Here is a 72,089-nt window from a genome sequence, read left to right on the forward strand (position 1 = left end):
AATACTGTACAAAGTATTCAATGTTTTCATGCATTTTTACTGTGAAATGTTTCTAAAATTTAATGCATTACTCTTTTTTTGCAATATATTTCGACAAAATATTTTTTTTAGATGAATTTCATGATGTATCAATTGTAACTTATTCTTTCCGAATGATAACATACAAAGCTGCTGTCAAACCGAACTTTGATTGAAAGTTCTATGGTTATGTTAGTGTTGACCGATGTGACAGTTCGCAATGTGTTTATTTTTGTTCGCAAAAATAATTTAAAATAATAAATATTTTTAAAAAATATCTAAAAGCAATCCAAAATTGAAATTAAATCAAATTTGGAAACAATAACGTGAAAGGCTAAGGATTTGCGCGTGTTCAAATTTTGACGTTTCACAAAGTTTCGTCATAAGTTTTTGAGTTCTATGTTACAATTTGGTGTTTACAATTTGGATAGTTCAATTTCCCAATTGGGGATTTAGTGTATTTTTTTCGATTGGAGTAAAAACTAAACTATTAAATGATTTTTTTTATTAATCAAGCGATACATCAAATAAAAGTCAAATAAATTCTCTTTTGAATATATATAAACATGTTGAGAATTTATGAAGTAATTTTGTGAAAATCGACGTGCAAAGTGGATGATCAATAGTTTACGTTACAATTTGGAGTGTTTACGATAGGACAGTTTCTGAGAATAATAGGCGAGTGGGAATCTGTAGCATTTTCTAAATGAAAGGATAAATTGCGAATGCAAACATGATGACAGACAAGATAATGATCGACTTGTTGTGTGTGTGTGTGTGTGTGAGTGTTCACGACAATCTAAGTTGATGTGATTGCTTTTGTCAACGATCGATCAAAATGCAAAGCAGAAAAGGCAGCCTTGTGCCGTTTTGCTCTATCTCTCTTTATTGTGCGGTTCTCAAGTGACTGACTACCCATGAGTCTGACGATTTGATCGATTTTAGTTTGAATGTTTTCTGGTTATCGCTTTTATTTTGTCACATTTTCAATCGGCGATAAGCCATTTGAATGGAGGAGCTGCTTACTGCTTTTCATGAATTGATAGCGCAATCGACCCGAATACAATGCGTGATGTTGACGTGTTGATTTTTTAGGTAAACAGAAGAATTTTATCGAAATGATAAAAAAAAATTATTCTACTACACAAGATTATGTTACCTGACTCAAATGAAATGAACGAAAAAAAGACGAAACACACACATCAACCATAAAAAAATGTTATCAATCATTTTAAGTTTTCATTTTTTCTTTTTTCTTTTTTCGTCTTCGTTTGGTTTATTTAGTTCTATGAACTTTTATCGGCCTGTGTGCATTTGTTGTTGGTCGGCATTGCCTAATAGAAAAGACATTTTCTACCATTACCAATCTCAGTTCGTAGTATTATCTACTCCTGGATATGATATACGTATTATTATTGGAACCAAATTGAAAACGTGTTGCCGAACATGTTGTGTTCATATCACGTTTTATGCACGATATCAACCGTTGCCGCCCGTCGTCGTCGTCGTCGTCCGATTTCATCTATTCATGTTTATTGTGGTGTTCGGGATTCTACGTCTGCACGACGAATAGATAATAGTTAAACTTTCTGGAATGTTCTTCTTATCGCATTACCGAACTAAAATTGTCAAAGATTTTGGAAACAATTTCAAAAAACCTATTTAAAATTCGGTGTACCTGAACAATGGCAAATATTATTTTGATTTAAAATAAAGATTTCGACGGTGACATACAACTCGCACTAATGACTGCCAGCACGTCAACGAGGTATAAAATCAGCTATATCACTGTAGTACATGAGGAGCATCGTCAAAATTTTGAAAAAATCTCAGTCGTTCCTTTTACAAAAAAAAAAAAGTCGTAAATAAAAACATATCAGTCAACACGAGGAGTCATAAAAGAATATCGCATTTTTTGTTTTTCCCAAAATTGATAAATAAACCTGATTTCGATTTGGCAGAGTGTTTTTGGAACAGGAGAGTTGTTATCAAACCAAAAAAAAAAGTATAAACCATACATAAAATATAGGACACAAAATCCGGATTAAATCTTTTTATGACCCGTAGCCGTTTCATCGTCGTGTTAAATAAGGTGATAGGTGTGAAGAGGACAACGAAAAAATAAATAAACGGGTTTGTTTAGCCATTCCAGATTTCTGCTTCGCTAATCTAATTCCGATTTTTGCATGTGTAGATTTTGCTGTTGAAGTAGCGATAATAGACCTAAACAATAATAGAAAAAGTGTATTTGATTCCATTTTTATCAGAGCTAATTTAAAGGAAATCGCATTGTATGGGCGGTAATTCATGTTTGATAATAATCATGCGATTTGCTCGTGCATGAGCCACCTTTTAATCGATAAATTCTAGCTTACATAACTAACAAATTTTACTCGCTTCACTTACTAGACACAACGATGGTAATATTTTGCAAGTGTAGCACGAAGCAACAGTTGTTATTTGACTGTTGTATGTGCAAAAAAAAACGTACGTTGCGAATTGTGTGACTTGATTGGCTAGACTTGAAGTGAACGCGCCGATGAGCGAACGAGTGAACGAGTAAGCAATAGGCTAGATGAAGAGAAGAGAATGATTTTGATCAAAACACGTATGACCATTTGATCGAAATGCGTGACGCAAATGCCCATACTAGCTCAAAATCCATCCAAGTGTGTCCATGTGAAGCGCATACGCATGCCCGAAAACGAAACAGCCGACACGAATCTATTCGTGAGCCATATCCACGAACGAAAGAACGAACGAACGAACCGACTCACTCTCTGACTACTTCTTCTGCTACTCTTTCTATACATAGAAAATAGCGACGACGCAATAAAATATCTCTGCTGATGAACCGATTATTCTAATTTTTGCCTTTACAATGAATCGTTTCGTTCTCTCGCCATCTCGCTCTCTGTGTGTGCAGTCGATCTCATCGAGCGAACATTCGTTTTGTTTCGTTCGGCAGCCTCTTTATTTCGTCCATTCCACACGAATTTACATTGCACGCGCATTTATTTTCGCTTCTTCTCTGATTCACTTTGTCAGATCACTGTATGATTTGTTTCAAACGAATAGCGATAATAACAAAACTGAAGAGAGCAAAAGAGAGAGCAACGAACAAAATAAAAAGAAAAACAACACGCAAACAAGGTGAATGGATGGTAGCGCTGCTGTTTCCTCTAAGTTTGTACACAATTGCAAAGCCGACGCAACTGACAATGCCATGTGGCTGCTTGAGCGATAGTTCTTCTTTATTGAATACGGCGTGTGTGCGTTATGACTTACTTACTTTACTCGGCTACTAGCCGCCCGTGTATATATATATATGCTCGATGCCTTTTCACTTAAATCGCATATTTATTTTTAGCCGTAACGTTTCATTCCGTTCCGTTCCGACTCTCTCTCTCTCTCTCTCTCTCTCTCTCTCTTCCGACTTATGATGAATAATAAAATCCAATTTTAATCGAGCATATCGAAACAAGTTGAAACAAGAAATGATGTTGGGGAGGAAAAACAGTGTTGAAAAGAAAAAAAACGAGATTTTCCTTACCTGTTGAAGCTCTGGTCAATTTTCCTTTGCCTTTGCCGGGCTCTAAATTGGAACACTTCAATAACATTTTATTGTCGATTGTAGTGTGTGTTGCGTTGTTCTGTGTTCGACCGTCGCCAGATGATAATCGCTCCGACCGCATCGATGCAGTTTGTTTTGCGAGAGAGTGACAAGCTGTTGGTTATATTTTGAATGGTGTGTGTTTGTGTCACTCTGGCTCACTTGTATACCGATTAATTACTTAATTGAAAATTTAATCGGAACCGTTTAAATATGTTCAAATTGAGCGAGTGTAAAGACACCGATAACACCATAAATTCCAATATCATTACACATCGACTCACACTCAATTCTGTTCCCAGTCTATATATGTTTACCACTTTAATTACGCGTGTCCAGTTAAATTGTTGTTATTTTTTACTCTGTTCGTCTTGTTGTTTCGTTGATTTTATTATTGTTGGCGGAAAATGGCGTGTTGTTGTTCCGATCAATTCAATTGATTTGTCATATCGGGCTTGAGTTTTGTTGATGATGAGAAAAACCCCACATTCAAATAGAACATTCCGCTAGAATGATGTCTAGCTTCGTGGCAGCGATGTGCGTTTAAAGTTCACTTTTGGGTCCGTTTACAAATAGCGAAACGACAGAAAATGTATAGCAATAAGAACAACAACGACAGCAGCAACAGCGAACTACAAAATTACACATTAATAAATAAATAAACACAGGCGGCGACGACGTCAGCGCCGAAGCGCACACAATTCATCAACAACGATGACTGGCCTATAGGCAACGATATATAATGCCGATCGTTCTACGATTTCGGCCAAACATACGAACTCAATGTGTGTTGTGTATGGTTGTTGTTTTTTTCGCCTCTTCCTTTTTATTGCAATTGTTGGCTAGTTTTTTTTTCTTTCTTTCTTTATTGAATGCGTTAACGAAATTAATAAGATCGGCACGAATTGTGGGACTGACTGTCTTACTAAAATTGAGGCTTTAAAATTGATTTAGTCGCGCGCGCACACACACTGACGCACACACTTTATTTTTTTATGTTTTTTTCTCTTTTTTTCATTCACAATATGCATGGAAATCGCTTCGGTCGCTTTGCTAAATTGCTCAATGACTGTATAATAATTGTGATGATTTTTTTTTTCGCGTGCGTATAATATATCCGCTTGTTCTCTCTTTTTCACTCGATTCGTTTATCACCGTATTTCTTCTTTCGGTTGTGGCTGTTGTTGCGAAGAAAGAAAAAATAACTTCAACTCAGGATGACGTTAGATGTGTTAAAAACTAATTTCTTCCTTTGATTTCGTTTCGTGTGTGCGGGTTTTCTTTGTTTATTTCCTTAACACAAAATGAAGAAACGAACTGTTTCGCGATTAAAAGCAATAAACAACACTTTATTCACAGAAAAATTAAACTTAAAAAATTGAATTTTTTCGAAGAAGAAAATTACACGCAAAAATCAGGTGATTAATTGTTGTTTTCTGTTTTTATTCAAGAGTTTGCTGTGTGTGTGTCCCAAATCACAATCACTTATTATCTAAACAAAAAATAAACACGGTCAAAAAAATGTGCGACAGCAAAATGTCACCACACCAAAATGAACCAATATATATTTCGTTTCTCTTACTCTTGAACAATTCAGCGTAGCACACTGGCGAATTATTCAATCACAGAAAATGCGAATCGGCTTGACTCTTCGTATCACATAAAACAATATGTGAAACAAGTATAACGATGTCTCTGTCTATCGCACCGCCAGCTCAATCTTCGATTTCACTTCACTGCTCTGGCTATATGTATCGACAATGTTAATTTATCAACACACAGTGAGAGAGCGAAATAAAAAACAACAAGCTTGTTTGTTCAGTTCTGCTAGTTTTGACGTACTCTTTTTTTTTTGTTCGTCGTGTATTTGTCGTTGTTCGGATGTTCGTAAGCAACAACAAGAATTTTGTAATAACAGCAGCAGCTAAATTGCATGTATTTTGTGTGTATCCACTTGTCTCCCTCTTCATACGCTTCATTCGCCTTTATTGGCTATGATTATTACTCATTTATACAATACGTTTTGTTATAATCGAGTCAAAGCGACTTTTTTTTGTTCCTCCTTTCGTTCGTATAGGTAGAACGGTGTCTTTCACTTTAATATTTTGTTTTGCCTAGATTTTTGTTGTTGTCGAATTTTATTCGTCGTTTTCGATGCACATTTCACGCACATTTAATGAATGTCACACCTAATGATTTAGTCACAAACAATTAATGCACATTTAATGTGTTAAATAAATAAACAAATCGAAAATGTTGAAATGATTTACGTTTCGAAAATTAAACAGAAGAACAGAATGAATTTTTGTTGGAAAGCGAAATACGAATGTAACTCTTCTTTTGTCACTGTGTCAATCGTACCTCATGTTCACAATGTATATGTGTGTTTAACCAGATTCAGATGTATTCGATTCTCGTATGTGCGTTTTAATTTATTTTTTTCCTCTTTTTTCATATTGATATACGTCTCGCATGGCGAATGACGTCTTCTTTGCTCGTATTTGTGTGTATTCGGCTACATGTGCGGCGACCGCCTGTCAAACACTATTCTAGTACAATATCGAGAATGTTCGAATTCGAATTTTTCATAACAAGATTTAGTTTTTTTTGAAAAAATAATAGTAATCATTGAATCATTTTCCAATTTTTGTGTGTCTTTTTACGTTTAAAAATGTCAACTCATTCATTCAAAAATAAAAGTTTCATTTTCGACCTCAAACTCTTTATTCGTTACATTCAAAACCGGTAATCATCATAGGCCGACGTACTAGATTTTCCGTTTGAAGTTTCGCACATTCGATGTGACGTTTAGTGAATTGAATGTTTTACGCAAAACCGTGTACAACATCCATCATAATGATTTTTGTTTGATTCGCATCAAAAGCATCTCACTCTCTCAACCAAATACTGTGCTCCGATTGACTGCAAATTTTTTTTTTCATTGTTATTTGTATTGTAAAATTGAATCGGATTTTTTTTTCATTGAAACCACGAACAAAATTGGTAAATTGTAAAATTAGGATCGGAATTTGTATAAAACGAAATTAGCAGTGCAGCAGAATGGATACGGCAATCGATGTAAAAACACTTGAAGAAGCTGTAACCGTATTTTATCGATCGGGTGCACAACAACAATCAGCGGCACATGATTGGCTTACCAAAGCCCAATTGAGCCCGCAAGCATGGTCATTTGTGTGGGATCTAATGCAACTCGGCAAAGTAAGTGCTAAATTCACCATTTTTCACATTCAAATTACTTATTGAAATTTAAACCAAAAATTCCTCTTATTTCTTCTTACAGTCATCAGAGATCCAATTTTTCGGAGCAACAACGCTGCATACAAAACTACTGAAACATTGGCATGAGGTACCGAAAGAGAATCGAGATGAGCTTCGACAAAAACTATTCCAATCGATTATTGTTTATGCAAATGGGCCCAAAATTGTGCTCAATCGCCTGTGCATCTCGGTAAATATTTTGAATGAAAAAAAAATAGGCGACCGTGCTATCTATGTTGTTATAACTATTTTGTGTGTGCATCATTTCCATTTCTAGTTGAGTGCATTCATCGTTCACATGATTACGGAGCATCCAAATGCAATTGAAGATATCGTGAATACATTTCAAAGTGAACAAATGCCAAATGTCAACCAAGAAACACAGTCGTGGATTTTAATGGAAATTCTCGGAGCCGTTCCCGAAGAGGTATTATTTTTTGATTCGCTTTGAATGTGTCAGTCCAAATGGAATTTTTTCGATCCAATTGGAATGACTATCTTTGTTTCTTGACTAGTTTTTTCAATGAATTTTAACCCATTTTTTCATTGACTATTTTTTTTCATTAGACGAACGTAATGTACACATCAGTCCAAAGAGTGGCTGTGCAGGGTGAAATTTGTAAGCGAACGCCGTTTGTAATAAACACCGTGCAGCAGTTTATTTTATCAAAATTGGAGGAAACTATCAACGATAATGACATGGCTACATTACTTCGGGCGGTCAAATGTTCGGAAGCTTGGTTAAAGTTAGTATCTCTTCATTTGGATTGACCCAATTTCATGAATGAATAAAAATAATGTATAATTTACTGTAGAAATGGCAGTTTCCCCCTCGATAATTGCGAAATTTTAACTGGAGCGCTATTAAAGCTGATAAATAGGTGCTACTGGAACACAACCGACTCGGAGGGTTGCATGACGTCTGATGAAAATGAACTATCCGAGGCGTGTATTAAAACTTTAACGGTAAATATAGGCGAACATGCATTTTTCCCATAGTGCATATGAAAAAACAGCACCGAATGTATTAAAAGTGTTGTGAACATTAGTGGAATTTATTATATATATGTGTGTTTTTTGTGTGCAATCTAGACCGGATTGATTCAACCGGATGCACATCGATTTCCGAACTCTGCATTGCATTTGCTCAACATAATCGTTGAGTCACTGTCGCACATCACCAAAGCAGAATGGAAGGAGAATAATCTCAATGAAGATATTGCATTCAATATATACACACTGTTCATATCGTCGATTGAATGCCACTCCAGACTATTAATTCAGGGTGTGTTGAGCGAAAGCGAAGAACATCGAAATTTGTATATGCGGTTAATACAAGAAGTACTATCATGCACTGATAAGCCAGGCATTTATCCGGTTGAAGAGTCATGCAGCATTTTGGCAATGGGCTTTTGGTATATGCTCCAGGATGAGGTGCTGTCGAATGACACCGTAATGCCGATCAAAAACAAAGGATTAGAACTAATCGGACCACTGTATTCACATTTGGCAAAAATTCTCGTACGAAAAGCCCAACAACCCGACGAAATTTCCATCGATAAATGGACAGCGGACGATTTAGAGACATTCCGTTGCTATCGGCAGGATATTTCAGACACGCTGGTAATTTGAAAGTCCAAATTTTATATCATTTTGTGAGTGAAAAATTGTTTGGGGCAAAAAATGTCGATGAAAAATTGTTTGGTCGAGCCAAAAGTCGAACTTTCAGCCTTAATATTTTGTATTTTTTGAAAGGAGAAAATATTGAGTTTTCGTCTCTTTTCACAGCTTTACTGTTTCGAAGTGCTTCATAATCATCTGTTGGAAATTTTAATCACATATCTCGATGAGTGTATCGTTAACATTCAGCATGATCCCACCCAATGGACACAGTTAGAAGCTTGTGTTTACGCCATATATTCAATAGCCGAACACATTGAGAGCGACGAACGAACCGGATTGCCAAAGTTTATAATGATTTTAAGCGAAATACCTTACGATAAATTGCATGAAAAATTATTGGGAACGGCATTAGATTCGATAGGTAAGACGTTGATCATTGAGCCCTTGATCTGAGATTAAATCGGTTTATAATCATACCAGGTGCATACAGTGAATGGTTCAAAGATAATCCTACTTACATTCCGCAAGCGATTCGAGTATTGGTTGTCGGATTGAATTCCAACCAAACCGCACAAGCGTCGCTCGGTTTGAAGGATTTGTGCCGTGAATGTCAACTCCACTTGAAACCATACGCTGAACCTCTGCTTCAAGCCTGTTTGCAAGCCATCAACAACGGTCATCTGATCAATTCGGACGAAGTGCGTCTTATGTACAGCATTGGCAAGCTAATGAGCATGTTGCCACCTGAAGATGTGCTTCGATGGTTGGATATCGTGGTGTCACCTTGCTTCTCCGAATTGCAATCTCTTGTACAAAGCCAAACCGTAAGTTGAACAGATTGGATATGGATATCGTTTGGGATAATTGAAAATGTTTAAAATATTTGAATCACAAACGAAACACACACTTCAACCAACAAATAATAAAATTCTTCAATATTTCCACAGTTAAATGAGCCAAATAAAGTGCGCACAAATTTCCGCTTAAATATGATTTCAACGTTATTCTCATCACTGAATACCAAAGTCAAAAACGGTGAAGATGATGCTCAAGCCGTGGAAGCGAGCGAATCAATAACTCAACCGGTCTTACTCATTATGCAAAAGACAATGCCGATATTCAAAGATATTGCAACGCTCTGGATCAATGATATGAACGTCATTGAGGTGTGTCTCTCTGTTTTTATTTTTTATTTTTGAACGAAGAAATGTATTTTCGATTGTTGTTCGTATTCAGAAATGAACATCCAAAAAACGCATTAAATAAACCGTTTTTTTTTTCTTTCGATCAGGCACTTTGCTGTGGCTTAAAATATGCCATCACCAATTTAATGGACGATTTCCAACCAATGTTGCCCGATTTGTGTAATCTGATCGTGGCCATTCTGCAATCGAAATGTGTTGCACCAGCTGTTGATATCGCAAAATCAGTAAATAACCCACAATGCCATCCTAATTTAGACCATGGTCAATAATCATTTCGTCATTTTGTCCTTTTTCAGTGTATATTTTTGTACTACAAAACTCCAGCCTGTACGCCAATCATGCGGCAATTATTGATTCAAGTGATTTTGTACAATTTCCAACTGATCGAACAGACACCGGCCGCGGATCGTTCGGGTATTTCTGATGTGCTCGAATCATTTTTGAGTTTCTGTGCACTCATTGCGAAAAAAGTACCAAACGCCTTTGATGACAATGAAATCGACTGCGATAAATTAGTTAGTTATGGTGAGTAAAAAGCTATGGACTTTATAGCTTATATTATCAAATAAATTTTAACGACAAATTTCCATATATTGCAACAGCCATAAAAGTATTGGTATTGCCTGAAAGCGGAGTGGCAAAACATGCGGTGATGTTCTTGCAACATTTCATCATTCAATCGCGATCATTTCGACATGCAACTAATGCTATTTTGAAAAACGGCGAAGAATTGATTCAAACCACATTGCTGTGTATTGCCGTCTATTCACAACGCACGCACGTCGAAGTGTTTGCCGATGTATTTGTGGCGCTCAACAAAAAATACCCTGCCGAACTGATTGCCTGGCTCAAAGTGTTGGAGGTCAACGAATTTCCAACGGCCACCATATCGGCCGTGGAGAAGGATCGCTTTATGAAAGCCATCATTCGGTATGTTTTTGTGTTGGATTAGATTCAATTAATTTTGAATTCTTGTTTTTATTTTCTTTAAATCGGATTCGATCAAATATTTCTTATATTTTCTTCGCTTTATTTGCAACAGTGAAAAGGTGAACAAACGCTTAGTACAAGGATTGATTCGAGAATTTGCCGCCAAATGCCGTGAAATAATGATTCAAATTCCATAGACAAGAATGTAAATGTCACAATTACAAACCTCGAGTACAGCTACCCATTTGGCAGCAGTTCAATTGTCTAAACTTGGTCAAAGCCAAAATATGGTCGTTGTAAACGATCAAACCGATTTTTAATTAACATCTCGATTTTCTATGCCATTTGTATACAACTAATCTACTGTACCATTTCGAACAATTTTTATCGAACACTCTCAATTTGAAATGAAAAACAAAAAGTAAAACAAAAACAAGGAAAACCATCAATCGATTATATATTGGAATACATATGTGATTTTACGGATATTTAAATTGTAATGTAGTTTAGGAGACAGCTAAGCGATTAAATTGCATAGAATTTTGTGTATTTTTAGTAGATTTCATATTCAATTGGATCGATGTACGTGTGTGCATATGTGGCGAGTCATAGGATTTTAGTGCGATTTTCAATATGTATTTAATATTTATGAATAATTAAGGTGTGCTTTAACTAAATGAAAAATTGCAAAAACAAATGTGTGCCTGTTTTATTCTTCTTTGTCAATGTTTAGCAGGTAATTTATTTGCAAACCGGTGGGATTAAACGAAAATCTCTTTTATTTCTTAGAATCGAGTCGGTTTTTCTTGACAGTATGATGTGTTATACATCATGTGTTTCGGTTTCCTTTGCAGGTATTGATTTCAAAGGATTAGTCGGTGATGATCGATTCTTATATAAACTCATGACATTTCAATCCGAAGTTAGTTGCGTTTCAGTTGTTGACTTCAACACGTTTTCTTAAAAAAATATCAAGAAGAAATCTTAAAAAAATATCTAGAAGAAAAAGAATTGGAAATCTGTTCGAAGTTAAGTTTATCATTCGTTGGAAAATGGCACAATTACTGGATGTCGACAATCTTTGTTTGGAGAAAATATGTGAGTGTTTAAATTTGATTGATGTTCTAAACGTGGCTGATACAAATAAGCGATTGAGAGGAGTTGCTCAAGTTGTGTTTAGTCGCGAGCATAGCATGAAAGAGATCAATATTGAACAGTTTATCAATTTTCTTCTCGAAAAAACGTTCAACACATTGGAGCTCAGTCAAAATGGAATATGTTGGAGTGAGAATCAGGATGATGTGTGTGCATTAAAAATCACGCTGCAATTTCTACGTTGTTTTGGTAATTTGCTTACGAAATTGGAAGTGCAATATACAAACAGTTGCACAAAGAGTTGTACAATGATTAGTCGATACATCAACCAATTTTGTTCTGCATCATTGGTCAAAATAAAATTCTACGATATAAAAGAGAGCGATTTTTTGATTGAGCAGCCATTTTCCGCTGTAGAAGAAGTTGAGTTTGCTGATTGTCGTGTTGGAAAAGAGCTGTCCCAATTCCACCGTTGGTTTCCGAAAATGCGACGGTTGAGTTTGTTTTGCAGTGAACTAGCAGAACCCATTAACATTGTCACACATTTTCCCCATCTGAAAGATTTATCATTTTCTGGATTCTGGGAAGCAAATTATGTAGAAAATGTTACGGCCGCTCTACGTTTAAATCCACAATTGAAAAGACTGGAACTCGGTCCATTTTTCAAAGATGCCAAATTTCTTCAATACATTAGCAAATACCTTCAGAATCTTGAGAGCATGAAAATTAGCTGGGACTTGGATCGGGTGTATAATTTAAAAAATATTGAAATCGATTTCAAGAATGTAAGGGAGTTTAAGTTGTGTGTGTACGGAAATAAACCATTGCCAAAACTTCCGTTTTCATTTAAACGACTTCAGGGATTCACGTTGAAATCCAATAATCGCAATTTAAATGACAATGTGATTGTTTTCCTTTCCAAGCATCCAACGATCACCAAACTATCACTGATCGGATTGGGAGACGCACAGGATGTTCTGGCTGTCACCAACGAAATGCAGACTCAAATAGCAAAGACATTACCGTGTTTGGAAAAGATCTACTTTATTAATTTTGAAATGTCTGTCAATGGAGTTGATCAATTCTTGGGTAATTTCAAATCACTGCAAACATTTCTATTCACTCTTGATGATGGTACGAGGGCGAATCTGAATTATTTAAATTGGTATATGGGACACCAGTGGGAAATATATACCGTTGGCATTCGCAGATGCGTTAACCCAATCATTAAATTGAAACGAAACATTTTGAATATTCAAATTAGCAGCTTTGAATAACTAATATAGTTCCATTGAACCACTTGTTTATTTTATGCCAGCCGATTTTTCTTCAAACATGGTTTTATTGTAGTACTTTAAAAGAAGATTTAAAAAAAAAAAACAAAGTAAAATATATTTTATGACCTGAATCGTTTTTAATCATGAAGCCAAGCATTTTTCCTTTGAATTTTAACACATAGGTGCTATGGATTTATGACTCCTTAATCACTACTAACTTTGATTGCATACAAACATACAACACAAGTAGTTAGCATGTCAAATAGTTCTCTGTTGGCTCAAAAGGTGAACTAAATTGAAATGGAAAGCAGTTATGACTCGAATTCCACCATTTGATAGAAAAATGGTGTTGCAAAAAGGTTGGAAAAGTGATTTAAATATTGGCAGCTTTTTTTAACTGTACATCGATATTTTCGAATATCTTTATTTTTGTGCGTACGTGGCTGACTCGACTAATCTCTGAAAAATCGAATGTGGAGATTATTGCACTGCATTTGTAGCCCCAAAGTGTTCCATTTTCTTCATACAAAATTATTTGCAAAGTATTGCGAGTATCCGTATCAGATAAAGTCTTCAAAGCAATCTCTTCGTTGTTTTGGACATTTAATTCCACATATGGTAGTTTGTAGTGAAGAGAAAGTTGGAATTTTCAATCGTCGAAAACTTGAAATCAGCGTCGATTTGAATGTTAATTTTATCGATTTTATTTCCAAAAATCCATTCATCATTAAATTATCCGTACGTAGTAGTTGTGAGGACGATTTTCTCATTATTTATGATGAAATGAAGGCAGGAATAATAAAGATGTTGCCAGCACTTGAAGAAATCAATTTTTCAAATTCTGTGCTTTCAGCAGAGCGTGTTTTGAGCAGTGTTATGAGCAGCACTAACTAACGTCAGCTGCTGACGAGTATGCGTTGCGTTGTTTCAACGCATTTGCAGTATAAAATTGATTGAACGATCCATTATTATGATTGAACGATCCAATGTTATGATTGCTTACCCTTTTGTTTTTATACTGCAAATGCATTGAAACTCGTCAGCAGCTGATGTCAGCAGCTGACGTTAGTTAGTGCTGCTAACTTCAGCTCATAACACGCTCTGGTTTTCAGTTGTCGATGCGATTGAGTTCTCAAATGAATTTAAATCATTGAAAGAGTTTGTATTTAAATTTCATGATAAATCAGAGTTGAATCGTCGATATCTACAATCAAGAGTGGGGAATAAATGGAAAATAACGTATTTGGATTCGGATGATTTCCTTAGTAACATAGAAGACTACTCAGATGCAGATGAAGAGTGGAACGGAGAGTCAGAAAATTATTCGGATGATGATTCAGACGATGAATGTTTAGTCCTAGTTTTGGTCCAACTTGAAAGGAATATTTGAAGCAATTGAAATGAAATTGGAATAAAGCATTCTTCGAAATGGGCTACTTCTTTTTTAACAAACACAAGAATAAAATGATTATTTTTAATCAACAAGTTCAAAATATTGAAAAAAGCAACGAATATAGGTTCGTAGAATACAAATAAGTGTTTATGATAGGCTAGCAATAGAATTGTATTTGTATTGTAGTATTTTGAGAATGTTGAAATGAAAAAATAAATAAATTTTATGACCGGGATTGGTTTTTAATGATGGATTTAAGCCGAGCATTTTTCATTTGAATTTTAACACACAGGTGCTAAGGATTTGTGACTCCCTAGAATTTACTAACTATGTTCACATACGAACATACAACAAAAGTAAGTAGCATGTGAAATAGTTTTCTAGTAATTTGTAATCGGGAAAATAATAGTAGAAAAGTAATCGAAAAGTAATCCACGTGCAAAAATCACCGTAGTGCGCTCGAAACCTATATAAACAATTTTATTATATTTGACAATATTTGAGTCGATGTCAATGACGATGTGGCAGCGCCACCTACAAGGCCACCCATGTAGATTCCTTATTAAAATAAGTGAAACTAATGAAAGCGTGCACCATATCGTACGTAAATTTTCAATATGGCGGCGCCCATAGAATTGAAACGTTGACCAATTTTTGTAGTCACGAAATATCACCGTACGTAGCTCACCCTTACCAGTAAGTTTGAAACGGAATTTCCAATCTATCAACACATATTTAAGTGCAATTGAAAATCTCACGAAATCTCCGAGTTTTATCTTCAATCAATTTAATTATCATTTCAGAAGGGTGAAATTTTTCGTTTATGATCTAGATGATTCGGAACTCCCGTTCTCAGTTGAAATACTCGAAGATTTCGACCATGAAATCTCCGGCAAATTGAACGATAATTTCATTGATTTTATTTCAGAAAATCCATTCTTCATTAAATTATTATCGGTAGTTACGTAGTAGTTTTGGGGATGAATCTCTCATTATTAATGAAGACAGGAATAATAAAGATGTTGCCATCACTTTCCCACATTCGGTGTTTTCAGAATGAAGAATGCAAATCATTCGAACATGCTTCATAACAAAAGTAAATATAATTGGATTGATCAACACTCACTCTCGTTATAATCGAGTCATATGTTTTTCAGACGAAATCCGATATTTTAGTTATTTAAAAAAAGCAACTTCATTTCATTTCGGGGAGGGTTTGATATAATAGATTCAAATTTTTTTTTTTCAAATTAAAAATTTTTTTTCCTTATGCCAACGATTGCTGGTGTTGATTGCATCTAGCTCTTGCTTATTAACGCGGTACAAAATCCGGTTAAGTCCCGTTTATTTTAAATTCCAAATGAATGCTTCGCACATGCATGATGGTGCTGCAATTTTAAAACATTTCTTCCGCAAAATTTTACGTACCGGATTTCTATTGGCATAAACCAAAATAACCTAATTGAAATGAATATGTATGGACAAGATACAACGTGTTTTTGCAAGAATATTGCACACTGAATAGATTTAATTGGATTTCTTGCAATCTGTTTCCATTGCCATCGTATGTGTGGTGCGCCTCAATTATTATGGGAGCAGTACTCTCACTCTCCCTCGCAGACACATACATAGTTAAATGTAATGTTTATCGGACGTTTTCTAATCAAGACACAAGTGCACAGCATGCTCAGCGGAAAAACCAGTAAAATCTCTGTTTCGGTTTGAGAATAACATCGGGATGAAGTGATATATTCACATGCCAACTGTGTGACGTTTCCATTACGTTTCGATCGAAACCAACCAACGACAAGACACATGGACAACGGATTCAAGGCAATGGCATTTCACATGTCATGTTATTTAAAATTGCATTTGATGCACATATGTTTCAATTAAGTCGAGGCAATTTTTCTCCGACTTTACCATGTTCAATGTATTGAATTTGAAATATTTGAGCTTTTTCGAGAGAAAAAAAATGATGTTACATCCGATTACACATGAACATGTGTTTCACGGATCAAATGTTTGATAAATTAATAAAATTGAATGGAAATTTCAATAAAATAATGAAAAACACATGAACTCACACTATTAAGGAGAATAATCAGCCATTGCAGCCTTTAAAAATACAACAAGCTGAATTCGAATGAAGTTGATCGCAGTTCATGCATTTTGTGACAATTATTGCGGAAGGTTGGCGATACGTTTGCGTAAACGTTGTCGCAAAATTCTTGTAGGGAATCTGCTCTAATATAAATTTTTTGGTGTTATTTTCAGATTTTATATAGCTAAGACAGCTGGTTTTTTCAGTTGAATAAAGAATCGACCGATTTTGTGCATATTGTGAGAAATTGTAGAAATGTGTTGGTTCGTTCTAGTGGTCTATAATGCGATTATCACTCACGTCTCTATATTCTAGGCTATCAAGTGATTCTCAACCCCAAGAACTTTTCACTCGATATGGCATTTCCAATGTGGATAGCAACAAAATTGTTTTAATGCAACTAGTAAATATGCAAGTAGTCAACCACGCAATTTTAGCTCGTACGCAAGCTAAGTGTGCCTATGCTCACAAGGCAAATACAATGGACGTCAACAGCAAGCACAACTACCATTTGGTTTGACGTTTTGCTATCAAGTTAGTTTAAGTAGCTTAAATGTAAGTTAAGTAACAGTAAAGTACTGAGCTTCATGTCAAGTCTTCTGATAAGTCTAAACCTTAATGATTTCTACAAAAATCAAAAGATGGCGTTAGGGTCTAGCATTTGCCTTGTGCCTATGCTGTTTTCAAGGCATGTTTTTTGTTATATTTCAATGAAATCAACACGTGTTTGAGTTTCAAATATTTGCAATGTATGGACACGTTTTATAACTTGATTTGCGGATTTAAAAGTGATCACACCTAAATCTAACATTTTAAAATTAGTGTATGATGCAAATAAACCGTCAAACAATTGACATCTGACGGTCGTTTAGTGACTAAAAAGTAGTGACATTTTTCGTTCGTTTATTGCTAAATGTAAATCAACTCGCGTATAAGTGTCGTCGACTACTAGTTTACATATTCCATATTTTGGTGTGATTCAAGTTCTATTGCCATATTAACTTCTTTTTTTTTAAATGGCACATATGGATTCGAGTTTTTTAGCTATTTTAATTCACGACTGAGTCAAACGACTTGTCAAATTGGACAACGTATGCAAATCGGTGCCTCAAATGACAAATATTCGAATCAATGTGGAACGAAACATTTGTTGTGGAAAACACAACATGTGTTGGAATTCGACATTTTCAAATATTTTGTTAGGTCAAAACCATTTTATTTCTGTTTGTGTAATTTTAACAAAATAACTTATTTTTTTCGCTTCCAATTTTTTTTTATAAACAAAAAGGAGTAACAACAAATCAATTGAAATTATTTGTTAGAATTGAAAAGAAATAAGTTGGGAAATTGCATTAAATTTTTTTGGTATTTTCGGCGAGTATTTTCATTGTAAATATTGATGAATTTATGCAATCCACTTTACTCCACAATAAAACAATTTTTTTCATAGATAAAGATTTCTTGTTCTGAATTCAAAATAAACCAAATGTATTCATTTCAGCTGCCACAATCGAAATAAACCTGGAAGAAAAGCACACGTTAAAAGAATTTACGCCTGTTTAAATGACAAAGTTGTACATGCCGTCAGGAATTTGTGGGACGAATTGCATGGAAAATGAGTGGATAGAGAGATAGAGAGAGAGAGCGAGTGAGCGAGTTATGCTTGAGAGAATACGGGGTCGGTTGCAATATAATGGTGTGAGCCGAGAGTCATTGACAGCCGCGTCATACATACTCATAAATAGTCGGTAATTCACCAATAAAATGCTTTCGGTGGTGTAACAAACATACGCTCACATGCATGCGGTGGGCATTCTCTCTCTCTCTCTCTCTTTCTCTCGCTGTCGGCACACTGGTGTACGGATTAGAATCCATCAACGGTAGTATACTCCAAGGGAGAGCGCCGCGACTTATGCTTCTCAGTGAAACTGTTATTTCATTATAAGAAAACAGAAACACCCATATTTTCCACGATTTTCTCATTTCTTATTGCCATTTGTTGTGTCGTATTTGTTTTTCACATGCGCAAATAAGGTCAAAGCAGCATAAGGCCACGAGCAAAAAGAAGTAAAGCACTCTCTCTCCACTCCGTCACCGTCGAGGCAGAAAAGACATGCACACACACACACAGACATAGACACGCCATTCGTAGCAACAAATACTCAACGATGTAAAAAAAATGCTCTGACTCGGTTCAGCGGGATGTGATACCGCTCACATTGTGTAAGACGAAAGCGTCGATTCGTGTGGCAAATCTAATCAAATAGGAAAGCAACTCAACTGGCATTGGGATGAGAGCGTGTGGTGGAAAGAGGGGAAATGATTGTAAATGCACGTGGCATGAGTAAATAAATTGAGCGTTTCACTCAAAGTGTGGAACTTGTTTCCGTTGAACATGAACGCTCGAATGAATTCCGTGTGTGTGTGGGGATAAGTGTGGCTCGGTGGCTGCATCCACTCTGCAACAGCGTTCAAAATTCATTTCAATGACTCTTGGTGCGCTCGGTTGAAACTGTGTGCTTCGAAGAAGTGCGTTTGGTATGCTCGACATCGATTGAGAATGTCCAAATCAGTACGATTCAAAGAGTGCAGCAGAGCGGTCGCTTTCGGTAGTTTCGTCCGACCCGAAATAAATAATAAAGGTGTCTAAATCAAAAAATTAACGCATCAACAATCATTCAAATGTAAATTAAAACCGAAAAATAAATTTGACTATATTTAATTCGCTGGTTAAGCAAATTGAATTTTATTCTTTAATCAAATGTCAACAAACGCGAATACAAACCTCGAATTAAAATTTATCCGAATCAAAAATACTAATTAAGTCAGGTTAATAATTGGCATATCATAAATCCATTTAAAAAATTTCGCCGAACGGGTAAATTTGAATGCGATTATATCAACGCGGGGAAACGGCGCGATTATCTCAAGCCTATCCAGTAGCAAATTTGGTGTTAAACAAACGGATCATTTTATTTCAATTTCGAATAAAATCAACTGCATGCGTATTTGCTTTGATTGTTGTCCTTTTATTGATGGTTTTTTTTTGGCAAATTTAGAATATCAAATTATCAATCCGAACAAATTTCTCTGTAAAAAAAATATTGCGCACAAAATTGTTCAACAAATTAGTTGAGCGATAAAAACGAAACGAAAGAAGAGAATGAAAAGCGACAAACACACCATCGACCATCGAAAATAATAGCCATTTATAATTTATTGGCTTCACATAATTAAATCAGTGTAAGTTGGTGTTCACTGGACATTGATGATGACGTGAAAACAATATTTAACCGACCATTTTTTTGGTTGTTGTTGTTTGGCCTGGTATTTGGATCCGTATGTTCACCGAACGAGAAATTGTACTGGTGCAATATATAATTTGTTGTTGTTGTGGGTCGTTGTTAAAACTGTTCATCCCAAATAATTGATTTATTATTTATCTTCAGTCAAAATACCCGATAATATCGCCATGCTTTCAATGACATTTTTTTTGAATAATTGCAACGAACGAGCAATCACATTAAATATGTGTACTTTTTTTGCTGTCGCGTGATAGACAGTGTTTTTGGATCAACACAACTTGGGACGAATAGTTTTTGGATGTTGTCAACATCGTATTTCATTATTCGTCACAATCAATTTGATGCCGTTTAGGTGTTATCTGCATCACCACATTTGATTTGTAAAAATGCGAAAAATTCGTTCGGCCAACTGAAATCAGAGAAAATGTGCCATTTTTATATCAATGTTTGGCTCAATTTTAGAATTTAATGAAAAATAAAACGCTTAAAGTGAAATAACGAAATTGGTTTTTCAAACCGATCACACACACAGCGAGTGATAGAGACGTGTACTGAGTTTATTTGGTTTATTTGGACGATTTGGTTATTGATTTGACTTTCACACGGGAATAAAAGCCGGACTAGTGTGCGACCCTTGAAACATCCCCAAAAACTTTAGTTGAATTCGTGGTTTGGTAAATGTGCGCGGTAAACCAGATGCGTATGTTTAAAATTACGATAATTTCGGTTTTCGGGAAAACATTCGGGCCACTTGTACACATTTGTTGCAACAATTTCCGATTGCTACTCTCTCTCTCTCTCTCTATTCGTCGTGTCCGAATTGGATTTTGCTCGAACATGCTACCAAAATCGAATACGTGTTCTGTGTGTATTTTTAACCGGAGTATGATTGCACAATGTGCACCAAATTTTTGGCAAATCGATAAGCGATCAAATCGCCACCAAGCGAGCGAGAGAGAGTGAGTGAGAACCGATGATTTTGTTTAGTTAATGCATGTAGTCGATGGCATTCGCATTATATTGAGGCAAGTTTTAAGCTTTTAACTAATACCATTGAGCCGAAAACTTCAAATCGCATTCGGTCCGATCGCTTTTTTCCCCGCATTCGCCCGAAAGCGAAAAAAACACACACAACATATTGATTTTATACAATTTTTTTTCTCTCTCTCTCTCTTTAGACTTTGTTTTTGTTTATCGGTTACTTTTTATGTTGGTTTACATTTTGCAACAAATATAAATATTTATTTGTGAACAAAGAAGAGCGTCCGAGCAGCAGAGAGAAAAAAGCCGTTTACAAATTTATAGTTTCCACTCGGTGCATCAATAAAATGCGACGGACGACAAATTTTTGCCAATGCGTGCCATTCACACAGCAATTTTCAGTACACAAACGATATAAAATACGGTCGCTACATTTTTTCTCTTTCTCTCGGTGTGTGTGTGTGTGCTATTTCGGCCATCGACCACGTTCTCACCTGTACAGGTGTTTAGTAAACTTGAAAATAAAAAGGAAATGCAGGCGAAAAAAAATTAAATAAATACACAACATGCACTAAAAATGAATGGCACAACAACGGCAACGGCAACAGCAAAAGAACAAAAAGCTGAACACACGAACCGAACTCGTTACAAACCAGAAAGAAAAGCAATAAATGACAAGCACATGATGTACGCGCACAATTTTTGGGGTACAAATTGTAGCGCGCTGGTTGAAAAACATACCAACCAAAACTATAGGTACACACCATACAGGCGAATACATAAAACTGTGTGTGAATTGAAAATAGTATTCTGATTATAAAACGGAAAAATGTGTACAACTGAATGAAAGCAACACGACCAGAAGCAAAACGACCAGAAGCAAAAAAAAAAAATATTTCATCGAATTTTCAATGGAAACATTTATTTGGGTTTTGCATTTCCATGAGAGTTCCTTCCATTTCTAGATTTATATAATTTGTACAGTTTAATCTGTCGCAGTTTTTCTCTCCGACTCGTTTTTCCCTTTTGTTCACACCATTTTTGTTCGTTTTATTGACGTTTATCAGGCGCGCGTGTTCGTTCGGTTATTATACTTTCCGTATGTTTTTGTGATTTTTATTAGATTTTGTGCTGAAGAGGTAAATAAATCATACGGTTTGTGTTGCGTGCTCTCTGGTTACAGTAAACAATATTCCCTGGACTTTGTAATGCGAACAATATGTATGGTAAATTCCTGTTGGCCACTGGCTCATACAACTGTTCAACAGCAGCCAGCAGCAACAGACGGCTATCTCCGTACTTGATACACACACCGTTTGCTTTCGTCGCTGCAATTCCATTTTTCCGCATGTAATTCGAAACAATTTTCTTTCGGCTACAGATTTTTCAAACCAAAAAAATGGTTTTTACTTTCTCTACCTCTCGCGATCGGTATTGCGAATCGGAGCACGAATTTTTTGTCCCGTTGTCGTCGTCGACCACACAACGATGATATTCGACATTTCGTTACGTTGTCTATTGCTTGATTTAAATTTGAAATATGCATTTTTCAATTTATTTATCGACACAGTGAGCGTAGAACACAAGAGCCTATGTCTCTCCCTCTGTGTGTGTGTGTGCGTTTGATTCGGAATCGTGGATCGCACGTTTGTTTGTACGTTTCATGTGCACTGTGCATGCATGCAAATTCACTTGAATCAATATAGATTACGATGGAAAATCACGATTGAATGTACTTTTCAGTTGGCCGTTTTTCATTTTCGATTCGATTCTCACTTACTCACTCGCTCTCTTTCCCTCTCATTCTCTCTTCGTTTGCCTCTGTTCCAAAGCGGCTTTGTACTGGCTGCCTAACTCTCACCCCTCGACTATTCGTTTTCTCACATTTGAATCGCTATCGAATGCAGCAGCAGATAACAAAAAAACAAACAGAGAACAAATACAGCCCATTATTGCTTCGGCATCTTTGCGAACGAGAGAAAAACTGCCTCTGTTTGTGTGTATGTGTCCGTCAATTTTTTTTCCCTGTTTGTTGTTCGAACGCTTCGTAGCGATTTAATTAAATTAAAACTGAAATGATTTTTTTAGCCATTTCCATTCGACCATCGACTATATTTAGATTTAGATGCTGTGAATTGTGTTAGCCGCTTTCCACTTTGACACTTGCCGATGCGAATTGCAATCGTTTTTCGCCAACACGATGGAAAACAAAAAGAGAACAAACATAAAGCGAAAAAAACAATTTATGGAGCGAAAAAAAAACACGTTTCTCGTCGATCCATTCGAACCGGCGCAGCTTTTTGTATGCAAATCGAGCACAATCGAATTACGTTCCGATTGAAATTCGTAGCATGTAGTTAAAGTTCGGAAGTGCTGCTTACACACAATAACCATTGGTTATTGACTGGCAAACGAAATCGAGAGAGTGAAACAGAGAACAAGTGCATAGAGCGATAGACTTTCACAGCAAATTCGATTTAATTGCTCAATTAGCGGTCGCTTGTTAAGGCACACTCAATATAGACAGCTTCTCATTCACCACTCTTCAGCCAGTTTATATTTATGAAAAAATTTCCGCCCGTTTTCTCAATAAATTTCTTACGTTGGATTTGCCCGAAAACCACAAATTGCTGCCACAAATTGCTGCTCTCTTTTATGCAAATATTTTATTGCTAATTGCCAGTGCCATAAATAGATTGTTTGTTAGCTGCCGCATTTGTTTTTTTGTGCCCCATTCCGCAGACACTGTTCGGTGCAATGCAATAAAAATGAGAAATATCAAGCAATTTTCAATAACTATAATTTAAGTAATGAATTGAATGTCACCAATTTTAATTACTCAATTTATGAGCGAATCGCGTCTCCGATTGCCATTAACCTCGACTTTAAGTCGATAAAAAGTGTGCGTGATAAATGTAAATGACAAGTGAAAATGACGCTACAAATGTTTAACAATTTCCGAAAGCCATTTTTCGAATTTTATTGAGCGACCAAACGAACCGATGGGAGGGTGGAAAGAGCAGTGTTCATGTTTACAGTGGTAAAATCGTGTATTTTCAACTTGAACTAGAAACTCATTCACGATGTTGTGCTTTTATTTCAAAAGGAATTTAATTTTTCTTCGAAACAATTCACACACATAGACATACGAAGTATCCTTAGTCGTTGTTTGGTTCGTTTGGTGTTTTTCACTGCATCGAAGATGCTACTTAATATTTCAGCTCATATAAATTAGAATGAACGAGCAAATTTATTAGAATCATTAAAAATAGAATGCAAATGGAGACGATGGCGACGACGACGACGATGGTGTTCAATGTTAAGGGAATGTTCCGGGAAGCAATTTAAAGCGATTAACATTGAATGTACTACGTATTTGAAATTGCCAAAAATACTCTGGCAAACACACATAGAGAGAGAGAGAGAGAGAGAGAGAGAGAGAGAGAGAGAGAGAGAGAGGGAGAGTGTACAAGAGGGAAAAAGAACAAAGAATAACAAACCGGCTATTGACCGACAATGACTCTTACAGTGGTTTGTACTAAAACTATCCTTGGCAGAGAAACAATTTACCCGCACCAAGCGCACATTTCAATGTTTCACTTGTAAATTGCAGCACTTAAATAACCGTTGCTCAAAAGTTTTCCCTCAGACGAAAGCCCGTTGCAGTTTCCAAATTTTGCTCACTCTGTCCAACAAAATATGAAGCAAAATACTTTTGTTGCAAAATTGTTACTGATTTTGAAATTGAAATAAAAATTCCGTTTCGTTTTTCTAAATATATCAAATTTTATTCCACATTTTTAGTTTCTATTTTTACTTTTGTTTCGGCAGCAAATGCGACGCAATGTACAACAGTGTAACAGTAATGGAAGCCAAAGTGATTTGATTGAAAAAGTTTCGTTGGTTTTTTTCGGGTAATGTGCATTGTAAAGTGAAATGAATTAAAAATGAAACATGCATTTCAATCGTCGATTTTGTGCAATGAAAGTGAATTTCCAACATATCCACGACCAAGCGGCACATCCAGCCGATCGGCAACAGCAAAGCGCAACTTGAATTGGTCATTCGTTGACGGCAGCGTACTCACGAATCCAATAAATGTAAGTACGATTGATTTGTTCTCTTTTTTCTATCGATTTTCTCCTATTTTCCCACTCTTTGCCACTCAAAAAGGGAGATTTTTTATAATTCTTTGGTTTTTTTCCTTCTGTCAATGAAAACGACTTTTTTCGAATTTTTTCTCTGGTTTTTCCCCCTTTTTCGTGTTAACGATTTGACTTTTCAATAAGAATCGATTGGTTTGAGGCTAATCGTTTAATTCATTCTACGTTGCTAATGACCCTAAGCATTAGATATCCCGAAATGGCTTTCCGTCACCATTGCTAATTTTATTGATGTTTACTTGTAATAATATTTCCGTTTCAACAACAAACGGCACTTGGCAGGCTCGATTGTCGGTTTTTCGATGAACCGTCTTTGCCTGCTACTGCCCGTTTCTAATTCCATAAATTAAAACGAAACGAAACGATAAGCCATGGTCTTGGTGCGTATTCATTTTCGTTCAATTCAAATAAATGTCAATATTTATCATGCCTTTCGACCATATTCACATTGCTCCCTGGTACATTTTTCATTTCGAATTTTATTTTCTTCGTTTGCTTGTTTTGGCCATTCATAGCGACGTGCACTGAGCGCTCACTCGCGATGTGTGCTTTCCGTTTAAATCCATCTATTTTTGCTGGTTGTGTGTTATCTTGATCTTAATTTGTTTTTCGCGCATTATTACAATTTCGTTTGGTCGGTTGTGTTCGATGTTCGACTCCCTCCTCGCCCGGTAAATATTTCATTGCAGTCACAACTCGGCACAACACAATAATTGGACTGCTGAACAGAAGGGTTATGTGTTTATCGCTTTCAACGAGCGTGAATTCACCATTGTTTGGCTGGGTTTTGAGCTCCACATTCGTTTTTCCCCGTTTACTTCATGAAGGTGATCGGTTTTTTGCGCTTTTTTCAGTTTGATTCGACGCGCTCGATGTGTGTTCAACATGGAATGAAATTTAAGCAATGCCGTGTGGTAGCGTTTCCGTTTCATACTAAATGAACAACAGTCTTTGATCGAACCAGATTGCTCATTGAAAATCAGGCGAGAAATAAAATGAAAAATCCTACACCTAGTCTAGTGTATATTTCATGCTCACACTTCGAAAATGAAAAAAAATAATAACGGAATTTCAAGTGCAAAAAGTGGAAATAAGAAAAATCGTTCAAGGCAAATGAAAATAAATAATAAATGAGGTGCGCACTATTCAAAACAATTTATTTATTTCGTTTGTGCAGAATAAATCCCAATGGAAGCAAACAAAAATAGTTATTTTTTTCTTTCTCGCTTTGTTTTCGCACGTGAAACATTTGGCTTAAATGCTGACATTTATTTCTTCCGTAATTAAAAGTTTCTTCATCAATTCGGTGCATGTATGCAAAGTTTTTGAAGGGCAAGCGAAAGGGAGCGGCAAGCCTAGCAAAGAAAAGAAAATATGCTCAACAATTCTCGTTGACTTGAGCGTGAACAACAAGAACAACAACAAAAAAAAAAAGACCTTACCACTTGTTCTACACTTCACCTGGAGGATGCTTGATATTTTGTCGAAAGTGGCACATCGTTTGTGCACACATTTTAATGCAAACTTTTAATTAATTATATGTTCCGCGGAATGAGCGAGTTTATTTGCAAGTTAAAACAGCTTTTCACACACATACACACACTCAGCATTCGGTACAAGTTGCAAGTATTTAAAAATGCATTACAATTTGCACAGCATGAGAGATAAACGCTAATTATTCGGTTATAATGTCGGTGTAATGCCATAAATATGCACGCGGCATTCTGCCAGCTCTTTTTTTATGGTATAAAACAAAAAAATGGAGAAGTGTTGAATTAAAATTCTATTATCGCTTTTAAATTCGTGCAAAATTTAATGCACTTTTGCCACTTACTGTCCACGAAGTTGTTGTACCTAGTGTGCGAAGAAAGTATATAGTTGAGTAGTAAATGCGATAAAAAAAAGCTATGATTGAGGGTCAACAACTAGTTCACAACATTTCAAAGTGTATGTATGTTCGCAAATTACATGTGCTCCGTGTGTCGAGTCGACGACGACGGTCAGTAGAAAATTCCAATTTCCGTAATAAATACCGAAAAGCTGATGCATTGATCACGCTCAACATATCTAAATGAGCGTCGCACTTGATATGTTTCGATTTATTGTTGAATGCGTTCAAGTAACCAAGCAGGAGCAAACGAGCGAGTGGAAGACGGACGAAGAGAAAGAGAGAGGAAAGAGGAAGATATGGAAAAGTGGCCACTAAGCATCCATGCATACTTTCACCCTCTTTGACTTCCTTACCGAAAATTCCCTACGTACATAAATTGAGAAAGCCAATGACATATTCAAAATGTGCACTCGCACTCGACAACGTCGCACTCTCTCTCTCTCTCACGTATATATCTCTATCTTTATGCATCACGATAACATTTGAAATGAAAATCTGTGCTGTGACATAAATTTTGTGTCGAGCGTCCGTAACAAACTGACTACAAGAAAATTCCGTATGCTCTGTCCCTCTCTGGTTCTCTTGCTAGATCTTCGTCTCTCCCTCGCACTTTGTGTCAGTGAATGGGTGAGTGAGTGTTATTCAGTGTGTGTGAGGAAATTTCGAATAATTCAGAACTGTTTTCCGGTTTGGCCATGGATCGCATTCAGCAAGATGCATTGCGAAAACAATAACAAACTTCATTGCTCGAGACGTTTTACACACACAAGCACACACAAAAGAGAATGGGAGAGAGAGAGAGAGAGAGAGAGAGAGAGAGAGAGAGAGAGAGAGAGAGAGAGACGGTACAATTTACTCGGGGAATAAATGAGAATATGCGCTCCTTTATTTTCTAGCTTTTTAGCCAAACGGCACTAACTTTAAACTGACACATCAACTATTCTGCATAAGCAAAATAGATGCGGCAGATAAATTATATGGCTACTGGTGCCGGTAAACAAGCGGCAAAAGAGCGACAAACTGTGTGTGTGTGTGTGTCTATGAACAAAAGAAGAAAATGCACACACGCAGAGCGAGAGATGGAGGCAGAGACTTCAAGCTATCTGGAGACCGTGAAAGCGAAAATTTTCCGTATTGAGAGACTGAGAGAAGATTCACACAGTAGTTTTCTGGTATGATATGAGAATGCTATTGTCGCAATTCGCCATAATTCGAACATAAAATATATGACTCATGCATGCATGTTGCACAGCTACACATTTGCTAGTTGGCGAGGAAGTGGCACATTTTGCATGTGCCGTCTTTGTCTTGCAGCTCTTTTTGGCCGTTAACGATGTATCCCATATATGGTTCATGTCTCTTGGCGAATGCCAGCCCGCTCTTGGGCTTCCATGTGTGTCACTATGTGTGTGCGGTAAATTGTTGCATGCCTAATTTTCACAACATAAAAACCGGAAGCCGAAGAGAAATTGTTACTTTTCGTGACAAGTGCTTAGGCTATCATCTGCTCTCTCTCTCTCACTCGCTACTGAAATTATCAAATACTAAAAATACATTGCAAAATTGTGCAACATTTTGTGGATCACTTTACAATATAGGCCAACAGTTGATAATTAAAAAATGTGGTCTTGGCCATATTGTTTGCTTTCGAAAGCGAAAAAGAGCAGAGAAAACTGGTTGATTCGCCTCATTTTATGCAACTTTGTGACCTTCGTCTTGTATTTATATTTCATTGACCGTCGGATACCAAAGTCAAAGACACATTTTTGCCAAACGATACATTTCCGAAGCGTATCGTTTTGGTGTGCACCAAGCATAAAAATTTTAAAAAGTTCCATTAGAACAGTGAAAACCGCTGGAACAAAGTGCTCGACATCATTTAATAGCAGCAGCAAGAGCAACGGATAGAGCGACTGAAAAATAAAACCTGGAGCGACTGTGGTGAAAAAGACGGAATTAACCACCATAAAGGCGATATTTTCGTTGGAGGAAAAATGGCAAAAACTCATTTGGTTTTGTTCGTGCATTGTGCATATGGTGAATCGGCACAAAGATGGACTGCATTAGCATTACAAACGCTTTGGCTTTCTCTCATCGTTCTTCGTTCGCTCGTTCGTTCGTTTGGTGGCTTTTTTTTTGTGCTGCGCAAATAAATCATGAATACCGCCATCGCCAACGATGAGAGTCGTTTTTCTTGTGCGGTTGCTGTTATTGTTGTTGTTTCTGCTGCCATTCGAGAGAACAACGGAAAGAGTAAACAAAGAACAAACGACGCCAGGTACAAAGGTTTTCTCTATCAAAGCGAACTCCATCCAAACACATTCACTCACAATTCTTCATGGTTCACGGGTGAAAAACGAATTCTTCTCACTCTACCTCCCCTCACACTCACGTTGACGACTATTAAATTCATATTAGTCGTTGACAAAAGAAGAAACCATACCGCCAGTTTTTTTTTTCGTGTTACACTCACTCGCTGACTCTCGATCGCATTGCAAATTACACCGAGGCAGCAATTTAATGTTTTTTGTTCCTATTCTTCGGCCGAAATGTTCTGCATCTTTGCATTGTTGTGCTTTTTTTTAATCTCACACTTTAACACTGGCGAGTGCATTTCTTTTTTTCTCTTCTTTCATGTTCATTTTTTGTTTTGCTGTTCGAGCCTTTGAATTCAACATACACGAACACAGTGGTGAACGATGCAACAAAAATGAATGGAAATGAACACAAACAAATGATGAAGTGCTCATTTAATCGTATAGACGAAGCGTCAATTTCTTTCATCCATTGTCTATCGTATTTGTAATTTTCGGTCATACAAAATCAAAAGGCGACGCAAAAAAAATTGCATAAAAATGTCGAGCGGTTTAGTTACAGGCCGCCAGTTGTGAATGAATACTATTCTTGTTTGTGAAATTCCATTGTGAACTTTTGCGTAACCTCACTTGCGTAATGAGCATAACTCCTCGTGTAATGAAGAACTAGTCAATTTGAGTGGAATGTCAGGAATTTCGCCAACAATGTGCTCTGAGATTGTTCTGTGCTACCGCTGCCGCTGGCCTGCCTTCACTGCCTCTGCTCCAATTTCACATTTCCATAATGATGCAAACAATCGCATCTTGACGGAAACAGATTTCGCCTGTTTTGTATATTGACAACAACACCAAACCAGCGCCGAAAAATTCAAATTCATTCACGAGTCAAATTAATTTCATTGCAAATGAACCTTTCTACAAAATCTGAACACAGCGAACATATGTGTATGTTAATCATCTAGTCACAAAATGAATCTGGCTGAAATACACCAGCACATACACCCGATGCATTTCCATAGATTAAAGCGCCAAATGGATTCGCATTTTTAGCGTGTGAATAAGTGTGTGTTGTGTATGGTTTTCATTGCAAAATGTTCAAGACAATGCTAATTTTTGGTAGACAAGCATCGCTTGTTCGTGTACGAAAAACTGAGCGAGAGAGAGAGGATAAAAAAGCACAAAACGATGGCGCATACAATACGCCGTGTTGATAATGCACCAGCTGTTTTCCCGATTTTTTAAATTATGTATTCCACATTCGCTGGATATTCCACTTAAGTGAATACATGTAGTTACAACATGTTTCGAATTTCGAGCATGGATTTCACGAGTGCGTTGTAAAAAAAAAACAGCGAGCGAGCGAACAAGAGAGAGATAGAGAAAGAGCAGAGGTGGCCAAATGACATATTGTAGATTAGGAGATTTGGGTTTACCTCTGCCAACAACGAATAACTCCTTCGTTGCGATTCCACAATTTTACTACGAACATTGACCTAAGACTATTGAATTTTCGTTCAATCTCGTTTTTTCTCTCACAACTGAAAAACTGCACACACTTTCAATGTTAAAGTTCTCAAATATAGTCTTCTTTTTTTTCCTGCAAATCGACATTATCTACGGATTTCTGGCCAACGAAGGAGCAGTGGAGAAGGATGGTTTTCATAAATTACGCTTATTCTAACACAAAGTATAATTTGTTTTACCAGAAAATTTAAATAAGAATACAAACAGAAAATGAGCAAATATAATTCAATGTTGCCACACTCTCCCTCTCCCTCTCCCTCTCCCTCTCCCTCTCCCTCTCCCTCTCCCTCTCACACTCACACACACACACACACACACACACACAGAATAAACACACACGCTTTATCGTCGAGTCGACTTTCATTCGACGATTGGCGTTCTTCTTTTTTTCGTCGGCTCAATTTGCCGAGCGGTGCGTGCATGACATTTAGGTATATAGTCGCGACGGGCAAAATAACAACAGCAACAACGTTACAACACCGAGTAACCAACTAGAAAAATATTTAAAACGAAATCATGCAGTTTCGCAGAGTAGTGTTGTAACAAGCTGCTTCTCTTCGCACCAGAAGTGTACGTAAATAATGCCATGCTTATTATTATTTTGCCTCTGCGCAATTTTTTACTTCATTACTATCATTTTCATTACGCTCTCATTTCTCGGTGCCAGCAAGTTTGTTATTATTACCTCAATTTTCAGTATGCTACTTATTATCAGCTCGAGTTAAACATTTTTCGGCGAGTGAGAGAGAGAGAGAGGGAGAGATGGGTGCGAGAGAACAAAAAAAAGCGCAACACAAGTTACAAGTATGCAGTGCGGCGCACCGAATGTCGTCCAAAAATGAGGGTGAAGTGAAAACAACTAACGTATACACACCGACACTTTCTGGGTGCCTCATCGCACCGCATCGTTTTGGTGGTGCCCGCAAAAAAAAAACATAGCGGGAACATAATGAAAGTTATGATTTTGCTTAGTACGCGCGTCTTGCTTTAATGTTGTTGCCCAAAATCGCGGCTATTAAAAGGAATTTTACAACTAGCGCAAAAAGTGTTATCGAATATGTACAAGACCGAAGGATTGCTGTTGCTGTGTCGGTTTGAACCATACTAAATTCCAAAACTGAGATAAAACCGTTTCGATTCGAGTGTCGACTTTCTGATTTCCGAGTCCAACAGAGAGCAAGCGAGTGGGAGATTCAGATTCGGAGAGAGAAAACGAATGTGGTATTTTTGTCGCCTGTGCACTGTGCAATTTATTGGACACTTCTTACCGACTCTAGAAATGGATGACGGGCAATTCGATTCTATCTCCAATGCCACAGCTCGAATTATCGTCCAAGCCATACTACATACCCAAAAATTCAAAGTGTAATCTTTTCGTGAGTGAGCGGGAACTTTTTGGTCGAATTACATTGTTTCATTCCTAGTTTCGCTAAGAAGGCGGATGCTTCTACTTTTCAGCTGCTATGCCAGTAGTACACCAGTTAGAGAGTATGGCAACAGCAAAGTTTTCAACATGAAGTTTATGATTTTAATAGTGTTTGGTGTTTCATGTTTTCAAAGTTTTGTCACGCTGTTTTTCTTTGTTTTTAGTTTTGTGGCAGTAAAGATTTCAACAAAAGTCAAACTTACCGTTTCACCCCAGATATACGTATTCTGTGTCGTGTGCTCGACGACTTTTCGCATACAAACGTGTTGATTCTTACAGTTCTATCGGTGTTGCAAGAGGTCTTCTGCCGAGCAAGAGAGAGAGAGAGAGAGAGAGAGAGAGAGTGAATGCAACATTGGAATGCTCAACGTCACATCGGGTTTTAGTTTGAGCAATAAAATTCCGTGCCATTGGTTCTTTTTCCTCTCATGTCCTTCAGAAATATTCATGCTTTCGTTTCAAGTTCGTCGGTTTAATGCGTGCATTTGCTTGTAAGTGGCTGCAGTATAAAGAATTAAAAGAGTTTTGGAAGATAAAAAAAGACGGTTGAGTGTGATTAAAGGCAATTTGGCGCGAAATTGGAGGGAAAATTTGATTGCAAACTTTTTGAAATTTTGTCGAACTAGTTTCAAAGGTTATTTAATAAAATGCTACATTTAATTCAATTCAAAACGTTGACAAACTCCGGAATGCAATAAATGACAGTTCCACTGCCAACCGCCTTTTCGGTTTAACCAATGATATGAGGTACGAAATATCAATAGCTCGTGTTATGTGCGGCTGTGAAAAAAACAACAACCGTGTTGCGTGCATGCGGAATGAAAATATGAAACCGGATAATGAAATGTGCAGCTTCCTGAGTGTGAGCGGGAAAAACAAATAAAAATTATTATTATGCTTGTTGGAACAGTAACTTTAGCTTTTCCACTTCCATTGTCTGAACAACCATTTAATTCTACCCAATTTTTGGCTTCGCAAAAACATGAAAACGAAAAAAAAATATTTACTACAGCACACGCTCGAACATTAACAAATTGTTAATAATAATGGATCCACATATATGTATGTGCTACATTTACGGTTTTATAATGGAGTTTTGCAAGATTTTCAAGTAGAAAATCGGCTCAACTTGGATTTTACAGCAGACTTTTCGATTTTAAAGAATCAATAATGGAAATTCTCAGAGAGATTTTCCACATTTTACTCAATAAAAACGATTCCATTTGTGTTGTAAATTGAAAGGAAAGGGAAATCAATGATTCTGCTTTTACTTTCGATTTCATTGTGATTATTATCATTTCAGAAAAATTGGAACGTTTTTTTGAACAACCACAAAAATTTCATCCTAATTCTCGCAAGTTACATGTGTTGAGAGCGAGTTGTGTTTTTCCATGACAAAAAAATATTCATATTATTAATATTTGTTGTCATATTTGGCTTGTGTATTACATAAATATTTCAATGGGTAGTTCAAAACTGAACTCTACTCACAAGAATGTAGCACCAATAAATTAAAACTGCACTTTTTGTGTGCCCGCTGTTTTCGCATCGCATTCTCTCGCTCACCAGTCGATCCCACACTCTCTCACTCTCTCTCTCTCACCACCCATGCTCTCTCATTGTCGATTTTTCATTTATGTGAATATTTCATGAATTAACAAAATGAAAATCAAAAAATGAGAAAAAAAAGAGTTGGCATTGCGACCGATAAAAAGTGCGAATTGAAAAACATTCAACGCCAATAAACACACTCATCAAATTAAAGCCTTTTTCCGCTTATTTTCATTATTCAATGTATCACCATGTATTTTATTTAATTGTTTAATATTTTAATTATTTTCACCGCGTTTTTTGTGGGCATAGTGCACAGTGGCACTGTTGGGCTTTCGTCGACGTTTTCACTTGAATTTAAAATCAATAACAATTCAGCTCATGTACTAAATCGTTAAAAGCGTTGCTTTTTCGAATTGCAAATGTTAATGGGTAAAATTCATTCGTTCTCTAAGCTGATTCTGATCGCGAAATGGTGGAAGGGTTTTGGGAGGGAAATCGTAAAAAACCGCATGCAAAAATGATGACCAGTTCTTGTTGAAGCGTATTTTAATTTTTCACTATTTTCCATTCAAAAATAAAATTTGATAAGTAATGTTCGGCGGCCAAAAAATAGCCGCTATTGAATTAAATATCAATTACTGCAAATGAAATTCATTTGTGCACCAAAGCTCGTTTGCATTAATATCGGTCAAAAAGCGAACACACAAAATAACATATGTGCAACACACGTTGTCATACAAACCGTAAGCCATGGTTTAATATGAAGAGGACGTTGCACAATGCACATATATAGATGAGTTGCTCAGCGCGGTCAAATTGTGTAATGATAATATCCACTGGTTTGGTAAAGGCCATTTATAGCTTGATTTTATTAGTTTTAATAATACACAACGTAATAACATTATCAAATGTCCACACTCGTGTGCATATACATTAAACAATTACAATCAAATAGATGCGAGGTGACCGATAAAAAAGGGCACACACTGAAAATATAGGAACGGTACGTATGGACGTGTATAATGCTTATCAAGTGGCGTGAGTGTGGAAATATGTGTGCTCGTCGGATGCACAATAATTCCGATGCAAGCCACATGTGAAATAGCATTACATCAAGTGAATTAAATGTTATTTGTGCTTTGTGAAGCACCTCACCCATCGATATGCAAAAATATTATCAACATTATTTGGCGTTGGCACAAGTGTCAATCAATCAAGGATATACGCTTCAAAGCGCTTATATTTTCCGATTTATATATTTCCGGGCGCAAGTTTTGAAAACAACATTTCTCTTCATTTTGCGAGGTTTACACTTGGGTTGGAAAAGGGCAGGTGCACTTACATCTTACACGATTTTCTTTTTTGCCGGCGTAGCTGGAGAAAAACTTCAATAAATTTATTCCAAATTAGCACTTTATTAAAGTTGTATCTTTGGCACTGTCAGCAGAAGAGACACACAGTACTTTCGCTACGATTTACTTATGCAGTTCCAGAACATTGGCAAAAAGAGGCAAACGAACGACAAAAAAAAGAAACAACAACGGGGTGAACTGAGAAATGAATTTAACCGGAAACATAACGCTGACAAAATGCAACGGTGGCACACCCAAACTTGCAACTCGTAAAGTCTGTCTACTTGCGAAAAATATTAATATCATTTCGAGAACGTTAATTCGGGCAAAATGCAACTGCCGACTCTCGCTCAACATCGAGACACACAAAGAGTGCACAAAAATAAGTTTATTAAAAGTTATTTAACTTTGGCTGTAAATTTTAAGTGAACATTAAGACACATTCTCAGTTGCATATTAATCCAGCAGCTCGCAAACAACATCGAAACCATCGCGCGCGTTCTGTATGCACATTTTCATATTCATGTGTGTTTTCTTGTACATTTTGTTTGCCACTCGCCCTCTCTCTCTCTCTCTCTCTCTCTCTCTCTCTCTCTCTTCATCTCTATGTCGTATTTTTTTCCTGCGGAGTTGTTTCCGCTTTTTTTGCGTGGAAGTTCTCAGTTCAATTTGCTTAAGATGAACTATTTGTGCACATGTCGTCCGTATAAGCGTCCTCGTCGCACTGTGTTTGTGTTCTTATTACACCTTTCTCTCGTTGTGCCATCAACAATGCCAACGATGTAAGATTCATTACAGTTTGTCTGCACATTCGAAAGTTTACTTCGGTTGGGATAAATGCAGTCGTTAAGTGTAATGCCAACCAACCCACTTCTGTAATGACAGAGCGCCACTTTGCACCCGTTGCCACAGTTTGCACTGTTAAACGAAAATCCAAATAAATTCGTTGCCATCGTTTTTCTCTCTGGTGTCAGCGGTAAAAAATGGAAGTTCTGCACAAATGCCATGTGAGTGAAACAAAAGCCAAAGTTATGAAGACAACACACCGTCCGTCTTGTTGTGTTCTTCGAAGATGTACATTTTGGCTTTGTGTTGATGATGCACACCCGGCATCAGAGGACAGTGAGCAAATGTGGCGCGAACACAACAACGACGATAACAACAACAACAGCAATGATGATGACACAACAAAATCGTGAGAAAAATTGCATCGAACCCTGACATGATGAGTTGATACACATGCAACAGAGGAGACGCACATTTTTACAACGAAAACGACGTACAACACGTCGTGCCACACTCTCTCTCTCTCTTCAACATCTTCGCTTTTCTCCGTGATTCCTAACCGATTACCATCATTATTCTAACAACTATTACTGTCACTATTTTCCACTGGCACGATTCGATGCACACACATGCACGAAACAACAAACTTTTCACGTCTTGAATGCTAAACGGAACAACTCAACAAAAACATGTTTACCCAACGACAACACGATATACAGACAGCCACTCATTGCGTTAACCATTTCAAGTTGTACTTGTGCCACTATTTTCTCCACTAGACACACACACTCTCTTTCTGTACAGCCACACCACTTCCATTCTTATGGCTGTTTGTTTGTTTACTTGCTTATTTATTGCATTTTTCAAGTTAAACCGAACACAAAATGGTAAACAATGAGAGAGATAGCAAGACCCAGTGCTGGCGGGATATAATGCGACGCACAGATTTTTCGAATGAAAGAAACAGCAATAAAAAACACTAAACTTCGGTGATAAATGTACAATGAGCTCAAATTCCCTAAATCAATCACTGAAATGGTTTTTCTTTTCGTTCCGAAGGAAAATTAGATTTTTTTCTTTCGTTTGTGTGAGATTTTTCACTAATTTAGTTTCATTCTCTTGGAACGCAAAACTTAAATTGTATCGAACAGGAGTAAAAATAGAGATTGTCATTTTCTTTGAATAAATTATGAAAAATTGTGTTTTTCATTTTAACGAATGACATGTGCACAACTTGTCACATGTTTAATTGATATGGCTATCGTCACTTCTGCCGTAAAATTAATGTTTGAAACGTTGAAAATCTCTTTTTCATCGAAGACTTCTTGTTCATGTGTTGAAACGGCTTTCCTTTCCACTCAATGCAATAATCAGAAAGTGTCATGTAAAGACGCTACAAATAAACCTTTGGTCTTGAACGAAATTTATGTTTCACATTTTTGAATGTATATAAAAAATGAACGACTTCTTTGCCGGCTTGACGCCTACTTGTAAAAAAAAAAAACTGTGTTTGAAACCAAGCGTCATTCTTCAATAAAATCCAATATTCATAAATTAGCCCGATTTCAACAAGTTGAATAAAGTTCGTTCAAGCATCGCAATACTCAGTAAAATCGAGAAAAAGAAAATAGAAGAGTTCGAATGCAGAGCTGCCATTCTATTATATCCTGTGAAATGAATTGGATTCGTCATTCACAACAACACACACACACAAAAAATGAACCAACAAAATAAAGCTATTTTTGTCGCAAGTCTTTTTCTATGCGGATTTGTGGCGCTGATTTGTTTGTATCTCAATGAGATACTATTTCGTTCTCCTTAATCGCATGTTTAAAATCAACGCTGCTTTTTTTTGTTACAACGTTCGTGCAGCTACGGCGCTTCACATCAGTGACGTAATCGAATGAAAATCTTTGCACAGCTTCACAGTTCAGAGATCTTGATCATTTCAACGTGTTGTGAGCGTGTGTGTTTGTTTATCATTCACATTTTATATTTAAATCGAAACTCGAATTCCTGTCCGGCACAAAGTATGTGTGAACGGGATTTTGATTCAGTCACTCAACAGAATTCAAACGAAGTACATCGATTGACCGATAGATATTTCAATTGGAATTGTTTCAATCAGTTTTGAGTAATTAAGAAATAGAATGTCGTTAACAGATGAAAATAGAATCGATTCTTTAAGTGATGACGAAAGTGATTCCGTATGTGATTGATTTATGTCAAAAGTTTTTTTAAGCAAAAATACAAACAAAATTCAAACTCAAAAAGAAAAAGAAAATCTGTTCAGTTTTGAAACATCAATTAAAGCAATATGAAGCCCCATTAAACAAACTGTGATTTTGCATTTCTATCATTTCAGACGTTTACTTCGGAAAATGCACACTGCAAGCAACTTCTCACACTGTAAGTAAAACTGGATTCATTGTGCTGTAGCAAGTCGAGAATGTGCAAATGTTCAAGAGAATCGTTTTGTTTCCGATGAGAATATTTAGTAGTAATCGTATCTAAAAATAAGTGTTTAATTTATTTAACAGCATAATTCAGAATGATTCTGTGTACACATAGAGTAGTATAAATCTCTGTATACATTTTGAAATGTAAACATTTAGAATAGTTTCTTTCTTTTCAAATGGCAGTTTAATCTTATGTGTTCCATTTTCGAAATGGAAATTTCGTTTTTTTTCTTTGTTACAACAGAGATTTGCCGAATGAGAATGATCCGCAGACGAGTCGATCGACGGGATCGTCACAGTCAACAAAAATGGCATCACTAAATCCGAACCTGAACGAGCACAATATCACAACGGCACCGGTGGCAACAACATCGTCCGGCATTAGTAACAATAATCGTAATTTAGGTCAAAACAATAATGTTAGAATAGGTAGTTCGCAGGCGATTGGCAGCGCAGCACAGTCCAGAACAACGGGCTCCAATAGCGGTGAAGAATTCTACTTGGGATTGTATGGGTGGCGAAAGAAATGCCTTTACTTTCTCATCTTAAGTCTAGCGATATTAATAGTTGTTAATTTAGCGTTAACTTTATGGATACTGAAAGTTATGGAATTCACAACGGTACGTGGAGTTTTTGGTCCCGTTTTGCTTTTGCTTTCATTCATTTATTCCACGCGCTTTTGATTTAATTTGCATAATTTGATTTTTTTTTCAATTTGCGCTTCGACATTCAGGATGGAATGGGTCAATTAAAAATCGTACCTGGCGGATTACAATTATCGGGTCAAGCACTCTTCTTAGATGTATTACGAGCTTCATCAATCCGATCCAGACACGGTCAACCAATTACAATAGGTAGGATTCTTTTACTCGTGCTTTTACCTCATTTTAGTATTTTTGAATTGACACAGTAGCCAGAAATTGAGTGAACTATTCAAAATCTCAAGAGCTATTTTCTTTCAAATGTGTTACTCAGACCGTTTCTAAGTTTCATTTGAATTTCGTTTCATCGTACTTTTTCTGTTAGAATCTTCGAAGAATTTCTCAATCAATACGCGAGACTACGAAGGCCGTTTGGACAACCGTTTATTTTTGGGTCACGACAAGTTGGAAATACTGTCACATCATTTCAAAGTTATCGATACGCATGGCGCAATGTTGTTTTCAGTGAATAAGAACGAGGTATCAATTGGAGCGAATGCGCTGAATGTGGAAGGAGAAGGTGGTGCAGTGTTTCGAGAATCAATTCAAACGCCACTGATAAGAGCCGAACCGGGCAAAGAGCTCAAGTATGTATCCAAAAACCACTTCATTACTTCTGTCACTTCGTCCATTGGTCTCTCGAAACAAATACAAATCGTGTAAGATTATTATTGATCATGTGCCTCTAATTTCCTTGATTTATTCGATGAGCACAGGCTGGAATCGCCAACCAGATCGTTGCTAATAAATGCTGGCAAAGATATTTTCATCAAGTCTGGTGCGGGCAATATTGATGCCAGTTGCCTTAACGACATTCGTATTCAATCGGAAGGCAGTGTAAGTACAAATTTTACTAATTTAATTAACGTGCATCATATTTAATTAAAGTCGATATGACCACATCCTCCATGCCAATTGTCGATGTGTCCATTGTGAATTCACAGTGAGAAAATCGATAATTCGACAGTTAATCTTGTGTGTGCCATAGCAATTTCAATCGGTTTTCCATGTGAATTCTATTATGCGATTTGTTTCAATAGATGTGATATGCCAATATTGCTGCACATTTTCATTTCCTTTCATTTCCAATATGGGCAATCAAATGCACCTGAGAGCTATCAAATGCTTGAGCCGATTTTTTTTCAATCGCTCTGTTTCTCCCTTTCTCTCTCTCTCTCTCTCTCTCTCTCTCTCACTACCCTCTCTCTCTCTCTATCGATAGCATTATGAATTTCTAAAATGGCCGGGATTTGGCAAACATGCATTGCCTTTTCGGTATGGGAAAATGTTATACATGGAAATCCCAACGATTTACGTTTGTGTATTAATTTAAATCTATTTATTCATTCGTCGTTTGATTTTCTCTCCTTTTCGCCCTTTTGCTCTTCCTTTTTTTTCTCTCTCTCTCTCTCTCTCTCTCTCTCTCTCTCTTTCTCTTATTCTTCCTCAAACAAACAGATTCGATTGGACTCTGCTAGTATTCTTATGCCAAATTTAAAGATAGTTCAACCGGCGGGTACGTCATCATCGTCGTCAGCGCTACCATCGACGTATGATCATCACCATCAGCTTGGCCAACAGCAGCAGCAACAGCCACCGCACCACCATCACAAAATCTATCAACTGTGCGCTTGTTCGAATGGCAAGTTGTTCTTAGCCATGTCCCATAGCATCTGTGCCGGCGATGAATCAACTGTGTGCAGATGATTCGATGCAATTTATAAAAAGGACTCTTGTAAGCGGAAAATTTATTTAAAATTATACGGAACGGCCACCATGTAATGGACACAAAACTGAATCTAGCTCATGTATCAATAACGTAGTGCACATCCAACAAGTACATTCATAGTGCAAAACCAATCAAATGCATTCATGACATTTAACAGCGATTCGGGGAATTTTGCGTGGAAAAAAGGGAGTCAGAATGGTTAGCTCTTTTTTGCAATATGGGAACATTTACTATTATTGACAAACTGCGTAATAATTAATTTTCCATCGCATAATAATCAAATGTTGGTCAGTTTTGATATCAAAATGTCAGTATTAGCCAAATTCCTGACTCCACTTTACTAGCATCGACACACAGCATGGTCTCTTCTCGCCGATTTAAGTGCATAATGCGGTGAGCATAGAACATGTTAAAGTTGTCGCATGTTGCGACTGTACTCTGTTGGCACCGTGCATAGAAGCGAATGTGTTTTTTTTTACATTTCGCACTTGCCATCCTGTAACATGTAAAGCCATACAAGCCATTCAGTATGTGTTCATTTTATGCCTGGCATGCAAACGCCGAATCGCTGGTATTTAAGCAGAACGATGTGGAATGAAAATCAGTTTAGCATAAATCTGTGTAGAAATATTATGTAAAGTGACATAAATTCAGCTACTTGTTCGATTTTGTATATTAAATTAATATTTGAAATGGTCAATGCAACAACACGGTTTATCCAGTGTAACTGGATGCGTTGCAATGTGTATTTACTCCGGATGTGAATCTCATAATAACGAGACACACTCACACAATTGCTAATACGTTTCATCTATATTTTTTTTTTCCTTCTCCGAACCCATTTTGCAATTCACATTGAGAGAGATTTCAAATTCAAAACATTTTCCAACTGAACATAATAATTCCAGAGAATTTGGGCTGCAAGAGAAATCTTGTACCGAGTTTTCGGAACAACAGATTGTGTTGATTCGACTGCATATTATGCAGCAAATATCTTGAGAGTCTCTTTGAACAACTTGTAAATACACTCAACTACTTCATGCATATGCTAAATGCCGATGTGTGTGTATGTGTATGCGATGTGCATATGTTCGAAAATTAAATCTCTTAAAGAGAGTTACAAACAAAACTTATGCTTCTTCATAAATTAAATCATCTTAACTTAGATGAAAGATTTAGTCAGAAATGCCATTTGAATTGCTGTTTGCTCATAGAAATGGGAAAAATCGAATTATATTGCATTTTCTTTGTCTATTGAAATTCTCTCCATCACAAAGGCAGGATAGAGAGTTAAACTGAAATGAATGTATAATAGTAGAATATTCAATAAGGTGTAGAATGAATTGCAAAGATTATAAAATTGTTGAAGTTTCATTTTCTCGTTTTCCCGTATTAGTTTGTTTTTTTTTTTCTGTTGAGGAGAGAGAGAAATCAAATTGGTTTATGTCTGTCATTATGAAAATCTATTTGAAATTATGATTAGAGTCTCTATTAGAATTCTATGCTTTAGGGCAAATTGATGATGGTTTTTGAGGTGGATTTACTGCTTAATTTCATTTCAATTTTCCCGATTCAGTTTCAAACCCTTTCACATATCACCATGTTTTGATGGTCGCGCATGCTGGTCACAGGTCGCGAAATTCCATCATATTTAGTCAAATTATTATTCACAATTTAGAAAATGATGAACGGGAAATAGAGACACAGTGAGCAAACGTAGAAAAAAAGTGAAATAAAATATCAAATGAGAAAAACACGTGTACAATTAAATGTATTTATAATGACATTTTGTATAACTATCAAACCCGATTATATGCCACACACACACACCATGATTACCATGTACGTTCGAAATAATAATAATATGATAACACGTGGCCATTAACAATTTCCAAAAACCCAAAACGAACAAAAACAAAAACCAAAAAAAAAAAAATCACATTAAATTACACTAAAACCCAATGTCATGATTATATGATTACTGTAATTAATAAAAAGCATATATAAAAATATAACTAATAAAGCGAAATTGGTGCATTTTCATTTGTGTTGTCATATTTGGACAAATTAGTTGGTGTTATCGAAAATTGTCCATATTGCTCTTTGTATGATGTTCTGGTTGGAAAAATTGTATAGTAAAGGAAGGAGTGAAAACTTCGTTTGGAAGAGAGTTCCAATGGAATGATGAAAATTGGTATGAAAATTGGTAAAACCCAGGATGAAAATTGGTAAAACTTATTTTTCGACCGAAACCGAAAGAACCATTCAAACTTAAAAACTTGATAATTTCTCAAGCAGAATAATTTGATATCCGAAACCATTTCGATTTGTTTGTCTTTTGGAAACGATTACAGCAACAACAAGAACAAAATAAAGCGCTTGAGTTCGTAATATCACCATCAATATAACCAACCGGTTTGTAAAGTAATTTTTCCTTCATAAGCAACAAACTTAGATAAAGTCTCTCTCCCCACACACACACACACACACACACACACACACTCGTTTGCCTCTCTCGTTTGGCTGATCATCGTTGCCAAAATGACCAATTCACCCGAACAAATGACAATCTGTTTAGATGCATCGAGCGTGCATGTTGCAATATAGTTTTCTTGTAAGTTTTGTGTACGTTTTCATTTCGGTTATCGTTAATTCTTTTGTTCTTCATGATGATGCTGTTGCTGCTGCTGCTGCTGCTGGTCATTTTGGTGGTTGGAATGTCGGCGTGTGGATGTCAGTGTGTGAGTGCAGCGTATTCAATGGTAACAGCTGTTTTATTGCAGATTAACTGAGAATTGTTCAATTTGCTGACGAAGTTTCGTATTGTTTTCCACTGAATTTGTTCGACACAAACACAGTCGCAGCGAGAACGAGCGAGACCGGGTTGTGTCGTTGTTGTGCTTTCAAATTTCCCCGAGATCGAAAAATACAGAGACAGACAGAGAATGAAAAAAAACGAGAAACAAATAAATTCGGTTCGGTTCGGCCATTGTGTTGCTGTGTTTGCATTTTCAATCTGATACTGTCGATTTGCGTTTTGTACACACCAGACGAGCTGAATGAACGAAAAAAAAAACATACAAACTTTTTTCCCCTTTTGTTTATTATTATTTTCGTTTTGTGTTTTTCTCCGTCATATTTTTGCGTTGCCCATTCATGGCCGTTGTTTGTTCGAGCCAAATTGCACAAATCCTGTTCATTTCCTGATATGCTCAAATAAAGCGGAAATATTTTGAATTAAACATTTTTGAATTATTACAAAGTTTATAGCGCCAACTCCATCTCGTCTCACTCCCGCTGCGCACACCAATGCTCCGATTATTTTTGCCCGAAATTATGATATTGTTATTATCGATTTAAGTTCTTCGAACAACATTCGAATCGATAAAATTTTAATTCATAAATGCCATATTTCACAACACATTTGAATGCTATGCGCCGGAGAATGTCCCTTTTGTCAAAGTTAGAATCCACTCGAAATGCTGTTGTGGTAGATAACAGCAGCGGCGACTGATCATTTCATCACGTTTGGTGCGAAAGATGAAAGCACCAAATGTGATGGTCTCGCTTACTTATTCACTTCCTGTTGTTGTACCGCAATATTTTCTCGCTGTGATTTTTTTTCGTTCCTCTTCCACTCTTTCTATCTATTTCTCTCAAGAGAGAATTGCTCTCTCTCTCTTTCTCTTTCTGATGATGACAAAACCGCACAATCCAAAAGGAAAACATTGTGTTTGAGAAAATGTGGCTGTGGACTTCTTGGCGTTGAATTACGATTTTGCTTTGTGTGACAGAGCAAATAATTTTCAGGCGATAGCAGAGCGAGATAACGGAACAGTCGTTCGCGCGCTCCCGTTTGTTAAACTGTTGAATGAAAATGAGCGCGCGCATTCAAATAATTGCCGAGTGAGAAGAAGAAAAATCACGTCGCACATAAAGTGTTCTCGCGTGAATGGGAAATTATGAATGAGTCTTATCTGCCATTCGGTGACGTGTACATTTTTCTTCGCAGCAGCGGGTAAGTGGAGCATATTTCCCTGTTTGATTTTATTAACGTTTAAGAGATGTTGAAAGGGCGATAACAGGAAAAATTCCCATTATATTTCTGTTTCATTCCATGCTTCATAACTCGAAACAGATGCTTAACAGCGGCAGAAAATATTGTTTAAAGTTGAGACATTTTGCTTTCATTCTCAATTATTATTTAGATACGCTTTTTTTTCATCCCCATTTTGTTGGCTAATTGTTCACACAGTGTGGTATTCACTCACAACTGATAAACAAATTATTGTTCATGTTTAAAAGCTATCAATTTGAATGGATTTTATCGGACGTTGCACACAAACAATCACGCGCGCCATAAACAAGGCCGTCATTATATTATAATCGTTCCGCTTGAAACGCTTGACAATGGCCCGTGTTTTTGTGTCCATCATTATCATTTCTATAGATCATAGTTCATACAAAATAATAGCAAACAAACGAGCAAAGCCGTCCATCTCTCACACCGTATGCAATGCATTGGAATGCACGACAATAGTGTACGGTTTTATTGTTATCGCACGGCTATGTGTTAGTTCAGAAATTAATTGAAGTTTATGCGATAAATCGTCACCAACACCTGGAAAAATGAATACGATTTTCTCACATTAATAGTCGGTGACGGATATCGTATAATTTCAATCTCTTCGATTTGAATATTTAATGTGTCTAAGGACCGATTTTAGATTGTGACAGCAATGGTGGCAAAACATACGCACTCTGTCAACTCCTCACGTTCAACCCTCCAAAGCCTTTTGAACACGTATATTTCTAATTAGATTGCATCAATTCGCAAGTTTAATCGCTTTTTCACATCAATGGCGAATTTTTTTTAAAAATCATTGTTGTTGCCGAGGCATTTTTCCATTGCATACAGCACTTAATTTCACATTAGTTCACGTGCCGAAATTGCAAACAATTTATTACCAGTGCAAATAATTTATTTTCGGTTTTGAGAATGTGGGCACGTTCCGGGATAATGTGTGTCCAAAAATGAACGGCATTTAGTTCATTTTCCAGCTGGCCCATAAATATTTATGAATTTGAACATTATTTCCACCAAAAGAGGTAAGGAAACAACCGAAAGCGAGAGAGAGAGAGAGAGAAAATAGCAACAACACCATTTTCACGCTTTATCTATGAGCCCATGCGGCATAACCATTCACCGTTCATATACCACAATATACTTCGCATAAGATGATCGTCCAACTTCGTACATTTGTAGAAAATATTTTTTGAAATCATAAATTTCATTGCCGCAGGGTGTGCAGAAGAAGGGAATTTGATACTTTAATATTCATATTCATATTTACAACGACAGGAGATATTCTAATTACATAGAACTGAAATGAGTTCATTTGACGTAGATCAGAGATATGATTGAATTATAACGTGATTCTCATTTCATTGAAAATTAAAAATGCTCAAAATTTCCAATGTTTTTAAGAAAAAAAAAGGAAATTTATTTACACCAAATACAATATCAAATCTTGAAAAAAGCTAAATGAAAAGTTTGATTCAAACTGATTTGGCACGATTTCATCAGTATCAAATTCCAACTATTCTCGAATGCACCCTGTGCCGGTGAGAAAACCGAGAAGGAGCCACACTAGGATAGGTGAATAAATTCATACGGACTCAAGCACTAATTAAAATTGTATGTCATACATTGCTGCAAACAACTGAAAATTATGTGCTCCATGCAGTGTGACGTGGTTGAAGTGAAACGACAAGCGTCGGTAGACAACAGAAGCAGTATTTGTCGTAGAGCAATAGCAGCAATAGCAACAGCAGCAACAGTGGCATGAATGATATTTTGTGACTTTGAATGTGAGATTATTTGCAGTATATGAGCTTAAAAATTGTTGCTGCTGGTGTACACATTCATCACCAACACTTATATACCCACGTTCGCTCCGGAGGACCGGATAAGTGAGATGCGTAATGCCACAAAATCGTTGGAAACATGCAAACAGTATTTGTGTCCGTAACTTAACCATAAACACACACACACACACACACACAAACTCACTCTTTCCACCTCGTTCTCCTCCTTGCCTAGCTCATATTTGCTCAGCTATTTGCTGTGTGTGCATGTCTCTCATTTCTCTGGCATCACATTTCATCTTCACTTGAGCCAATTTTTCATTATATTATATTATAAAAGTTAAATTATTTAAAATTACACGTGTAATTTAATAATGGATTTTACATGGCAGTCAGTTTATAAATTAGAGTTTTTGGTTCAACAATGCATGCCATCAGCCGTAATATTTTATTATTATCTTCGCTCTGCTCGACGTCATTTATATATTTTTTTCGCCGTTCTTCTCCGTTCTGCGTTGTCGGTGTGTGTTTCTCTCTCTCTGTGTTTTGCTCTTGCTGTCGCTTTTTCCATGATTTTAGGTATTTTGCTTGTCTCTTGGGGTATTGTTTACATTATGCTCTCTTTTTTCCACTCTTATTTAGCCACTTCATAAAGCCGAAACTTGTGTCATGAAATAGAGATTCGAGGGCAAAACAAAGATGTGTGCCATACATACAACGTGACTCCACAAAATTCAGTCGTCGCATATTCTCCATTGAGCACCGAGGTTTAGGATTTTTCGGCGTAGATTTTTCAGCCCCAACCGAAAGGAAAAATGAAACCTTCAAATTATGGTTTCATGTTTACAAATTCATTGCCAAATTTTAAATGGTTTCAATTTATATTCAGCGGCCAGCGAGAGAAAAAAAATATAAGCCACACATAAGAAGCCACTATGTTTCGGATGTGTTTTGTTTTTCGGATGGTGAAAGGCGAACGGCATGAATGTTGCCAAATTAACACTATTTTATTGTTATCTAATTTTCAGCGCTTGCATAGCGAAACCAATAAATTGCCGCCATGGGTCGGAGGGATGGCTGGCATCGTACTTTGTTTTCAACAGTGAAAACTAATCTGGCATTCTCGGCTGGATTAAATAACAGACGAACTTGTATCGTCACCGATTAAATCTAATCATATGTCTGCTCGGTGTGCTCCGGATGCGCCAGCTAAAATGCGAAAAGTTGTGTGGATGAAGCAACACATATACACACATTATCTTTGGCACAATATTGCTTCAGTCATTGTGGAAAGCGATAGTTTTTCTATTTTGTCAAGTCATTATACTGCACACTTCGAGTAGTATGGTCCAATTAAAATATGGTTATTCACAACGCTTAGTTGTCTGTTTTTTCAGCCGATTTCCCTCTTTGTCGCTTCAATCTTTCGTAGAAATCCAAATTAATCCATCCTGAAATCAGCTCGCTTAAAGTAAACTCAACATTTCCTTCGCTGTCATCGACTCGATAAGCGATCGATGTGTGCGTACATTCCGCAACATATACGCAATTTCCGCGTGTTTGCCGCACTGTAGTCGGATATTTACCCATCAAAAGATCTATTTGCACCTTTCCTTAACAACAATGAAAACGATTTAATTTCGTATTATTACGGTGAAATGAACGCACTTTGCAAATTACAACATCGAATGCAAATGAATATGCTAGTCGGTATGTGTGTACTAGGGAAAAGGGAGGAGGAAGAGAGGGAAGGTGAAGTACGACATTTCGATGTTTGTGTTTCAGCGTAAAAACAAATATTTGGTCACGACACAACCGAGATTCGATCCCGCAGAAAGACATACAACACCAGAAAAAAGCAAACAGTTCAACACAAAAGCTCATCTAGATCTAGTCGAGAGATTTTGATGGTGGGTTCTTTGGCGGTGTGCACAGGGAAGACGGAATGCGAGAGAAGCAGACATAGACACAACGAATGTATGTATAAGAAGCCACTTAGCATGCATAGTTTGACATTGCGACGGCAGAAACCATTGATTTCTTGATTGAATGAACGAATCGATTGTATGTTTTTCCTTTGTATTCTTCATTTATCTCTTAAAAGCATATGAGCCAAAAACGGGATTACAATTTGCCACATTGGCTACATGTCTCTCTCTCTGTGTCCCCGCACAGGCACACACACCGGCAATGAAACAAAAACACCAACGAACACATTTGCACAACGAAACACATTGGCGATGATAAAGAGAGCGAGAGTGAGGGAGAAAGACGATCCGAAAATCGAAATTAGGTGGCTGAGACTGCGAGATTGTATTATATTGAACGGGAACAGACGGAGTGGAATGCGACAAAATTAAAGCTAATATATATGCAAAAGGAGTTTTCATCTTTCTTTCTTTTTCATTTTATTTTGTGTTGGATTTTGTGGTGTGACGATATGAATCTTATCTGTTCGTGAGCCAAATTGATTTTGACTATTTGTGTTTGGCGCAAATTTCGTATTTAAATTTCGGTTCATTCCGAAATACTATGAACTCATTACACACATACAGAGAAAGAGAGAGAGAGAGAGAGAGAAAGAGAGAGAGAGAGAGAAAGAGACACACACAGCGAATGAAATCAAATGCGTTCATTTACTGCAATCGACATTAGTGAAATTCACTTCAGGAGGAAATTGTTTTTCGACACATTGCTTCGTTATTTATTCTAACGGGCTAAAATGCACGGCAACGACATCAAAAACAGCAACAATTCGGCAAATAAAAAAATCAATCGCAAAACTCTGAAGTAAAATCGATTTGAGGTGTCAACGTATTTATCGTTTCGTTGGTTTCAAGCTGGATTCCATCGAAATCATAAAATCCATTAAATGGCTCGCCAACTTTGCTCCCATTCATTTCCCACACTCTCATTCATTTCGATGTTTCATCATCATCTGAATGTATTCAAACATACATATCTGTTTTTCATCATGCATTTTTTTTCTGCTTCACACAAATATACAACAACAGGGGAGAAAAAATAGATATATTTATTTTAACTTAACTCTTTTTATGAAGCACTAACATGTGTAAAAAAACGAGTCGATTGGATATTTTTCGAGAGAATACTCTCACCAGCAAATTTTGGCCGATGTTTACATGGTCGAGCACATAATAAAAATGGAAGGACTGCAGATAAAAACAGTGTGTATCGATGAAAACACATGTGAATCACCATGTACAATACATTTCAATCTTGTCGCATTCCAATAAATGTTTGCCAATATTGACTACTTGATGGCATTGATATGATGACCCTTTTTAAAAAGTGCCAAAGAATCCATTTTTTCAACCCCTTCGAAAATGAATACTACTTCTCTGAGATGTCGATACTCTCTTCACCCGCTGTCTCTCTTTTTCTCTCTCTCCATCTCTCTTTATGTCTTTGAATCTAGAAAACTGATACATCCCTTCATTTCGCAAAGTAAACACTTACACTTCAAGATATTCCGTACACATGTTTCAAATCATTGTGTCTTGGAGAGCAGCATCGTATTGTGGGAAAAATGAAGATGTGGTCGTTACACGAACTAGATAACGACATTTTGAATGTGTGTCCAAACACATCATAATCTAGAGTTAAATGAAATTCACTCTCGTCGTTATCTCTTAATTTCAATGCGAAATGTTCGACGTTCGAAATCAATTAATCGGAAATTAGTAATGCAAAGGTTGAGATTGAGTAGCAAATGCACCACATAAATTAAGTACGAAAAACGTGCACCGAATTCACAATCGTCGTTTCAACTAGTTGTAAATTCATAAATCACTTGAGCAAAAGCGAAACGTGTGCTACATTTGACGATGTTCGCATTCATCCTGAGTCATCATGAATGCCAAGTTCAAGTTAACCCAACGGAAAAAGTGGAGCACCGAGAAACAGAAAGAAAAAAAAGGGGTTTAGATAGTAGGATCAATTGCTTAGTAAATATCGTTGCATAAAGGATGGCTTTCGACTGGAGTGAGGTCAATAAATGACAAAACAAATATCGCATTACCATTTTCAAACAGTCTGCGTCTTCTTCCTTCTTCTTCTTCTTCTTGCGGATGCCTGAGAATGTCTGTCGTTACCGCATCCACATGCTTGCCCCTTGATTCGGGTGAGTATGTGTTTTTTTTACAAATTCACCATTTTCATCCCAGGGAAAGAGAGAAACGCAGTCCCTGTCAATGCAGCAACATGATTTTGAGGGCATGGATTTGCCAAATCGATACTAATGCCTTACTAAGCTGGTGCTCTGATGCTTTTGAATGTGACCGATATTTCTCGTTGTAATGCGATTATCTGCAGTAAGTGCTACTCCGGATAAACACCAGATAACACGGCAATCGATTGTGCCGAAAGTCAAGCAAAAACCAATTTCAAGCCATTAAACTTTTGTTTTGCCCCGATAATATTTATACCATTACCATCTTTGATCTCAAACACTTTAATTACAAATGCATTAAAGACGTATACGCGGTCCCGTTTTTCGACTAGCCACTCGACTCGCTCCTTTCGATTTGCCCTTTTTCTTCGGTTTGAAAACTTCCATTCACAAGATTTATAGCAATTAGCCGCTTGCCATTGGAACCTTTTTGAATTATTAATTAAATCGATTTGGATTCGTATTCTGTCTGTAGAATTTTCCCAATTGTTTAATCCCGTAAATATCTCAGACAAACCGTACTCAATGCATTGAATCAGCTGCCAAAATGAATGAAACTGACATTTAGCTCACCAAAATGATACCATCTGCTAGATACACACACCCCGTCGATGCACCCATCGTAATTTCCGAACAAGCTGTTTAACATGCATTAAATTCGCGTTTAAACAAATGTTTTATATATCTTTATCGCATTAAACGTCTTTCTTCGTTGACAAGATAAAGTGATTCGCGTCAACTTTTCCAGTTCTATTAAATTTTAATCCTAGGTTAAATGGAAAAGCACATGTCTTCAATCATAATTTTCAATATCCATGACAGTTTGTGCTGACAAATTACGCGGAAATTATTGAAAGATTTGCATGCGAAGAAGTGAAATCAACATCAATTCTTTTGTAATGGTGTCAACAGTTCAAACAATTTTCACACACATACACTCTCTCACACAGATGGGCTCAATTGATATTTGATGAATGATTTATGACAGCTTATAAAGATTTGCCGTCATTTGATTGATGAAAATTGAAATTAGTAACGTTTGACACGTACATTCAACCAGATTCGATGACACTTTTACATGATTCAACTTTGATTTCAGTTCGTTTGGCCTCGATTAACATGATTTGATGTGATTTGCGGGCATTTTAATCGATAAATTACTTGGCTAGAATGGGATAGCCAATTTTCAAAACTGATTTTTATTCAAATCTAGCCGCAGGATACAATATTTTTCCAATCGATTTTCAATGGCATTGTTTCAACAAAACACAATTGAATTATGAAATATGTAGTAAATAAATTTTAGATACATTTTTGTTCACTTGATCCAACATTGTTCACGTTTTGTTAATCAATTTCCGTTGAAGTTGAATTGATGCAATCGGCCCATTGCCCTTTGACTGTGTCAGAATATGCCATATGTGAAGTTCTTAAAATGATTTAAATAAAAACAACTGTTCAGACTGAGCGTTCACTAAAGGCCAAATCAATTGACAATAAAAATAAATAGAGAAACAAAAGTAATTTCTTATTCAAAGCCGATTCCCAGTGGGCAATTTCAGCAAACTCTTTTTTAATCATACGATTCCATCGAAGTAGTTGAAACACAAATAAAAACCACTGAAGCGAAAATGCACCCGTTTGAAAAATCACATAGAGTCAAAGTGGAAAAAATATAGAAAATCATAAGCATTTTCCAGTGGCATTTCTTTCGTTCGGAATTGGTTTGGCATCAAACAAACCAGTTCGATGATGATGATGTTTTTGTATGTGCTATTTTTGTTTGTTCACATGAAAATCGTATTCATCGGTTTTGGCTCCGAAACATGTGCCATTTCAAGTGTTTCAGACGGTATACAATGTGCCTAAATTGAATATTTATGAACAAACATTAGGACAACAGGTGGAGATATTTTTGTATTGTTCGTGTGCAACTTCAAGGGATTTTCTCATATATGTTCATCTGCGGCAAATATTTGATATGCATTTGCTTTCTCCGCGCCAAAATGGGCAAATCGCCCACCAGCACCAGCACACAACGGAGAGAAAAAAGCACAACCAATGGAGCGTAGTACGATGGAACGTGAGTGCGTATAACTCAATCGAAACGGTTCAAATTGATTCTTTGCAACTGATACACGACTCTTCGACACTATTATGTCTGAAATGGTTGCGCCAGTCTGAGAAACTGTTTTGCTTCATCGATCTCTCGATTGATTTTGTTAAGTTAAGAAGGAGAAGAAAGAAAAACGAGTCCATTTGAAAAAATGCAAATCTGAAAAATCCATAGTTCCGCCATGGTCGTCCCGCATGCAGCCATACGACAATTCGGTGTAATGTTTTCCGGGTATGGAGAAAAAAGTGTTTGCTCCACTTAGGCACATGTGACGCGTTAAATTGGATTAGTTTTTCATGCTTTCATTCCATTTTTTCATACAATTTCAATAGCATCAATGCCACACGATTTTTCTTCTTCTTCGCTTCTTCCTTTGTCGACACACAAATAATACTCCTTCTCGATATGGAAATGAATATTGAAAGTTTTATTCACTTTTGCAAGCAACGACGACAACGATTCAATTTCAACCGATTGTGAAATCGGTGTCGACTGCTTACCGTTGAACAAAATAATAAGGAGATCAAGATAATGAAGATTACATTCATTGAATTCAGTTGATTGTGAACCGCAACATTTGCGTATGACATGTTAAAATGGTTTGTTTTCCTTCGTGTTGTAGGAGAAGAAAAAAACGAAGCCAAGAGTTCATCCTTTGTTGACGCAACACACACGTTCAGCACTTATTCACATGGTAATAGTTGCACATTCCGATGGATTTGGCATTCGCTTTTCTTGTACGGCCATTTGACGCACACGCAATGTAAGGTGTTATCAAATATCCATCATCAACACACGTATACTCCAGCTTAGCCCCACCTTTATTGAAGGTGTGAAAGGCCACAAGCCGAACAAAGCAACGAGCAAATACGTGATTTTTATTAATCGGAAATCACACTTCCATCGATTGAGCATGACGACTGAGTTGCACTTTTTTTTATGGGCTCATTTCGAAAATCAAAACCAAGATCATAAATCTTTTTTTTCTTTTTTTTATGCTTATCCTTGAATTACGCTCTATTCAATGAAAATAACTTAAGGGGGAGCGATTTTCTTGAGGATATTTAACTTAAAAATAAATGTTTTCCGTCGCAAAATCCAATAATAAGAAACATTTATGTTTCACTTTGCGTCATCACGCACTTTTTCATCGACGCACTGAAACCGAGTACGCGAGTCCCCTTCTTACATTCCTCATCGATGTTGTTGGTTGTATGTGCTTCGAACACACTGTGTTGTATTATTTCTCTCCTCGAAGACATTGAGCTCTTTTCCACCCCAGCGCCTGAGTGAAGACTGATGTCAAATGAAAAGCAATGAGTACATTCGACGAACACAGTCTTCGTATCGTAAACGTATGGTGTTGTCGATTCAGTGCATATCGATTGCTTGCGAGCGAAGGACGTTCGTACTTTTGTTTTTCTTATGCGAAACATCGACTTCTAGGGGAATTTGTACTTGTGCACCGCATATAGATCATAGTCTGAATTCAGGCTATTTTGTAAAAAAGAAAATGATGAAGTTTTCAACGGTTTAATTTTAACCGGACAAGAAACCTATTTGACGTAAATATAAACTTTTATGATGAATGGAAATCACTTGAAACTTTAATGTAAAAATAGTATCATATGTTTATGAAGATTGATTTTTGTAACCAAATGCAAAATTGCACAGAGTTAAATATTGTCTTTAATAAAAAAAAATGTCAATCGCATCGATTGAGAAGGCAATAATAATCATCATCATTTGCATTCAATTGGTTTATGCTCAGTGTAAATTCGGCTCAAACCAAAATACTGCTAAATGTATTTCCATTAAACGAATAAATCGGGCAGCTGCAACATATCGCCTCACACACAAAAAGCGCACATACGACTATTTAAAGTGAACTAGCTGTCATCAGTATCGATGAGTCCTCGATGTTAAATTTTGGGTCATAAACGGTACATTGCAAATGTGTCGTTTATGGCCCAAAATTGAACGTTGATGACTCATCGATAATGATGACAGCTAGTTCACTTTGAATGGTCAAATATGTGCAGATGGCGCTGCAAAATCGTTCACCAGTGACAAACGTCAAATTAGTATGGAAAGAAGTCAATGTTGCAGCCTCCTGGAATAAATCCATAAAATGGTCGCTATGACCATTTAGGCCGAAGTTTTCGAAGAATTTATCTCTGGGGAAATTTACATTCCGATTCGAATTGTGTGTCGAATTTCGACAAGACCAACCAAAAATCCAATCTTCCAATTTTCGTTCGGAATATTCTTTTCGTTTAAAATGTTCGTTAAAATCGTGCTAGGAAATCATCCAGAAAAATGTGTGCATGAATTGTATTAGATAGCAGCTTATTGTAATAACGAAGAGGGAATAAGTGAAGAGAGTTTCGGTTACATTGGCGTCAATTTGAAAGCGTTTAATAAATTTATCATTTTAACAGGAGACTGAAGTTGGTATATTGCATTAGACTTATCAGTTACACTCTGAATAATCCATTAAAATTTCAATACATGGCAAACAAAAGGCTTGTTTATCTTCTAAAGTTGCATATTTATTGATAGCTTTTTGTTGGCAATTTTGGCAGACAACATTTTTGTGTTTGTGCATCCGGAGTGTGATGCATTCAGTGTAACACCATCACAAGCAGCAACATCAGCACTGGCAGTGTCAATGGCAGTGGTAGATTAGTTATGTTGATGCTATAAAATGGTCATACATAAATAACAAGTTCACTTCAATAGACAAATAAAACGTGTCCATGGTGCTGGTCACCTGCATGAAAGATTCGGTGTGTCCTATTCATCAGATGAGGCCTCTTGTGAGATATAGTTTCTATTTATTAAAGCAACTTTCGGTTTTTCGGGGTTTGTCAATGAAATTTCGAGTTATTTTTGGCCATTTCTTGTGTGTCGTTGATAACACGCAGAAGACAGCAAGTGCATTTCCTCAAACTTAAAATAGAAGCCATTCACTTATTTGAAATTGTCTCTTAATTTATCTACGGCTGTCTATAACCAGACGCAATAGAGCCCACATTAAGCTTGAATATTTAGCAAATCCGATTAGTCAAAAGACTGAATTCGATAAATAAACTCCCACTGCGTTGGTATCGTGAAAAGTCAGCAGCGCTTCGGGATAAGAAGAAGAAGAAATCAGCTGTTTCGACGCAAGACACTAACATAAATTTTGTGAATTGTATTTTTTTTTTAAATACTTCGAGGTGATGCGGTTATAAGTTTGTAAACCCAGACTCGCATATCGAGTTCACGATGTCGAAAGAGCAAAATTATCCTCAATTATCCGCTTTAATGAAATAAAGGCTTAAAGCATGAATCATACCACTGTTGAGTAGGTCGATCTGACATGAATAATTAATTGATGGAACAAAAGCCACGTTCTTTTTCCCTTCCAAATTCTCAAGGCGAGCTTTAATTTTTATGAAGGTTTATGAAAAATGCAAATGTAATTATGATTCTTGAAAGCTGGTTCCAGACAGGTCGAGCGAGCAAATGTGAAAATGGCAATGTGTCAATGTCCTCGAGATTAACAAAAAATGGCAACTTGCTTGTCTGACAACATCCGCACGTTCATATGCACACAGCACACACATTCACCATTTTCTGTCAAAAACGGAGCCGGAAATAGTCAGTCACACAGTGCCATAGTAATCACTCTTACTTTCTAATTTATGCTCTAAACTTCTCTAAATATATTATTATAATTTTATTAAAGCACAAAAGGCTGATGTACACGTGAAACCCAAACCCAATGAATCACACCGGCATCATCAAAAATCCCAACACACACGCACCAGGCCGCTAATACAAACATGGATTTAATGCATTTTCATCCTCTAGTTCGGTATACATAGCTAAATAACTTAAACCATAATACAATGTACGGATGAAAAACATTCGAAAATGTTGCGACAGACAGGATAGAAGAGCAGGAACGCCGCATCACGACGATGTGTCACAGATTCGGTAAAAAAGAATTGCGCTGCTAACGTTGCTCGATGTGTTCGAATAAGGTCTCGTTTTCACATTGGCTCCGGTTGTTTGGCAGCAGTAATTTGTACCCTTCATAAATGTCGGCTTGTATTATGTGATCCATTCACTAGATAATGGAAGGCTCAGTGTAATTTTCACTACCGTGATTCGAACTCATGCACCATCATTCCTCTGTTTTATGGCTAATTTTTTTTGAGGTTAAGAAGTGTTAACGATTTGCTTGCACTTGAAAATTTGAACATTTTTAGCACATCCACGCTTTTAATCGATTGGAATTTCAATTTTTCAAACAAACATTTTTTTTTGTTGGAAAATAGATGAAAAGTGTTAAAATGACAAGAGATGAAGATAAAACTTACAATTGTAAACTTACAAATTTCGTAGACGTTAGTTAGCGGTTTCATTCAATTCTTGTTGAAAATCTCATGGTATGTATCGATGCATGCTATGTACAAAAATCTCTTTAAAATCTTCCACATGACAAAAATCAAGCATCACCTATGTATGAACTGAAAATGACTTCTATACCGGTTAGGTGAGTAGCTATATGTGCAAACGATTAATATTGCCATGCACATCTAGGTTGAATGAAATTATCACACCGTCGACGCTACTACACTATTTTTTAGCTTTGGCAAATGGTTTCGCCTGCTGAGCGAGATAGGTATTTGTTATTTTCTTGCCTATTTTCGACGCGGCACGATGACACCACCCTATCAACAGACACAGAAAGGAAAGGAATAATGCTAACGAAAGCATATTTAGTCGCTGATTTAGAATACCCACCGGGATATATAGTCAGGTGATTTGCTTTGCGCTAATGATGAAATGTTTTAATGGCGTTGCCATTTGTATGTCGGAGACAACAACGGAAGAATGGGGAAGTGGTGCGACTGAGATGTTGAAAGGCAACAAACCAAAAATGAAGCTCTTTTCACCCCATTGATCTATGCGAAAAACATAAAAAAACATTTTGAGTGGTTTAATATTGAAAAACTTCTTTACACTTTCACTGTTTGTTGCTTGATATTTGTTGAAGCATCGTTAAATACGAATTTCATAAATAAAAATTCTAAATTATTCATTCTAAAATTTGAAAATTCAAATTCTGTAGAAAATTTAACAAAAATAAAGCTCAATATCAAACACATCACGAATATTCCAAAGCGCAATCAAAATCGATAACCAAACATAAAAAAAATGCAATTTTTCAATTCATTGAAAAACATTGGAGTGCAACGTCTGCACAAAATCACCACCGCATCTTTGGTATTTTTCGTTGTATTTGCAGAATATTTGTTTCGGGACTGCCGTATGAATGCATTGAATAGCAAGAAGACAACAACACTATCTGGTGTGGAAAATAAAATTGAAAGAAAAAAAATCATATATTTATTCGTTCTTCAGCCAGTTGGTGGTTTTTGGTTTTGTATACGGTACACAATGGTTTGACCTCAATCCCATGATGATTACCTACCTATTTTAGCCGATTGCCAGCCATGAATTTCAATGAACTTGCTACCTATACCGAATTTTTGTCATGTTGGTATTTGGGATTTTTATATCATACGCTACGTTTCTTGACAGAATCATTTTGGTTCGTGTTCCACGTGAGTTTTGCTGATTGCAGCGAGAAGAAAAAAACGCCCGACAAAACAGTCGAATTAAGAGCACCTCAACAGAATGTGTAAGATATTTTTGATGCTGCATGCAGGAGAGAAAGAGGAAGTGGGCCACTCGAAAGAATCCAGCATCGCACAGAACAAGACACATCCCAATTACTAGGCGCATGTAATAATAATGATATTATTTTCATATTAAATTATCGGTAATGTAAAAGCCAAAAATGACAACGGATCGATACTGTTGCTAATAATAGGCCAAACCACACACGGAACGGTTGCTGTTGATGTACGCTCGAAATCATTACCAAGTGCCAAAGGTAATTCATGTGAGCATTCCATTCATGTGCAAACATGGTATACGGTGAATTGAATTCGAATCGGCAAAGAATAGTGAAAATCATTTTCACTTTTCCCTTGACTTTCACCCATTTGCTTATATGATCCGTGCTCCATCTCTTCTCTTCACATCAGCATTACATTAATATTTCATATGCAATACAACACCAAATTTGAGCCCCGACCCACTTGTTTCTGTGCGCTGAGATTTGATCAACGTGTTTTTCCCTCTCTTTCCGCTCTCTCTCTCTCTCTCTCTCTCCCTCTCTTTCACTCTGTCGATTCGTTTTCGTTTCGCGCCACGTTCACTCAACTTCCGAATATTCGATCAATGTCTTGTAATGAACTCAAAAGCACAAATAATGCAATGTATCGGTATGAAATACATTCTTTTTAATTTTCACATCACGTACACGAAGCTTCGATTCGGTTGCGATTTCAGACGCGTACCACTCGAACAAAGTGTACCGATGTCGTCGAAACGGATTAAAAACATGTGAATGCCAACACATTTTGTCTCATCGCTCTTTTTTTTTACACATGCCAAAATATGTTTACACTTCAGCGGTGAATACTTGGCAGCATCGAAAATGACTAAACAATCCATTGGATACAAGAATTTTATGAACCAACATTGTGTGCTCTCGAACTAATTTCTATCGACAAACACACTGTCGATGAAATTCCGCACAAATTGAGAGTTTCTCCATCTCCAAAATGTTTGAATAAACCACCAAAACCAACATAAATTAGTTTGATAAACTTACAATGTAAAGTTTAGATCGATTGTCATATCGTTGGATGAGGTCTCGTTCCTTTGAATTTTGCATAAAAGATATACACAATGTTCACCAGAGTTGATTGTAGAGCGAAGCAAAACCATCAATTTTGGCTAACGCAAATCACTTGATGCCTGAACACAAATCATTCAACGATGAAACCATGCCTGTGAATTGATTCTCCAACCACGGAATAATAATAGCTTTAGTTTGGTTTTTTTTATAATCAAGCGTATAATTATTTATGCGGGAAATTCTTGGAATTCCCATTGAACAACTATACACATTTTTACAGGTTTGATATCATCACAAGAATCGCCTGAATTTTTCTCTACACCATTAAATAGTTTTTGCATGGAAGCTAGTCCATTCAATGGATTTCATTGACAGGAACACATTTGGTTTTTAACCCATTTTGGACCGCGATCCTTATTTTGTTTTCAAAATGATTCAAACTTTCAGATATGAATAATATAGTCGAAAAAAGAAGTTTCCACTTTCCAGATCGATAATTTTTTTTCGCACTTAGCCAGAATGAGCAAAAATGTGCTGGTCGTTTTTCCGACCAACGGTCCCTAATGTAATCAAATGTAGGTGAAATTTTGAATTTTTTTAATCCTCAAGAAAGAATGAAAATACATTCATAGAATTAATTTTTACCATCAATATCGTTGTTTTAGACGTGTTTTATCACATTTCATAATCGTTTGAATTCATAATATGCATTTTGAATGATTTTAAGTCAGTTGGCCAACGGAGAAAACTTCGAACGAAAATTCTCATGGCACGTTGGAACGATAACGCTGACGTCAACATGATCACAAACTTTGAAAGGATTGAGCCATTGAAAACGACCCGACGGTATGATCGAAAGCAAAAGCGAATCGCAGCATTTCATCAGCCGCACCTTATCAATTCTTACAATCAACACATGGGCGGCGTGGATTTGCATGACAATGCAGCAGCGAACTATCGGGTCAATGTGCGTGGCAAGAAATGGTGGTGGCAGTTGAGCACCGCAGTGGTTAATGCATGGAAATTGCATTGTTTCGTGGCTAAAAATAGTGCCAACCCGTTCAAACCGTTATCACAACTCGAATTCGTTCCGAAAGCACTTGATCACTTCCTTCGAGAAAGAGTTTGCCAGTGACGACGAGGTCGATATGGAGAATGATGACAGTGACGATCCTGATTATGAACCTGATGGACTGGTAAATGACGCAGTCAAAAGTCATCTCATTGAACGGTCACCAGATGGAAAAAGTCGTCGATGCAAGCACTGCCACAAACACACAAACCAGATTTGCAAACGTTGCAACATTCACCTACACGCAAAGTGTTTCACACTCTACGAGGCCCACAAATGAATGGAATAATTTATGATGAATTCATTTTTCACTTAATATTAAGTTAGAATAGACATTTCTATTTATTTTTTATCGTTTTATGACTAAACAAATGATTGTCATATCAAATATCAATGTTTTAAAAAGTATCTAAAAAAATTGATTTCTTCCTCTTTTGATCACATATAGGACCAATGGTCGGATTTCCGACCACCCATTTTTACGCACGTGTACTGCACACAAATCACGAAGTAAATATCGGAAGAGGAATTGTATCTAAAAATATGGTCTTTTTATGAAAGATCTGCATCATTACATTTGCATTTTTTATTTTCCAAATTTTCTTATCTACTGAGTGAAAAAAGGTCCAAAAAACATCATTTTTTCGTAGCTCGATTTGAAAAACTTGGATTTTTTTTTCCCTATTATTTTGACTCCCAATGGATAGTTCGTCTTTCAAACTTCAATTTAAAAAAAAAAGTAACCAAATTTACCACCTAGGAACTGAGATATCAGTCTGGGAAGCAACGGTCGTTTCACTGGTCGGAAAAACGACCAGCGGGCCAAAATGGGTTAAATCACTTTTACCCAAAACATAGAAATACTCCATGTATTTTGTTGACGATTGAAGCAAAGTATATCAATAGCGCCGCCCAACAAAGTGCGCTGTAAATGGAAAATATTCAGCAATGCATACTCTAACGGCATCTATATGGTATAGTTTGGAAGTATAAGTAAATTTTTTCGTCATAAGGTTTACTCAAATTTGGGAAATGGCATTTGCCAGATAACCGTCATTCATGATTCAAGTCAGTGATCTTCCAATAGGGACAAATGCAATGCAAACTGTGTCTTGAGTGAATGGGCGACTCCATCGAGATTTCCAATTCGACATTTTTTCTGGTAAATGACAAAAATAACAAAAACAACGTTTTTTTCACTGTACAGATAGTGTTGGAAATACTAAATCGAATTGCTAGATATGTTTCAACGCTGAATTGAAAAAAAAATTGGAAATTCAACAAAGTCGGTGGTAAATGTTGATCACAATTTTCTAGATGGTCCGAAAATATTTTTTCAGTACGGTTTTTGTGATTTTTTTGGATGATTTTTGTTTAACCCGAAATCATGCAAAACATTAAAAATGAATGAGATGCTATTTAGTAACGAAATTCCTTGATTTCATTTGAAATTGTCGTAATTAGAAAAAAAAAATGTTCAATTCCTTGACTAATTTAACATTATTGATTTATATTCGCACACAACAAACAATCTGCATGTAGACTTTTTTGTTGCTTCGGTTCTATTTGAATATGCTGCATCAAAGGGGTTGGGCAAAAGTGCTATTTTTGCCAAATTTCCGACATCCAGAGAAATTGCATATCTGTATTGAATACATTATGATGTTTGTGCATCAGCATTCCTTTGAAAGTTATAATTTCCATTTTCATTTGCAGCGAATAAATGTATTACTCGCTAAAGCAATCTTAGATATGCAATTCACATGTATGTACCGTACATATATACGAAGCATGGCTTTTGCACACATCGACACATAAATGAATCGAATTCCCTGAAGATGTGACACACATCAAAATGAAAATGCAGGTCGTGCATTCGCATAATCAAGACATTTATTTCATCGGCTCGCTGAAGGAAACTCACATATACATATATCATCGTCGGTCATCACACCGACGACAGATACTGGCTTGGCAGACAAAGTTATGACAAGTAAAATATAGCGCTTTATTTTTCCATCGAGTCAAAGGAAATTGTACTGCCGCTACTGGATACGATAAAACCGTGCGCTCGACACCGGAAGTACTACATCAAAGAAGTGTCTTCGATAAACATGCTTGAGACATGTGGATATTTGAATTTATGAAGTGGATACTCTGGTTGTATTTTTCTCATGATTGCAAATCGCATCACTTGTTATTAAGCCATTCTCCATTTTCGTGCTCTTCCTTAGCCATCGTGCGCGTTAATGGGATGGGCATTGAAGGTGGAACGCCGGAAAACACGTTGCTAAATAAATTTCAATATCGACGCCACATGAGACCCCGTATAAAATACTCGTCTGATTGTAATAAATGCGCTCACTGTTGCGACCGAATGGCGGATGCAAGCGCTTCATTATCACATCGAATGCAACACACATAGCATCGACAACACAAAAAAAAATGTTTGAACTGTTTTGAGCCAATAACGCGCTCAACTGAAAAGCTCATTTCAAACATTAGACACGCGATGCAGTGCGGAATCCAATAAATTTGATGCGAATGGATTTTGAATTTAAATTATATCGAATGTGTCAAACACCTTGAACTGGACTCGAACCGATGCACATCATGAAAACTGTAATTCAATTAAATCAAATCTCGAATGTGCTGCTGCTGCTACAGTTACAAACTGGAGCAGGAGACATAAAAAAATGACATGAAAAATGTAGCAAAATGTGCGTACATTGTGTACGCGAGTATTATGCCATGGGGAATTCACATTGTACCTATAACATACCTGTGTAAAAGCTAGCAATTAATGCTACGATTTTGCTCACACAAATGAATGAATAATAAAACAATGCCACCGACTGTCGATGAATCTAGTAACAGCATTTCTTCACAAATTGCGATTCGATAGGTGGAATGGCACCAACATTTGACATATATAAGCAATTACCTGCGTGATTTGTAACACTCGATAAGTATTCGCCAAATTAAATTTGACACAGCCACATATTGCACATTTTTCGGCAATTATTTGTTACGGATGTTTTTGTATCGCGTGTATGATGCTTTTTTTTATTGTTTAGATGCAATACTACTATGGCACCTCGATTGTTTTTTATGTAGAATTATTTGTTATTTCATTTTGTGAAAAGCTGTAAAATAATTTAATACCTTCGTTTGAAATATTAATTTGTAAAAGTAATGAGTGAGCTTAAATAAATGCGAAAAGTGCTTTTTGCCAAAGGCTTAATGCTTTCGAAAAAATTAATAAATTTTCTGAAACATTCGCGAACTGTGATAAATGCCATTTTAAATTCAAATGTTTGGAATTGTACATGTCATCACATGAGAGTGTGGAATGAAAAAAAACTATACACGGATTTTAAAACTGACACAACGGAAACCAGTACGATTAGGTTTTCAAAAGCTGCCACCAGTAACAAGATACACCATCACACGATGCATTGTTTGTGCCTTTGTTTGGGTAATACATACAGCAAAAAGAGAGAAAAAATGGTTGACCTTAATCGTGTTAAAATGTGATAGTGGATATTTGTGTCAACACAATGGTCGTTTGTGGAGCGGGATGCGAACCAGAGTGAGTGGCAGAGTGGTTGCATTGTTATTTGAGTATCGTATGGATTAATTGTTTTCATCGATTATCGCCGGTGCTGGAATTAAACTGACAGCCGAGTAGCTAAAAACAAGAATTCAGTGACTATTCGCGCTGAATCGTTTAAATCCGTGCATTTTAACGAAAGTAAAGCTCGTTTGATTCCAATGAAATCACTCACACACAAAAAAAGTTCAGCGTTCGACGAATTTAAAATAGAAAATTCCGAATGCTCGGAGATGATAAAATTATCATCAAGGATTATAGCAAAAATGGTGCATCACTCCAACCACAAACAAAAATCTATTCTAATCTCTTCAAACGAAATGGAAAATGTGAACAAAACACAATATTCATTTGTAATATAAACAATGAATATAAGCGAAATTTCATAATTTTCCGTGCATATTTCATTTTGACAGAAATAGAGGGAAATGCCGTAATGCCCATTATAGCGCTCGATGCAATAGCTCCAGGAAAGTGTTGATGCAGAAAGTGAAATAGCTAAAAGGCTCACGCACACACAATGCGATGTGAAGTCGAAGAGTCCATGAGTACATCGCATTTATACATATATTCTTTTTGGTGTATAATCTTTAATACTTATTGTTCGTGCACAAGTTTTCCATAAATACTTTTGAGGCGCAATTCTTTTTACAAAACATTTTCTCTTTCGCTCTCTCTATTCATTTCGGTATACTTCCGTGGCATGTTTCTGGTATCGTGTAACGTTGAATTTTCTGCTCGCATCTCGGTATACATGTACAATGGCGAAAAGCTCGTTTAGAAAATAGAAACGCAGCGCGCTCATTTCCCTCGAAACCGTGGGCCCGCGTGACTCGGAACGATGGTTGTAGAGAGAATAAAGCCTGTGCACGCCTGAAATATATGCATCATTACAGCAACAATAATACAAAACTAAATATATACCATTAAAATATTATTACCATCACATTCCAGCATCTTTTGCGTCGTCGTTTCGACCGAAACTCGTACAATCTTTCTTTTTGCTCAAACGTACTACATCTTCTTCCGTCACACATTCTATGGCTCCACGGCGCTACAACAGCAGGAGCAGCAGCAGCAGCCGCCGCGTTTCTATAGTCAAGTTGACTATCGACTGTATTTTCACATGTATATTTCATTCATTGCGATTTCGTAGTGAACGAACGAACTAACTGTATCTGGCAAACATCCAAACATACTTTTCCGCCTTTTTGCCTCGCATCAAATGCTTTCACATTGCCAACGGTTGACTTTTTTCCCTCAATTTTTGGTTTTGTTTCGTCGTTTTTTTTTTTAACAATAGCGAATCTCAGTCGAACGCACGATTTATGCGAGGCAATTTTATTGCAAATTGCCTGTGAGTCGAGAAGAGGACAAACGAACGCAACCAATGTTGTTTTTAGCTTTGCCTGAAATTAAAACTGATACCAACTAAAGGCAGAAGAAGAAAACTTTCATTCGATTGTCTTTTCGATGATTTTTTTCACTTGCATTTCAATTCACATTCCAATCAAATTTGTTTCAACGAAAATAGCGTCGCGTCCAGTCGTTTGTCGTTTGAGAACTCCATGAAGAAATGCAGGGAACACAAGTCGTCCAAGGAGAGATGTACTCTTGCGCAAAAAGAGAAGAGAACTTTGTTCCACAATTGAAGTAGGTCTTTCGTACACATGTAATTAGAAAAGTTCTGGCATTTTTCTGTGTGTGTGTGTATGTGCTTCACCTGACGTGGCGCGGTCTTCCGGATTCCAAAATTATCGCCTGTTTATTACGTGTTTATTTCAACAATTTTCATCCCTTGAATTTGGTTTTGAATGCGTGTTGTGTAATATATATTTTATGGATATGTGGTGTGGCGTTTCGGTTCACTCGTTCAACACATGAACTCACTCGGTCTCTTGCTCTCTCTCTCTCTCGTTTGCACGCGCGAATTCTCTCACTCTCCGTCACTAATAATGTAATCTTATAACGGTGTAACGGTGAATTATGACGAAATTAGACTTAACTTCTCGCTAATATATTCGAATGCAACAATAAACGGCAAATATTATGGCTTTAAATGCGTCGTTGGGTGCTATCTAAAATGCGAACATCGCTCTTTTCGCCACAGTACCGACACACATACACTCTCGCCGCGCTAACGCTAGAGAAGAATGAGAAAAAATAACAATTTGTTTTGTGTAAAAGTTTTCATCACTAAAAAACTTTGCAAATGTACGCATTTATACGCCATAATATCATTTCATTATGGTAGTGTGTCTGGTAAGCAGACTTTGGTTGAAGCGAGACAGTTGCATCCAATACACACACACACGCACGTAACGTGAGCTGCTGCTCATTTTTCCAAAACCGATTACAAGAATTTCATTAAAATACTCGTGTAAAACAGTTGAAACATTTTGAACGGCTGCTTCTGGTTCTGTTGCGCCTTCGTCTGTGCGGGAGGGTGCGACAGTGAAGGAGAGCAATGAAAATAAAGAAGTGCGAAAGGTATGCGAAACGCCGGTAGGTAGTGAATAATTTTAAATGCATTGACATTGTCGCTGCTGGAAAAGTTCTTCAAGTTGGAGAGCGCAGCGAATAAATTCACCTGCTGCTTTTCAATCGGTATTTTGGTTGTCAGTCTTTCAGTGTGTGACTTGAGATGCCATTCAACTTAACTGGGTTACAAATTCACTGGGAAAAACCATCTCATAAACTCTTTTGCTTATGATCTTCTTCACTGTCTACTTCTCCCTCGTTTTTAAACACACTCACAGTACATTGTCTTAATTTGACGTCTAAAGTGTCACATTTTCGGTGATTTTGTTTCGGTTGCATGCTTTAAAATGTGTTAAATGCTCAGTACACGCACTTCAGCAGAGCTTTGAATTCTCCATTCCTCCTTGTCGGTGATGCTGTCGCATTCTGCTATGTCAAATTGAAATGGTTGCATATTTTGCGCTAAATAAACCGTACATTAATTCGTTGTCATTCATTCATTAAGTATACGGATCAACGACAAGTGAATGGATACATGTTTAATGGCTAAACGGTTTTGCGTTGATGAGCGTCATACACGCACACACACACACAACCGACAAGTGCCGAGTCAGCAGCGCCTTGGTGGGCGAAGCGAGCTAGAGAAAGACAAGTGACAATGCTGTCGCTGGATTAATATCGAGAATCGAGAGAAAGAGGCCATGAAATATCATTCTAGGAATGTATACCATCCACCTTTTTTGGTCTGAATTGTGTATGGAACGGTACACATTTTATGAAACCCTTTCAAACAAACCGCGTTTTTTCCCTTAATTCGCACCGTTGCAACCATTGAATTAAACGATGCCAAATGAGAAAAAGTTTTCGCTTTCGTTTTCTTTCTCTGCCGAAAAAAGAAAACGGCCAAAGATACACCAAGAACACAATCACATCTGCTGAACATTCTTTTGCATAAATGAGAGAGAGAGTTAGGGTGAAGAAAAAACGAGCAGCAAACACTGACACTTTAAATGAATTCTCCGCTCTAATTTGATTTTCATGAAGAAACGTGATAAAATTTTTATTATTGAAATTAATAATTAAATTCCAGTGTTACAAGCAGTAAAGACTTGGCATGTTATTCAGATGACAAAGCGACACACGGCAACGAGATAGAGTGAGAGACAACGTAAAAGGTATATTATGACCATGGTTTTGATTTAAACGAGCCATCTTCGTACCCAAAACGAGTTTCAACAAAAGAACGATAAAATGTCATAGAAAACTTTTTGACATTAAAATTATTATTGGATTTTAACCAGATCTTCAGGCACTCGGTGCCACATCAGTTGCGCAAAAGACAAGACTCACATCATAACTGACTCCTCGTCAAAATGTCACAAACAAATAAGAAATATTTGTGCATGGCAAAAGATCTCACAGTTTATTTACCTCAGTCTGGCAATTTCTACACGGCAAAAATGCAATTTTTAATTCAACCCAACACACGGTTTTTATTTCATCCTTTTTTTAGAATAGTCGTTTTTTTTTCAAACGTTCAAGGTATTTTCATTAGTTTTCATTCAGAACGGTAAAAATCGATTCATTCTTTCTTGTTTTGAATTTCATATTGAGGCAAATGGCGAAGAGTGAGCGAAAATAATTGATTATGGTATTCAAGAATAACAAGGTTTTCATAATCAAATTCCATACCCATATTTGACGAATACTATTTTTTAGTTAGACAGAGAACGAGACACAAACCAAACATATATGTATGTGTGAGTGCATACGATTCGATGCGTCCAAAAGATTTTTACAATTTAAATTCAACTTTAGTCGGCAATATTCATACGGTGCATATGATTAAACTATAACTCAATTATGATATCGGTTGCACAAAAGGACGCATAAATGTGTGTTATTGTTCGTTTTATGGTGCAATATCATCATGCGAATATTGAATATATCCCGGTGAGCTGGCGAGTACGAGTGAACGCGAGATTGAAAAGTTTTAACGTTGATTTTTCCCTTTGGCTGCGTGTGTTTTCACGCCGCGCGCGCTCATCAATGTGTGTGTGAGTGTGCCCGAGCCAGTGCGCCTCCACATTTTAAAATCAAGATATTAAATGATTTCAACCATATGAAAATGTTCGAAATGAAACTTTTTCGCACGTGTGAAAATGACGAGAAAAGCGTAGCAAAGACAAAATGAATAATTTTATGGCTAAGTGTATGGAAATGTAGCAGACGGCCAACAACGGTAATGCACTTTCGAGAAGAAGCGAGATAGAGCACGAGAGTGACTGAGAGAAAGGGAGCAATCGAAGCGAGCAGTCGACTTTTGTGCAGCACAAATTTGCTGGAAAAAGTTTTTCGGTTGCATTACACAAAACTACTGTCTGACTGCTGTGTGCGGCAGCAGCGGCAAAAACGATTGAAATCTTTGCGAGTAAGCCGGGCTCGCCGTCACTGTTTGCATCAACGTGTGCCATTGCGGGAGCGAATGTTTGAATGGGAATATGTGTGTGGGTGTCTGTGTGAGTGAGTGTGTGTTTGATATCATTATTCCGGGTGAATCACATATGCATATGCAAAAATTTTAATCTCGTTTTGGTGAATGTGTGCACGATTTTATGGATTTATCTGAAAAAGGTACCTATTATTCAATGGTGCTGCCAACCGATGGCATCAACGCGTGTCCAATGCATTTGCCATTCCTCGTTTTGACTACAAATATGTGTATTTGGGAAAATTTCAAGCGCTTAATTTTGAAACGTTTGTTTGTGGTGAGAAGCGTACAACAAATACTCGCCTGATCGCGTTCACTCGTTACAACCATGAATGCCCCGCACTGTGTTACAGTTTTATCGTAATTGAGCAAAAGATCCAAAGACACATTCAAGGAAAAACAATGCATGAAATGCATTCTCTTGTGCTCTCCGCATATTCGGGCGCAGTTTTGGCTTTGGAGCACATATTTTGTCGATTCGACATAAACTTTTCCCGTCTCTCTCTGCGTTGAGAGAGCGTTAGTTTTGAAAAATGTTTCATATTTCCATTTTGGTAAGCAACTCTCTGACTGTTACACAGAAATTACATCTTTTGAATAAAATGTTAGTATGTTCATTTCGCTCGGCGCTCTCATGTGTCTCTCGTGCGCTCGTCGTTGAGCCTCGGGAGTTTATATGAAATCTAATACATTTATTTCGTGCTTTTCTCTCACTGTTGGTTTTAGTCTGATTTTTATTTCCTATTCTAGCGGAACATTTGGCACCGGCCACCGATAAGCCAGATACGGAAAGTGAATGCAAGCCACCGATTTTCACATCTGTTTTGTTATTGTTAGCTAAAAGTTAATCAAATCTATTTTATGCGCCATTTCTATGGCCGATTCCATTATCTATTATGTTTTCAAAATGGAACTTAATTGCAATCTCTTTGTTTGTTCAGAAACATTGCGTTACAATGTTTGTACGTGTCGGACGCCATACCGAATCCTCCGCCAGTCAGACAGCCAATCTAATACTTTATTCTCCGGCGGAACAACAAACTAAAATGAAAACACTGACCAAGTGCCGAATTTAAAATTTCAACTATCATAAAATTTGCTAGTCATAGAGTCAATTTGCGTTCTATTAAAATAAGCAATTTCCCATTCGACATAATCAACACATTCCATCCGTGTTTTTTTTTTTCTCGAGCTGGAAAACTTTTAAAAGCACCGCATCCCGAGGAGCATTTGTTTGCCGGATCACCCGACAAATGCATTACACTTATTCTTCATTTTCAACGTCATAATCCGACCTCTCAAAAAACATTACAAGAACGTAATCACATACGTATCGCATATGGATGTTGTTATGTGCTACACAACGTCGGACACCCAAAGAGTGCAAGAGGAAATTTGAAATTTTAATTAATTTCTGGTTTTGGAATTTAATGTTTGCATTTCGCCCCAATTTTTATTCCACCCTTCCCCATTTTTCGAATTTTAAATCATTTACATATTTGCCCATTCATTTCAATGTAGCATTTATAACGTCAATAAATTTAGTAGCATGAGTGTGTCTATTCAGCCATTTCCGTGCAAATTCTTATTTGTGTGTGTGTGTGTGTTGTATGTAAATAATATGGGTGATTTATGTCATCTCCAAATCCCTTGACCAGTGTGTCGGAACATATGTTTGGCATAACAAGCGAACATAATGCACAACAGAGAATTCGATTAAGTTTGATTATCCGCTGTAAGTCATACTATAACTGGGGAAAAATATTCACTTTTTCCATTTTGGTGCAAACGTAGATAGAGAAAAGAGTGAGAGAGAGCTTGTATGTTACAATTTTTAGCTCTACTTTTTGGTATCCATTGAATAATCGGAATTTTTTTGTGTTAATAACTTTTGTGCAGCTCCATAAACCTGGCCGGCACTTAATTCACGTGAGTAATGCACTGTGGCATTTGCATTGCCCGGAAAACTTTACGAAGTCGATGAAGATTTAAATATCATTTGAACATCTCTCACTGCTCCACTTGCTGCCGCTTGCTATGCCGTTCAGGCCAATTGCCGACCGTACATTTACTCGTACCCAATGCACTGCACAATGCACATACACGCAGCATAACTATCTACCATACTCGCTCTGTTTGCATGTGTGTCTCTGTGTATAACTAATGCTACAGAACTATTTATCATATCTTCGAAAATTGCTATCATAGTTTAACACCTGCATTATAATTGCATGGTTTCCTACTGTAATAATATTATGGTTTGTTTTAGCTAGGTATACGGGATGATGATGTCTCTCTCTCTCTCTCTCTCTCTCTCTCTCTTCTGTTTGGCTTGGGTGTTTGTGTCAAGTTAAAGTGCCTTTTGGGTTTTTTATTGAGGCATTTCCCGTTTTTAAATGGATTTAGGCTTATTGCCGTGCTGTGTAGTATGTTAAATGTGTTGAATCCAGTGGCAGAGCCCATTATAAACATATATGAACACGTTCAGTACAGGCAGACGCATGCTAGCATTGAAAGGAGAGTGGTCGACGGCTGAAATGTTATTGTTATGCAGATACAGTCATAAAATCGCCTCGGTCATATGGTTCGATAAGTGTGTATGCTTGGTGATGGATCGTAATGCAATCAACAGCATCGATTGCATCAACGAAATGCCGTTGTGTTTGGTTAGTTCCTTGTTCTCACCTCAAAGTTTTTAGTGTTCTATATGGCGAAATGTATTTGCCGAGGACGCCGACCTCTTTTGGTATCTCTTTTTCGATTTCTC

At 36.8% G+C, this 72,089-nt stretch overlaps 3 protein-coding genes across 10 annotated transcripts in view; 2 read left to right on the forward strand and 1 right to left on the reverse strand.

The window, feature by feature from the left end:
- The window catches only part of LOC129567456 (nuclear factor of activated T-cells 5-like), a 33,760-nt gene extending 28,539 nt beyond the window's left edge, over positions 1 to 5,221 (reverse strand). For 2 of the 6 annotated variants that reach the window (XM_055444334.1, XM_055444330.1), the window contains exons 1-2: positions 1,697 to 1,852; positions 1 to 1,637 (exon numbers count right to left, since the gene is read on the reverse strand). The exon at positions 1 to 1,637 is cut by the window's left edge and continues 8,923 nt beyond it. Coding sequence is in view for 3 of the 6 variants with exons in the window: in XM_055444333.1 (XP_055300308.1) it covers positions 3,572 to 3,713 (142 nt within the window). In the remaining 3 variants the exon portion in view is untranslated. Of the gene's footprint in view, positions 1,638 to 1,696; positions 1,858 to 2,036; positions 2,242 to 3,571 lie in introns of those variants that run through there. The other 4 variants (XM_055444331.1, XM_055444333.1, XM_055444336.1 and 1 more) reach the window with 4 other exon arrangements.
- A 1,048-nt stretch (positions 5,222 to 6,269) lies between these two features.
- Positions 6,270 to 11,365, forward strand: LOC129567457 (importin-13). The gene is made up of 13 exons (XM_055444337.1): positions 6,270 to 6,850; positions 6,933 to 7,100; positions 7,188 to 7,337; positions 7,478 to 7,656; positions 7,726 to 7,876; positions 8,003 to 8,533; positions 8,699 to 8,954; positions 9,014 to 9,357; positions 9,481 to 9,699; positions 9,825 to 9,962; positions 10,035 to 10,263; positions 10,341 to 10,668; positions 10,781 to 11,365. Exons 1-13 carry the CDS (start codon positions 6,692 to 6,694, stop codon positions 10,863 to 10,865), a joined length of 2,937 nt encoding a protein of 978 aa, XP_055300312.1. The 5' UTR covers positions 6,270 to 6,691; the 3' UTR covers positions 10,866 to 11,365.
- A 7,743-nt stretch (positions 11,366 to 19,108) lies between these two features.
- LOC129567459 (delta-sarcoglycan) lies at positions 19,109 to 42,752 on the forward strand. Of its 3 annotated transcripts, none has more exons than XM_055444340.1 (8): positions 19,109 to 19,221; positions 24,655 to 24,923; positions 38,200 to 38,243; positions 38,538 to 38,913; positions 39,027 to 39,147; positions 39,320 to 39,581; positions 39,711 to 39,831; positions 40,453 to 42,752. In XM_055444340.1, exons 2-8 carry the CDS (start codon positions 24,771 to 24,773, stop codon positions 40,699 to 40,701), a joined length of 1,326 nt encoding a protein of 441 aa, XP_055300315.1. In that variant the 5' UTR covers positions 19,109 to 19,221; positions 24,655 to 24,770; the 3' UTR covers positions 40,702 to 42,752. The 3 variants fall into 3 exon arrangements, with proteins under 3 accessions (XP_055300315.1, XP_055300314.1, XP_055300317.1); XM_055444339.1 differs by having other exon boundaries at positions 19,118 to 19,415; XM_055444342.1 differs by lacking the exons at positions 19,109 to 19,221; positions 24,655 to 24,923 and adding an exon at positions 37,885 to 38,041.
- The last annotated feature ends 29,337 nt before the right edge of the window (positions 42,753 to 72,089 follow it).

This window comes from Sitodiplosis mosellana, unplaced genomic scaffold (assembly GCF_009176505.1).
Source record: "Sitodiplosis mosellana isolate CC-2019 unplaced genomic scaffold, AAFC_SMos_1.0 Smas_scaffold_11, whole genome shotgun sequence".
NCBI lineage: Eukaryota > Metazoa > Arthropoda > Insecta > Diptera > Cecidomyiidae > Sitodiplosis > Sitodiplosis mosellana.

Excerpts from the sequence above, each read along its gene's own strand:
- LOC129567457 (XM_055444337.1), top strand. The coding sequence starts at position 6,692 with ATGGATACGGCAATCGATGTAAAAACACTTGAAGAAGCTGTAACCGTA. Across the intron at positions 7,338-7,477 it reads TCGGAGCCGTTCCCGAAGAG|ACGAACGTAATGTACACATC; the intron begins GTATTATTTTTT and ends TTTTTTCATTAG. Across the intron at positions 7,657-7,725 it reads TGTTCGGAAGCTTGGTTAAA|AAATGGCAGTTTCCCCCTCG; the intron begins GTTAGTATCTCT and ends AATTTACTGTAG.
- LOC129567459 (XM_055444340.1), top strand. The coding sequence starts at position 24,771 with ATGAAACATGCATTTCAATCGTCGATTTTGTGCAATGAAAGTGAATTT. Across the intron at positions 38,244-38,537 it reads TGCAAGCAACTTCTCACACT|AGATTTGCCGAATGAGAATG; the intron begins GTAAGTAAAACT and ends TTGTTACAACAG. Across the intron at positions 39,582-39,710 it reads GAACCGGGCAAAGAGCTCAA|GCTGGAATCGCCAACCAGAT; the intron begins GTATGTATCCAA and ends CGATGAGCACAG.